Source organism: Cetorhinus maximus, chromosome 8 (assembly GCF_964194155.1).
Source record: "Cetorhinus maximus chromosome 8, sCetMax3.hap1.1, whole genome shotgun sequence".
NCBI lineage: Eukaryota > Metazoa > Chordata > Chondrichthyes > Lamniformes > Cetorhinidae > Cetorhinus > Cetorhinus maximus.
Genome location: NC_135886.1, coordinates 129,538,705 through 129,607,974, shown reverse-complemented (window position 1 = coordinate 129,607,974; position 69,270 = coordinate 129,538,705). Strand labels below are relative to the sequence as shown.

The 69,270-nt window shown below is 42.9% G+C and overlaps 1 protein-coding gene across 1 annotated transcript; it reads left to right on the top strand.

Annotated features, from left to right (window-relative positions):
* Positions 1–8,777: 8,777 nt before the first annotated feature.
* Positions 8,778–51,584, top strand: steep1 (STING1 ER exit protein 1). Its single transcript, XM_078547598.1, has 7 exons — positions 8,778–8,998; positions 25,910–26,027; positions 27,415–27,456; positions 33,642–33,780; positions 46,526–46,615; positions 50,341–50,433; positions 51,166–51,584. The coding sequence occupies exons 1-7, from the start codon at positions 8,875–8,877 to the stop codon at positions 51,226–51,228; spliced, it is 669 nt and encodes a 222-aa protein (XP_078403724.1). The 5' UTR covers positions 8,778–8,874; the 3' UTR covers positions 51,229–51,584.
* The last annotated feature ends 17,686 nt before the right edge of the window (positions 51,585–69,270 follow it).

Below are 69,270 nucleotides of genomic sequence, written 5' to 3'. Positions count from 1 at the left end.
CGCTTGTGCTCTGTAATCAAAGTCATATCATGGAGACGCAGCCGTGAAACTTTAAATGCACCTGATCCTTCGTGAGCCTTCAGCACCTGAGCCCTTCAGGAGCAAAGTGTCATCGGTCACAGATGCTGAAGGGTTGGAGGGGCTAACCCCACTTTAAAGATGCTGAGGGCAAACAGAGAAAATGACGGAACTCTGTGATGTCTGCCCATGACATTCTGGCAACAGTGGCAAGCGCCATCGAGGTTCAGGCATCACTAATCCAGTGAGTGTGAAGCTGGACCATCACTTTAGTCTGAAAGTTACACACTGCACAGGGAAGAGGTCCTGGACTGAGACACCTGCCTTTATCTTGTGCAGGAACCAAGGTTTCACATCTGAGTGATACGAACCTGCTCATCATAACCAAGAGCCATAGGGAAGGAGACGTTCTTGGGAGCTTATTTACAATAGTGAACATTAAGTACAGGTGATTAACACTCGTGCCGAGGCTATGCAACTACATCTTCTTAACCTTCCTAACCCTGCCACTACACCTTGGTGCTCCCCCAACAACCAGTGTGGAGGTGAAGGCAACCTCCTGACTGCTGCATCCTGCTATTTGTGATGACCTTGACAGGCGTCCTCTAGAGGGCTGAGACCTGGAGGGCTCTGGCCTGATTTCGGGGTCCTGCTGCGTGGCAGTGGCAACCTCCTCGGCCTGTGGAGCTGGAGCTGCTGGGGTCACAGGAAGAGGGGATTAGAATGGGCAGGACATTCCCGGAGTCACCTGGGTAGATGGCCCCAGAGTGTGCACCTGTTGATCTTCCTCCTTATGGTTGCCCGAGGGCCCCTGGCTGACTTCTTGGGGAGAAGGGGAAACTGACATGAGATTGAGCTGCCCTGCACCCCTCTTGCATTGACACTGTTGGAGGCCAACTATGGTGTCAGAGATAGAGTTCAGCCCGCGCAGCAATGCAGTACCAATGTCCTGAACCAAGGTCTCCATTGCGGCCGCCATCCTACTAGTGTTGACCCCGATGCATTGGCATGCTGGCGCTATCACTTCAGACAGAAGGCGGACGGACTTCTTCATTGTGACTTGCAATCTGCAGAAGTGCATCGGACATCCCTTCCTGATGTTCCTGAGCTTGCTTTTGCAGCTCCAGCAACTAAGGTATGATCGAGTCCAGAGGCTCCTCATCTGACTCGAACTCAGCAGATTTCTGGATTCCAGCAATTTCCGAGTGCCGGAAACCTGGGTAGTCCCTGCTGCTGCCTGCTGTGGATCAGACTCACCAGATTGTGACCCCAAGGCTACTCTAGAACTATGTCCCACCGAGGTGTGTGTCTCTGCACTAGTAGAGGGTGTGGGTGAGTGCTGTGATGGGTCGTCAATTAGGATGTCATCAGATTCTTCTTCCAAGGTGCCTTTCGGGTTTGAGTCGAGGAACTGGGTCATGAACCCCCTCGGCTGATTCCCAGATGCGCCTGCGAAAACAAGGAGAGATAATTAGTGTATGGCAGGGGACTGCGGAACAGGGGAACTGACTCACAGCATGGTTGTCTGATGGATGTTGCTGGATCCTAACTTGGTTAAGCACCGCCGACCTCACCGTCAGTACAGGAGTGGTCCAGGTCATCAGCTGTGGGCCAGCTGGATTGCTCTATTTTGAAAGTCTGTGAGGACCTTGATGTCAGGCATTCCTCCACCAGTCTGCAACCTCTCCCTTTTATTCTGTGCCAGCTTGTCCTGCATGAATACAGATGGAGAGAGTGTAAGCAGGATGCCTGTCAGGCCAGATGATAAGTATGCCTGGCATGTGTGGGTGGTGAGTGGTGGCATGGATAAGATAAGGACAAGATCCGCAGGGCAGATGAAGGTGTGTGTGAGAGAGTGAATGGTGGTGTCCCTTGAACTGACAGTGAGTGAGATCTCAGTGGATGTGATGGGTTTGTGAGTGTGTGAGTTGAGGGTAATGAGAAGAGTGACTTACCCTAACAGAATGGAGGAGGTCATTCATCCTCTTTCGGCACTGGGTGGCCATCCTCTTTTCCAGGGCATTAGCAATAACCACTGCTGTCACCACCTCCCATGCTAGATTGTTGACTTTGCTTGCAGATCTTCGTCCAGAGCTGGGGTAGAGGACTTCACAGCAGCCCCCACTGCGTCCAGTAGGTGCCCGAGGGAGGCGTAGCTAAATTTGGGGTCAGCATATTTCCTGCCTTTGGCAGCCATGACTTTGCAGCAGCTTCCTATGCCTTAGAGAGTGCTAGCTCTGTGCAGGCGCACCCTCTAAATACCACGCCTGGATTCTTGAAGGCCTGAGGTGACGGCAAGGCGGGCAAATCTGAGCCCGCCCACCAGCGATCTGGCACGTTTCATGTGAATGCATTATTAATTATTAATGAGGTTGGATGCACCGGGAATGGGATGATACGGCACAATAAAACCACCATTGCGGCCAGTGGGTAAACATCCTTTTTCCCGCCTGCTACCACACTTTGTGCAAGTCTGGGATGATTCCACTCATAGTTTCACGTAGAACTCTTACAAGCTTTTAATTTATTTAGGAATTAGGTGAGGAGTGAACTCCATAGTGCAAAACACCACCAAGATTATAAAGGGGTACATATGACAGAGTATAATTAGGTAACATAAAAATTGAGTTATAAAAGACTGTGTGTAAACACAAGTCTTCAAACAAAAGGTAATTTTGACCCCCCTCCTTCCCCCCAGTGAAGGGCGGGGATGAAATTTTTAAAAAATGGACAGTGACCCCGATCTGCTGTGATCGCGCCTACGTCCTGTTTAACCGCGATGGTTTGGGATTAGCCGGGCAGCTTGCTGTTGGGAAGTGGGACTGAAATTATATTTAACTAAGACTGTCATCATTTTGAATTTAATAGCTCTGGGCCAGGTTTCCCAGGGCCCAGGAAAGCTGGAAGCAGAAGGGAATTGATAGCTTCTAGATTTGGCAGCTAAGTGCTTTTCGGCTGATGCTTGTTGGCCAGGAGAAACTGGAATGCTTTCCTCGGCCCCTCCAGCAAATCTGCCATGACATCTTCCCTTCCACGCAATCAGTCAATTCCCTCTCCTTCACGATCGGCTGTTCCCCCTTCGCAATCTCTCAGAATCACAGTGCAGAAGAGGCCCTTCGGGCCATCGAGTATGCATCGACATGTGAGAAACACCTGACCTACCTACCTAATCCCATTTATCAGCACTTGGCCCATAGCCAAGTGCTCATCCAGGTACTTTTTAAAGGATGTGAGGCAACCCGCCATCCTCCCAGGCAGTGCATTCCAGACCGTCACCACCCTCTGGGTGAAAAATGTTTTTTCTCATATCTCCTCTAAATCTCCTGCCCCTCACCTTGAACTTGTGTCCCCTCATAACTGACCCTTCAACTAAGGGGAACAGCTGCTCCCTATCCACCCTGTCCATGTCCCTCATAATCTTGTACACTTCGATCAGATCGCCCCTCAGTCTTTTCTGCTCCAACGAAAACAACCCAAGTCTATCCAGCCTCTCTTCGTAACTTAAATGTTTCATCCCAGGCAACATCCTGGTGAATCTCCTCTGCACCCCCTCCAGTGCAATCACTTCCTTCCCATAATGTGGTGACAAGAACTGCACACAGTACTCCAGCTGTGGCCACACCAAAGTTCTATACAACTCCAACATGACCTCTGTACTTTTGTAATCTATGCCTCGATTGATGTGCAAGTGTTCCATATGCCTTTTTTACCACCCCACTAACATGCCCCTCTGCCTTCAGAGATCAATGGACACACACGCCAAGGTCCCCTTGTTCCTCAGAACTTCCTAGTGTCATGCCGTTCATTGAATGCTTCCTTGTCAAATTACTCCTTCCAAAGTGTATCACCTCACTTTTCAGGGTTAAATTCCATCTGCCATTTATCTGCCATTTGACCATCCCGTCTATAACTTCCTGTAGCCCAAGACACCCAACCTCACTGTTAACCACCCGGCCAATCTTTTTGTCATCCGCAAACTTACTAATCCTACATCCCACATAGTCATCTATGTTGTTTATATAAATGACAAATAATAGGGGACCGAGCACAGATCCCTGTGGTATGCCACTGGACACTGGCTTCCAGTCACTAAAGCATCCTTCTGTCATCACCCTCTGCCTCTTACAACTAAGCCAATTTTGAATCCACCTTATCAAATTACCCTGTATCCCATGTGCATTTGCATTCTTTATAAGTCTCCCATGTGGGACCTTGTCAAAGGCTTTGCTGAAATCCATATAAACTACATCAACTACACTACCCTCATCTACACACCTGGTCACCTCCTCAAAAAATTCAATCAAATTTGTTAGGCATGACCTCCCCCTGACAAAGCCATGCTGACTATCCCTGATCAAACCTTGCCTCTCCAAGTGGAGATAGATACTCCCCTTCAGAACTCTCTCCAATAGTTTCCCTACCACTGACGTGAGACTCACTGGTCTGTAGTTCCCTGGCTCATCTCTACAACCCTTCTTAAATAACGGAACCACATTAGCTGTTCTCCAGCCCTCTGGCGCCTCCCCCGTGGCCAGAGAGGAATTAAAAATTTGGGTCAGAGCCCCTGCAATCTCCTCCCTTGCCTCCCTCAGCAGTGTGGGACACAACTCATCTGGACCTGGAGATTTGTCCACTTTTTAAGTCTGCCAACACCTCCAATACCTTGTCACTGCCCAGTGATCCGAGGCCACACCACGATTGATCACCCTGACTTGCCAGGGACCATCCACATAGTAGCCCCTGGCTGATGTCTACCACTGGCTTAATTCTTCTGGACCAGTGGTTCACTTCTCAAGCTGCCAGGCAAGAAATGGAGACAAAAAAAATTTTTGAGGTCCATCCGAATTCCATTCCTGGCATTTCTGGGTTTCCCGGCCACTGACGGGCATCCCATGTTCCCACCCTGTCCCCCATGAATATCAGGGCCAATGCGATTGTGGCAGCGTGACCAGCTCTTATGAAATAAAATAAGGGACACTTCAAGCATGGGCTCAAGAAGCAAGTTGGGGGTGCTGGTGACCAGTTGAGTTGGAACAGGGGGCAATGGTTTTCTGATGACCATTAGAGCCGTGGTGGGGAGTGGGGGGGAGGTGTTGCTTTCAAGCAACCAAAACTTACTACATATCTTGTGGAGACCACATTATCATCTCTCTGTTCTGCAGGTTAGTGTGACTCGAAACGTTAACTCCGTTTCTCTCTCCACAGATGCTGCCAGACCAGCTGTGTATTTTCAGCACTCTCTGTTTTTATTTCAGATTTCCAGCATCTGCAGTATTTTGCTTTTATTATCATCTCTCTGCTGGCCGACTCACTGATTTACCGTGCTGCTGAAATCACTCAACTCCCAAATCTCACAGACTCCCAAGCTCAGTGTCACACAGACTGTCCTAGAAAGATGGGACAAAAGGCGTCCCTAAAGGGACTCAGAGCAAACAGTCAAAATAAGGGAAAATCCCTTAAAATATGGGACAGTTGGTCACCCTGGATTGTGGGACAAGCCTTAATTACAACACAGTGAAGACACAGGGAGAAGAGATGATGTGGAAGGATCAGAGGAAAATTCAGGGAAGCAATGACCTTAGTATAATATTGAATAAATAGACAGAGACCATAGAATTCAGAGAAACGTATTTTTTCATATTTTATACCTGGGGCAGAATTTTACGGCCCCGTTTCGGTGGGGACGAGGCTGTAAAATGCGGCGGGCCGTTATAAATCTCATTAACGACAGCGGGAACGTAAAATCCCACTGTCGTAACATTCTGCCCCTGGTTTCAGTATGAAGGGTTCCCAGGTCAGGTATAGCATGTAGGTTTGATGCTTTTTCTACATTATTTCATTAGGCATTCACAGTCAGGTTGGGTATTTCCCAAATTAGATGGAGGATTCATCAGTTTACAGTTCACCTTTATCAATGGAAAAAATTGGATGATATAACTCTTGCATCACAATCAATTATCTGGCCATAAATCAAGAACCTTTTGGGTGTCAGTGAAACATCTTAACTCTCCAATGGATTTAAAAACCCTTCTAAAGAAAGGCCTTTTCATCCACCCCTTATTATTCTACACTATCCGTCACTTCAGAGGTTAAAGTAAAAGAATACAAGTTAAAGATCACAGAACATCTACTATGTCAACCCTTGTTTGCCAACCACTGTGCTCTCATAGCACATGCTCCGGAGGACGTCCAGCTGTTTGTTAATCACTTTGCCCAGGCCTCAGAATGCTTCAACCATACAATAAGTTTGCAAAAGACAAATATTTTGAATCAACCTGTCCCTGACAAAAACTCCAAGACTCCATAGTCACAATCAACAATATGCCCCTCATCTCAGTTCAGGAGTTTTGCTGCCTTGGGAGTATCCTCTCCAACAACACCATGTTCGATGATGAAATTGCCCATTGCCTGTCAAAAGCCAGCTCAGCATTTGGCAGGCTTACCCACGGGCTTTGAAGATTGTTTCAAAACAAAGATCAAAGTCTACCAGGCAGTGGTTCCCACATCACTTCTCTATGGTTGTGAGGCATGGATAGCCTACCAGTGTCACATAAGGCAATTAGATATATTCCACCTTTGCTGCTTAAGGTCTATCTGTAACATTAAGTAGCAACACAAAATCCCTAACACTGAAGTTCTTGCAAGGTGCCACATACCTATTATCAAGAGCACGTTCATCAGAGCTCAGTTTCACTGGGTCAGCCACGTGGTTTGCATGGAGGATTCCCACAGACCAAAGGCAATATTCTACAGCCAACTGAATACGGGAACTGGCACCATAGGATGTTCCAAACTCAGATAAAGAGACATTTTGAAAGTCAATCTCAGAGCCTGTAAAATGGACCCCACTACATTGGAAAAAAACAACACAGGATAGATCCAAATGGAGGAGTCTCTGTCATCAAGCAATATCAACATTTGAGGAGAACAGAGTCAGGTCAAGGACAAGGGAGTGTGCTGCAAAACTAGTGCCTTTGCCCACCCCTCCAACAGTAACTTCGGGCAGAATTTTTGGGTCGGCAGGTGGGCGCGATCGACGGGCCCGGGAGTGGCCAGGGAATGGATTGCCGCCCGTGATCGGCCTCTGACCGACTGTGATTTCATGCTGGCTGGCCAATTAATGGCCAGCCAGCATGAAGAGCACGCTGAAATGCTCATCACTGCCGGGGTGGGGGCGGGAGGAGGGCAGGCTCTGACATAAACGTGGGCGCGGACGAGCACTGAATGAAAGCTGCCTGAAGGCAGAGAGCTGCCTCAGAGAGCTGAATACTTCAAAACATTTAAATAAAGATTTTAAAATCACAAAAAAATGTCCAAGCATCACAATCAGTTACCTGAACATATGCATGTTAAAAATTCTGTCTATAGATTTTTCTTTTATTTCATCTAATAACGGAAACCTCATCCTGCCCTTGGATGAGGTTTCATCAAAAATGCAAAGTCTACCTGGCAGATTCGCCCGTCCATAAGTTGGACAGACCACGAAAAGTTGGGAACAATTGGTACTTTAACAAGTTTAATTATCTTCTTAATTGTTGGCGGGCCACTTCCGACACTCGCCGCGTGCCCATCGACCGAAATATCGCGTGATTTCACGTCCGATCGGGTCGGGTGTGCACCTGCACGCCGACCTAAAAATTCTGCCCTTCATGTGTGATATTTGCAATTGTATCTGAAAATCGGGATTTGCCTTAACATCACGTTTGAGACAACACAATCTAGATGGTGAACAATTGGTCATCTCATCTGTCGAAGCAATGGGAGAATCCATGTGTGATCAATCACTTCAGAGGTTAAAGTAAAAGAATAATTTAGGAAAAACTTAATCTAATAATGAAATAAGCTATCAATTAATCCTAGAGCTATATGAAGGAAGAACAAACTTCCACTTATATGGAATGTTATCAAGTCCTCAGAATATCCCAAAGAATGAGTTACCTTTTATTAAAGTGTCATTGTTGTTTTATAAGCAAACACAGCAGCCAATTCGTACACAGTAAGGTCCCAGGAACAGAAAAAGAAGTGACTATTTAGTCTGTTTTTGGTGGTGTTATTTAAGGGAAGAATGTTTACCAAAACACTGTCCTACATTTGTTTTCCAAATAAAGCCAAGGGATCTTTTCTTGACTTGAACAGACAAATTGGTCTTGGTGTAACATCTCATCCAAATGACCTCTGCCAATGCTGTACTCCCTTAATAGCATAACATCGTTGTCAGCCTAGAGGAGACTGTGTGTGGGACTTGAGTCCATTCATTGTTGAGAGAACTACAAACTGAGACAAACGACAATGTAGCTTTCACTAGCTCTGAGTGTTGTACACATGTAAGCAACCAAGATAATAGATGTTAAAAATCTGAAATTATGAGCAAAGGTCAAGACAGGATTTATTGTGTGCCGATAACAAAGACCAAACTTCCAAAAGTAATCGGGGCTGTGATGCATTTCTGGATGTCCCGAGACTGGGAAAGGCACCATATAAAATGATAGTTCTTTCTTTAATCTCGACCTGAAACATGAACTCTGTTTCTCTCCACAGATGCTGTCTGACCTGCTGGGTGTTTCCAGCGTTTATTTTTGTTTGTTTTTTTTAAAATTTCAGATTTCCAGCGTCCAGAGTATTGTGCTTTTTGTGACAGTTCGCTCTTTCTTTGGAGGAGGTTTGCTACCATGTGGTGAAAGACCGTGACGAAGGAAGGTGTTACCCACTGGGCACTTGCATTCAGCTGCACAGTCGATGTCATGAGGACTGGCTGCTCGGTCCCACAATGCACCAGGTTTCCAACATGGCGGCGGATGAATAGCCTGTATCTCCAGAGCGGGTCACTCGCTTCCTCCTGACCACCCGTAAACCAAGATGCCGAAAGTGGTGTCTCGCAGTGTGGTGTGTTCCGACACCCGGGACCGCGAGGAATACGACGACGGCGAGAAACCCCTGCATGTTTATTACTGTCTGTGCGGACAGATGGTGCTGGTCCTTGGTAAGCAAGCAAACTCGACAGGCCCCGAAGCCTCGGGCTCGAGTACTGAGCTCTTCGGGGTGAGGATCTCCCCAGGCCAGGGCACCTTTATACGTGTTTACAGTTAGTGCGGGTGTAACATTCTCCTTTTTTTTTTCTTTTCCTTTTCCTTACGTCTTTAGAAAAATATTACGAATGTGATTTTGAGAGATTTTTTTTTTTGATTGATGAATTTTTGTAATGAATACACCAAAATATCATTGAAGCAATCCACTAAGAGAAAGTGGAACTGCAGTAATATAAAAGCAAAAAAACTGCGGATGCTGGAAATCGAAAACAAAAATGCCTGGAAAAACTCAGCAGGTCTGGCAGCATCTGTGGAAGGGAGCACAGTTAACGTTTCGAGTCCGTATGACTCTTCAACAGAACTAAGGAAAAATAGAAAAGGGGTGAAATATAAGCTGGTTTCAAGAGGGGTTGGGACAAGAGAGCTGGATAAGTCGGTGGGGGGGGGGGGGGGTGGAATTAGGACAAGAGAGCTGGATCCAGCTCTCTTGTCCCAACCCCGCCCCCCTTAAACCAGCTTATATTTCACCCCTTTTCTATTTTTCCTTAGTTCTGCTGAAGAGTCATGCGGACTGGAAATGTTAACTGTGCTCCCTTCCACAGATGCTGCCAGACCTGCTGAGTTTTTCCAGGTATTTTTGTTTTTGAAGTGGAACTACAGCCCTGAAGTGCAGCAGGTTGAATGTGATGCAGAGCAAACCTGATGTGACAGTGACAGGTCTGAGAATGTGTGGTACTGTAGTGTGCTGGGATGAAAAGGCTGCAGGGAATCTGAAGTGAAGCTAGAAATAACTGGAAACTCAGCAGGCCAATCAGGATCTGAAGCGGGGGGGTGGGGGGGGGAAATGCAAGTTAACATTTTGGGAGAAGACTTTTGACAGAACTGACAAAAGCAGATGGGAACACTTCTTTAGGTGTGTCAGTCTTGGCTCAGTGGTAGAACTCTTGTCTTTTGAGTCGGAAGGTTGGGACTTGAAGACAGAATCTAGTCTGACACTTCAGTAAGATACATGGTTCACCTTGCATGCTGCAATCGGTTTCTTCAGGTTCTTGGCTGTTTTTTAAAGAGACTGAAGAAAGCTGCCACAAGAAAGGTAACCTTGAATTTTTTCCCCCCTTTTTTTACCTAGCTTAGTGAAGAAGAGTACTCCTCCTGGCTCCACATTAAATCCATGACCACTGCTGGCCAACGCTCGTGTCTAATCCCAATTCCAGTGCAGTTTGATAAAAGTAAATAAGGAAGGAATTTTTCTGTTAGTGGGACGGTTAGTGACCAGAGAAAACAAGTTTAACATAATTGGCAAAAGATCAAGTGGAGAGAAGAGAGTTTACACTGCACCAAGTTATGACCTGCAATGCACTGCCTTGCCTGAGAAGATGGTGGAAGCAGATCCAATAGTAATTTTCAAAAATAAATAATTGAAAAGGAGAAATTGCAGCATTATGGGGAAAGTGTGGGTGAGTGTGACTAATTGGTAGGCAAAATGTCTTTTTGGACTGAGGGCAGCATCCTGATAGTGGAAAATATCACTCACGTAGCCACTGTAGAGTAGTGGCATGAAATGGCTTGCTTAACCTGTTGTTAAAATTTTTGAGATACTTTGCCTTTCCAGGGTAATTTGAAGTAGACCAGGCATTTTTCGGGTCTGAAAGTGGCAGTCTTTGGACCATTTGTGAGATTGCATGATACGTAGCAAACAATGGTCTGCTCAGGCCATTGTCCCACAGGATAGCTTTCATGCACTCTGTTTCTGTGTCAAGCTTGCAAGGTGAGCAAATGACTAGGGCCCTATTTAAAAGATTGCTGATAAGGTCAGTCTTATAGCGTGTGGAGCTATACGAATCCCAATGTGTATATTGACAGGTGAAGGTAGGCTTGGAGTAAACGGTAGTGGAGAACCCATTAGTGGATTTCTGAACTAGCATGTTGAGGAAAGGGAGCGCTAACAGGATGCTGCCGCCAGTTCTAAAAGATATTCTACCAATCACACATTGAGCATCATCGCGTATGCATTTCAATGCTACTGTGATGCCAGGTGCGTAGGCCGTACATCCCAACGATCGGCTGATCGAATCAAACAGCATGTTCCTTTGGTTGTTCGTGATCGGCAGAGTACAGACTGTGCTCAACCAGCCTGGACTTGCAAAACCCAAAACAAAACATCTACTGTTAGATGTGATTCCACAATTGGGCAGCAGTGGCTGAATAATCCTGAGTGTGCTAATAGCTACACTAGCAACCAATTTAAGATAATTGTTCGAGCTACAAAGTGACATAGATAGGTTAAGTGAATGGGCAAAGATCTGGCAAATTGAATATAATATGGGCAAGTGTGAAATTGTTCATTTTCGCAGGAAAAATAAAAGAAAGCTTATTATCTAAATGGTAAGAGATTGTAGAGCTCTGAGATTCAGAGGGATCTTGGTGTCCTAGTGCATGAATCACAAAAGACTAGTATGCAGGTACAGCAAGTATTTAGGAAAGCTAATAGAATGTTATCATTTATTGTGAGGGGAATTGACTACAAAATTAGGGAAGTTATACTTCAGTTGTACGGGGCACCGGTGAGACCACATCTGGAGTATTGTGTACAGTACTGGTGGTCTAATTAAGGAAAGATGCAAGTTCAGAGAAGGTTTACAGAACTAATACCAGGAATGGGTGGATTGTCTTATGAGGAAAGGTTGGACAGGTTAGGCTTATATCCACTGGAATTTAGAAGAGTAAGAGGTGACTTGATTGAAACCTTTAAGATCTTGAGGGGTCTTGACATGGTGGATGTGGAGAGGATGTTTCCTCTTGTGGGAAAATCTGGAACTAGGGGTCGTTCATTTAGGACAGATGGGAAGAAATTTTTTCCCTCAGAGGGTCGTGAGGCTTTGGAACACTCTTCCTCGATGATGGAAGCAGAGTCTTTGAATATTTTTAAGGCAGAGCTGGATAGATTCTTGATTAACAAGGGGTGAAAGGTTATCGGGGGTAGGCAGGAATGTGGGGTTGAGATTACAATCAGATCAGCCATGATTTTATTGAATGGCAGAGCAGGTTCGAGGGGCTGAATGGCCTACTCCTTCTAATTCGTATGTTCGTACACTCATTTACGCTTGCTAGAAGTGACATACATTCATACTCCAAGACCTGTCCTCTGCAAACAAAAGGAATATGTTCGAGCCTTACACCTTTTTTGAATTGCCCGGAAGCATGGGGAATGTATAGCTCCTTGTTGATTTCTCCATGGCAATGCCTCGGCCAATCAGAATTGACTTGCCACCCAATCAACACCCCTTTTCTCCTGTACTACAATTTGGTGTGATTGTTTGAAATTTGGCACTGTTGTGTTTGTCCTAATGAATGCAAGATGAAAAGCATCAGCAACATGCCTCTCTTTTCAGCAATATTCAAGTTCTATTCTAACAAGCACCTGTGAGAAAATTTAAGTATGTTTACCTCATACCTCTGAGCCACAGGACCTTGACAATGCTCAATAACATGAAAGCAGAATTAATTCCTTGAGTGAGGGAATAACGATAACTCACTGCAAGTACAAAGTAAATCATGCAAACACCATTCTCAACAGCTAACTGTCAATATTCTGTTTGTAGCTCAAGAGTTATCTTCTGAGTCCAGCAGTTTTCGATCTGTGAAAATCCTGCCAGCAGAGATTAAAGTTTTTAAACAAGGCAGCTACAGCTTCAATAGTATTTTAGTTTAATGAGTTAGCTCCTTTCTAATGAGTTAGCTCCTTTCTGATTTGCCATTGCATTGTAACTTAATTTCAGCGCATTGCTGACAAGCAGTTTTATCCAATTGATGCAAACATTTCAGTTCTTTACTCAGCTGATGAACTATAAATAGTATATAATATATACATACATATATAATATATAGATATACACACACAGACACATATAGATTGTTTATCTGTACTGTATAAATACATTAAAAAAATTTTGCAGGGGTTTTATTCAGGACTGGATGTCAGACAGCAGAGATTTGGTGGAGGGGGTCAGGAGATATGGTGCAGAGCTAGAGCTGAATATCATCATTGTAATTATGGAACCTGACCCATTGAGGTAATCCTGATTTTGGGTGATTGTGTAAAGCAGGATCACCTGCCTCTTAGGTATCTTGCCTAATTTCCATTCTCGAAGGTGAATTTAATTTTCAAGTTTCTTTCCTCCTTTTCATCTGAAGCCAATGACAGTAGTGCAAGATGCTACTTGTATGTTTTTGTGATTTTATTGATACAAATATTACATCGAATCAAGTGTCAATGTGAACTGAATGAATTTCTCATTTTAGGAAATTGCATTCTGGCATACCTGATGGTGTCTAGGCTTCTAGAAAATGTATTCAATAGAATGACCAAGATGTGTAAAAAAATATATACATTTGTAATGAGATTGTAGGATGTATAGTTTTACAGGTGTCAGTTGCCTTCTGTACATCACCAACTAAGCATGTTCCATGCCTGGGCCTGCCATTGTGAGATTTGAAAGGATTATTTGATGCTGGGTCGTCACAGCTTTAAGAATTGTATACAACTACACTCTGTAACCTCATGGCTTGGTTTATCCCCCAATCTACCATTACCATCAAGACAGGGGATCAATCCTTGTCCAATGAAGAGTACAGGAGGGCTTGCCTGGAACAGGACAAACATACTTTAAAATGAGCTATCAACCCGGTGAAGCTACAACACAGGACTGCTTGCATGCCAAACAGCGAAAACAGCATGTGATAGACAGAGCTAAGTGATCCCACAGCCGGCGGTTCAGATCTAAGCTCTGCAGTCCTGCCACATCCAGTTGTGAATGGTGGTGGACAATTAAACAACTCACTGGAGGAGGAGGCTCCACAAATATCCCTATCCCCCGTATTGGGGGAGCCCAGCACATCAGAGAAAAGACAAGGCTAAAACATTTGCAACAATCTTCAGCCAGAGGTGCTGAGTGGATGATCCATTTCAGCCTCCTCCTGAGGTCCCGAGCATCACAAATGCCGATCTGCAGCCAATTCAATTCACTCCACGTGATCAAGAAACAGCTGAAGGCACTGGATACTGCAAAGGCTATGGGCCCTGACAATGTTCCAGCAATAGTACTGAAGACTTGTGCTCCAGAACTAGCCATGCCTCCAACCAAGCTGTTCCTGTACAGCTACAACACTGGCATCTACCCGGCAATGTGGAAAATTTCCCAGGTATGTCCCGTCCACAAAAAGCAGGACAAATCCAACCTGGTCAATTATCGCCCCATCAGTCTACTCTCGATCATCAGCAAAGTGATGGAAGGTGTCATTAACAATACTATCAAGCGGCACTTACTCAGCAATAACCTGCTCATTGACACTCAATTTGGGTTCCTCAGTCAATGGGAATCAAGGAGTAAACTCTCCACTGGCTGGAGTCACACCTAGCACAAAGGAAGATGGTTGTGGTTGTTGGAGGTCAATCGTCTCAGCCCCAGAACATCACTGCAGGAGAATCATCTTCAGCTGGTTCATTAATGCCCTTCCTTCCATCATAAGGTCAGAAGTGAGAATGTTCGCTGATGATTGCATATTGTTCAGCAGAGTTCAAGACTCATCAGATACTGAAGCAGTCCATGCCCACATGCAGCAAGATCTGGACAATATTCAGGCTTGGCATGATAAATAGCAGGTAACATTGCACCACACAAGTGCCAGGCAATGACTGTCACCAACAAGAGCAAATCCAACCATCTCGTCTTGACATTCAATGGCATTACCATCCTGGGGATCACCATTGACCAGAAGCTGAACTCGACCAGCCATATAAGTACTGTGGCTACAGGAGCAGGCCAGAGGCTGGGAATTCTGCAGCGAGTAATTCACTTACTGACTCCCCAAAGCCTGTCCATTACCTACAAGGCACAAATCAGGAGTGTGGTGGAATAATCTCCACTTGCCTAGAGTGCAACTCCAACAGCACTCAAGCTCGACATCGTCCAGGATAAAGCAGCCCGCTTGATTGGCACGCCATCCACCACCTTCAACATTCACTCCCTTCACCGCTGATGCACAGTGGCAGCACTATGGACCATCTGCAAGATGCCTGCAGCGACTTGCTAAGGCTCCTTCAACAGCACCTTTGAAACCCCTGGCCTCTACCACCTAGAAGGATAAGGGCAGCAGATGCATGGGAACACCACCACCTGGAGTTCCCCTCCAAGCCACACACCATCCTGCCTTGGAGCTGTATCGCATTCTATCCAGATGCAATCAACCCAAGGCTTGGTATAATTGTAACAAAACTTCCCATTATATTCCAGCCCTCTATAATTATAAAGGCTAATTTGTGTACCAGACGAATACATTTTAGTGATCTAGATATCTGAGCACCTTAATCTCTTTCTATCTCCACTCTTTCCAGCTTTTACCATTTAAAATGCAATTGAATCAATAACTTTTTGAACCAAAATGAATGACCTCACACTTGCTTGCATGAAATCTATGTCCCATAGTTTTGTCTACTTACTTAATCCATCAATGTCTCTGTAATTTAATGCTTCTGTCTGCACTACTTGCAATGCTACTGATCTTTGTATCAGCAGCAAACTTTAATGCATGGGCCTCCATTGTGTTACCTAAGTCATTAATAAATATAGTGAGTAGCTGAGGCCCCAGCACAGAACAAAATAAATGTGTGAATTAATCATAATTCTTTGTGACTTTTTGACTTACAATGAAATCATAACAATGAAACACTTGAAGTGTCTGGGGGGCCTAGTACTCACTCTGATTTTAAACCAGCATTGTGGCTCATCCAAGCACTTTTACATTATTGCCAAGCATCAATTCATACTACAATTTTTGTTCGTATTTTTAAGATTTTGTTAGTATGGATGTTATCCTCATATCGAGTAGCATTGACTATTAAAATAAAAACAAAGTATTTAAAAATGAAACAAAGTATTGGAAATACTCAATAGGGTAGTATGTGTGGAGAGAGAAACGGATAACTTTTCAGAATTGAAAGGCCATCAACCTGAAAAGTTCACTGTATTTCTCTCCACAGATGCTGCCTGACCCGCTGAAGATTTCAAGCATTATCTGTTTATATTTTAGATTTGCAAATCCATAGTATTTTGCTTTGTGTATCACTTTTTAGCAAATGTTATATGGTATATCTGATGTTTACTATTTAAAAAAATTGATGGAGATACTCAGTAAACCTGTGGCAAGAGAAAGAGGGGTCACGTTTCAGGCCTTTGACCTTTCATCAGATATATAATTTGGTTGCCAGAGTGTGTGTGTTCAGATCAAAGTCTTGCATGTACCAAAAATAATGTTTTACTATTATTGAAGTGTCATGGAGGGTGTGCAGATGTTGTTTCTGGATGCTGTTCGCATATTACACTTCTGAGAGCACAGTAGAGACTTGTGGTGCAGCCCTCTCAAAATGTTCTAATGAATGTGTAGTTCTACAACCAGTTTTTTGTATCACTGCCAAGCAATTTCAGCTTTGAAGCAATGTGAACCTGACACTTGGAGTCAAATCCCAACATGATTTCACAGTGCAACAATGTGAGATCCCCTTGCACACCCCACCCCCCCATCTTTCCTCCAGAGTAGGTCATCTGCTGCTGCTTAAGCTTGACATCGTATAAAGTATAATTTCGATGTGGTGTAAAGCCCAACTTAAAGGTGCTGTGGGAGTGCTTTAGACCCCAGAATTCTCTATAAACAGAGTCAGAGACTAAGGGCTGAATTTACATGGATCACAATGTCAACTGATACAGAGGCAAATGCTGGCATTCAGTCCAGCTTCGAACATTGCATTTGTCACAGCAGCACTCTAGAGCACCCTTGCCTCCAAACTGCTGCCCTCCACCCTAGAGGCTGAAGGATTGTGGAGCCGTCGACCTTTGTGCCTGATGTGGAATCCTACGGAAGGCTTGAGGCTCAACTGAGAAGCCAAGGAGCGGACCAGGAGACTGCAGGAAACCTGTTGGACGGCAGGCACCAAGTGACCACATGATTTAACAGTGTCTCTGTGCAGGTTCTCCTCCAGGCTGGAAGGGAAAGGCAGGAGCTCCTTTTCACAAGGGATAGCAAGAAGAGACAGCCCTCTTGACCAAGCAAGCTTTGGCAGAGATTACAGACAAGGTCAGCAGCTGTGGGGGTCACCCTTCTGAACCCTGGATGCAGTGCTGCAAATGTGTCAATAATGTGCTCCCCTTCGCTAGAGTGAGCCTTCCATAATGCTCCCCTCTTTCGGGCTTGTATGTGGCAACGCGGGATGTTGTGCTGGATAGGGAGGGAGTAACCAAGCAGGTGCTGTCAAGGGGGAGCACCAGCACCTGCTGCTGCATGATGCATGGCAGCAACTTGACAATAGCTGGACGCCTATCTTTGCTCACCCCCACCACATCCCTTGAGAGCGGACGTTTGGAGGGGGCATCCAGGAACCTCCATCATGGGCCAAAGGGCTGCTACCAGCTTAAGTGTTGTGCTAGTTTTGTGTGGAACCTCATAGTGTCGCTCCTGCTTGCAGGAGAAATGGACCCACAACATAAGAGGGTCAAAGCTGATGCTCGATCACTGATGCCGCAGAGGAGGAGGCTCTAGAACTGCTGATTTGCAGGACAACCGCACAGTTGCGGGTGGCGAGACCGGAGTGTCAACCCAAGAGGGTGAGGAGATAGAGTGCTCACATATCCACCACGGCACAGCTGGAGAACCACATCAGACATGTTTGGGAAGAAGAGACGTGAAGCCCTTGGTCCCTAATTGTTTGGATTCTCTTGTGAAGCTTTCAGCACTCCAGAAGGACAGTCAGCCGCTGAGGCTGGGGGCCTGTAGTCCACCTCTGAGGTGCAAGCAGAGCGATCCTCAGAAGGTGCAGTGTCACATCACCCCAACACCCCTATCCCTCCCGCATCCTTCATCAGTGCAGACACTCATGCCTGTGGGTATGATTCAGTGTCACATCACAGCTGTGCCTGAGCAGCTAACAGAGGCTGTGGCACCCCAGGCCACTGACAGTTGGAGTAATGTGAGAGGCCAGACCCATGCTGAGCCCCAGGCCTATGTCGGGCCCCTTGTGTTGGCACCATGGGTTTGTAGTGAGAGGTAAGGGGATATCGGGCAGGGCTCCCTGAGGCTATGTGCAGCTATGCGCAGATTATAGGAGGGTCCATTCAGGCCAGGAGTGTGGCCATGTCAGGCATGTACGTGTATGGCTTCCTTCAGGAGGTTGGTGACCTTCATGGAGAGCCAGATCCAGCAGACCAATCAGTGAGTACTGAGATATGTGCAGACCTGCATACCACCGGCTTATCCATGAGCTCATTGCATCAGTTGCAAGGTGAGAGGGGGATAAGGCACCTGAATCTCCACCAGGTCCTTGTCTTTCTCCGATCAGATGGGAGGTATAAGTGTGCTTCACAAGGCAAGAGAGAGGCTGTCTTCCACATTTAGGGCTCCTCTCAGGGTGCCCTGAGTGTGGACAGCAGCTCCTCAGTCCCTCTGCCAGTGACCTCGGCACCTCCAGCAGCCAAGAGGATGGCCAGGTCATCCCAGGCTACAGGACAACACGATGAACAGACTGCCTCCACCACAGCTGCAAGTGCAGGGGACATACCTCATAGAAGCACAGAAATGCGCGGTAAGAACATCTGGATGTAATGGAGTTGATGACTGTTGTTAATCGTTCATGTTTTTGTTTGCTGCCTTCTCAGATGTCACCTAAACCCTTGCTCCCTCAGTAGGCTTCCAGTGTAGGGGCAGGCTGTGTTTGGTCAGCTCCTCAGCTCTGTCAGTGCACCTGGTGAACATGGCTGCAAGGCACAGGATTGTGTTAGAAGGAGATGAAATCTGGTCTGCATTAAGGTGGATCTTTATTGTACTCAAATTGAAAAGGCGTCAGGGTCATTTGAAGTGAGTATGTATGAGATTAATCATTATAGGACAAACAAGGCACGGGAATACACGATGAAAGGTAGGACCCTGGAAAGTACCGAGGATCAGAGGGACCTTGGTGTGCATGTTCACTGGTCCCTTAAGGTAGTGGGACAGGTAGGTAAGGTGGTTAGGAAGGCATATGGGATACTTGTCTTTATTAGCTGAGGCATAGAATATAAGAACAGGGAGGTTATGCTGGAACTGTATAAAATGCTGGTTAGGCCACAGCTAGAGTATTGCGTGCAGTTCTGGAATCCACCTTATTGGAAGGATGTGAGCGTGCAGAGGAGATGTACCAGGATGTTGCCTGGGCTGGAGGAGAGATTGGATAGACTGGGGTTATTTTCCCTGGAGCAGAAGAGATTGAGGGGGAACATGTTCTGCTATTATCACATTCTGCTTTCTTACCTTTATGCCACTATCAGCACCATTTCTTAGCACTAACCACAACCGTTAACACTCCCTTTGTCCTTTAGTTCATGACATCTTTGTCAATCCCTCCTTTGCCCCCACCTGTCACTGGCCTCCTATCCAACTCCACCTGCCCCTGCCCCCTTAAACAGTATAAATTTCATCACATTTCCACTTCTCTTCAGCTCTGAAGAAGGGTCATACGGACTCGAAACGTTAACTCTGTTTCTCTCCCCACAGATGTTGCCAGAGCTGCTGATTTTTAAAATCATTTTCTGTTCTCGTATGTAGAAGTCATGGCTGCTTCCCGAGACCTGACCATACACCCACTGGATGCGCTTGTGGGGGTTGTCGACCAGTTTGATCTTGATGGAATGGAAGCCCTTCCTGTTTATGAAGGCCGTTGGCTGATCCGTGAATCCTTGATGGCCACATGTATACAATTAATGACATTTTGCACCTGGGGGATTCCAGCGATGGACCCGAAGTTGATGACTCTGCCTTTCAGAGGTGATACGGTAGATAATATATCAACCGGCTCTCTTGAATAAGGCATTGGTCACCTCCTTGTTCTGTTATGGGCTGCTGCCTGGAAGACCCCACGCTTATCCCCAGTGGATCCCTGAAAGAGCTGGATGCATAAAAGTTCAGTACCATCGCAATATAGTAAAAAAGAGATATATTATGAAATGGTTATAGAGGCACTGGAGTGGGTGCAGAGAAGATTTACAAGGATGGTACCAGAAATGGGTGGGTGTACATATCAGGAAAGGAATGACAGATTGGGACTCTTCTCTTGAAAGAAGAAGGCTGAGGGTTGAGCTAATAGAGGTCTTTAAAATTATGCAAGGTTTTGATGGTGTAGCTACAGAGAGAATGTTTTGCCTTGTGGGGAAGAAGATGACTAGAGACCATCAATATAAGATAATCAACCTGAAATCCAATAGGGAATAGAGAAGAAACTTCTTTGCTCAAAGAGTGATGAAAATGTGGAACTCACTACCACAGGGAGTGGTTGGAGTGAATAGTATGGATGCATTTAAGGGGAAACTAAAATGTGTGGAGATGGGAATAGAGGGTTACAATGGTATATTTAGATGAGAAAAGATGGAAGGAGGCTCGAGTTGAGCATAAACACTGGCATGGACTGGTTAGGTCAAATGGCCTGTTTCCTTTGTAATCCAATGTAATTTTCACGGTCATAAGCATTAGGTTTCTAGCGAAGCCCATGTGTCGCAGGTCACCCTACAGCATGGTGCATGAGTTGGTGATGAGCCTCCTTTGAGTGCCGCAGTCTTTGCTGACACTGTCGCTTGGACATTTGCAGGTAGATGAGACATGTCCAGTGCACTCTCAAGTGCAGGTAACTCTTGGTGCAACCGGCTACCTCCATCCTTTATATGCACTCCACTGACCTGCCCACCTGGAGATTAACCCTCTTGCTGCTCCTGCAAAGCCACCAGTGCCTGTTCCACCCTCCCTCTGGGCTGGTTCCCTGCACAGGGGCCCATAAAGTCTGGGTTGAAGAGTCCCATGACAGTTGTTCTGTCCCCATCTCATGTACTGTCCTTGGCGTTGACCTCCCCTGGGACTGGGCAAATGCCCATTGGATGCCTTGTGGGGTTCACAGACCAGTTGAATCTTGATGGAATGGAAGCCCTTCCTGTTTATGAAGGCCGTTGGTTGGTCTGTGAATCCTTGATTGTCATGTGCGTGCAATTGATGACATTTGTTACTCCCCTCGCAACAAGTGTTAGTGCCACTCTGTGTCCCTTACTGAGAGCCCACCACCACAAGCAGCTCCCACACGTAGAGGCCTTCGGCAGCAGGCCTGTTATGGCCTCCGCTCTTCCCTTCAAGACTATCAACAATCAACTAGCAAACTCAATATGACTGACTTCCAGAGGTAGCACTGAGGCCTCGGTGCTGCCAGCTTTAACCGGTCAGAGATCTGAAGGCCTGTGATCCCAGTATGCCATTCATAAAAGGACAGACTCTGCATAAAATCCAAGTCGGGTACATGCACATTAATCTTAACTACCTTGAAACGAGGTAATTGCAATCCCGCAGTGTCATAGTGGCAATGCCACCTTGGATCTTTCCTGTCGCTGGTAAAATACAGAACCAACATCACAACATTAGGGTCCCAGGAGAGCACATACTCTTCCGATTTTTTTTTTGGACCCACCCCCCCACCCCACCCCCCACAACCTCCTATCCTGCTCCTGAAGCCCCCATAAAATTCGGCCCTCAGAGCGGAAATTGCCCCCATACATTGTAAAATCTGTTGGGTGGGAGTGCAACTTTGGAAGTTTGGGTAAGCATGTGCGCTAAAATTTTCTACAAACCTCAGGGTCAGAATGTCATTAGCCAGTTTAAACAAATTATTGGTAGCTGGGAATCAATTTAGAACTACCCCCCTGAAATTTGGTAGCTACGTATAACTACAATCTTAAGCATAGAATGTATGTCTCAATTACACACCATAGATACAGACTCCCAAACTTCCAGTAATATCATTTATTGGTGCAGAATTCTTTAATTCAAGGCCTCAATCTCAAGCAGTATTTTGTTAAAGGGCCACTCTTCAGGAATGCTGTAATTGCCTCCTTTGCTCTAGAATGATGGGATCTGGACAAGAGAGGGAGGTACTGGAATGCCCAGAACTCTTAAGGGAGCTTTTTCACATGCTCAATCGATCATGGAAGAGCTCATCTTCCAACAACATTGCTTTGATTTATATCATTATACAGTAATAGACAGAAGGAGAAAAACCTCAATTCTAACACTGCTGCTGGGCACAGCATGCGATCAAGCTTAGCAGTATGCAGAAAGGCAAGTATGCTAAGTGCCACGGGTTAAGGGGGAATGATCTGCAGTGACTCCTTGACATTGAGTGCCACTGATTTAGACTAAAGTTATATTAATATAACAGATAAATCAAACCACCGGTTCCCATAATTAATAACATTTTTAAAAAAATCAACAAATAGGGAACCCTCATCTTAATGAGATGGATGGTTGGGAATGTTTGTTTTTGTTCTGCAATACCTTTTTTTCAATAATGGGGGCAAGGTTATGCCCTTTGACAACCAGCACCGCATTCCCAATGCTCTTAATATAGCCAACAAGGATGTGAGGAAGGTTAAGTAAATTTCAACGTAGTCATAATTTTTTCTTCTTGAGTTTATCTTCCTATCTTTTCTCTTTTTATTTCTCCCTGCGCTTTGCTTATTCTTGAGCTTCTGATTCGGGCTGGAGACCATGTCCCATGCCTTCCTACATGCCGTGCTATAGCTGGCCACCCCAAATTCATTCTCACTTAAATCCTTCTTTTGTTTCTTCCCTTCCTCCAGGTAGAAGGTGCTTTAATGCTTCTGAGAGTAACTCTTTTGAGATTGTTGTGTGGAGAATTGCAGCTATTTTGCACCACTGTGCCTCCATGTACTATTTTGATTAGATAACTAGACTGGCATTATGAAAAGTCTGCAAAATTTTTACTGAAGCTGCCATTGTTACCTCTGACTTAAAAAAAATCTTGGCTGTATGGTGGCTCATTGTGGTGCTAAGAAACTAATTTTCTTCGCAAGTAACTTTTAAACATTCTTGCATTCCAATTAATACTTCTGACCAACCCAGGAGATGCATTTTTTTGCTATCCATTGTATTTGTGCTGTTTTTATCTAATATTTCGCCGTTATTATTTTTCACCAATGTGATGAGCTTGTATTGTCTGCTGTTAAATATTTTAATGGCCCCAGCGCAAAGAAAGGGTTGGAATGACAGATATATGAAGATTTGATACGGTTTTCAGAGGCTGCTTTTGTTTCCGCTGTCACTGGCAGAAGTGTGACTATTTGTGGTAGAACACACCTGTGAAATAGTTTGTTCTGCTTTTGGATATCACAGTGGAATCCGTTGACCTATGTTTTCTGCTACCCTGTTCCCATTTGTTTTTTAATTGGTTCATATTTGGGTTATGACATAGAGAATCTCACAACATTGTTCATTTCACCTTGGGATTAGAAGACATGGAGAGTCTGAATGAAAAAATAATGGGCAGAATTTTCCGTTTGTTGGGTGAGCGGACCTGACCCAATCGCGGGCAGGCGCGGAGCTGATCGCCGCCAGCGATAGGGGCCGCACCGCCATTTTACATGGGCGGGCCAATTAAGGCCCTGCTCAGCGTGACGTCCGCTGCAAAGCGCTACGTGCTCCCTGTGCGGGCGGGTGGGGGGAATCCCTAAAATAGAGAGTGCGCTCTTTCGCGCATGCGCACGAAAGAGCGCACTTATCTCCCTGAGGCTAAATACAGCCTCAGGGAGATCGCCTCAACTTTTAAAATTATTGAAAATAGAGAAAAGAAAAGTCCCTTACATGTCCCCGAATGTGACAATGTCACATGAGTTGGGACATGTTCATAATTTACAGATTAACTTTATTACAATTTTTAAAACCCTACATGAAACCTCATCCCGCCGCTGGATGAGGTTTCATGTTTTATCTAGTTGCCGCTGGGGCTTCTGGCCGGCCCGCCAACCTTAAGGTTGGACGGGCAGGTCCTTTAATTGTTTTAATGATCCTGTCAATGGCCTCAATTGGCCATTGACAGGTCGATGGGCCCACAGCTGATTTCGCTGCTCCCCCGCCCTCCTGAAAATTTAAATGGGGCGGGATGACATCGGGGGATCCGCCCAACATCATCCCGCGTCGGCGAGCGGGCCCCGCCCCCTGCTTGCCGACGGCAAAATTCTGCCCAATGCTTTATCTCTTTTCTTCCAGGAATTGTAGGTAAATGTACATTTTCACAAAAGTTGAGTGTTTTTTATTTCTTCACATTCTGTCAACCTTTTTCCCCCTTTTTTCATCTGAATACTTTTTCTCAAGTGTCTGCAGTCTTCTGCTATCACTATTGGGGCACTGCTTTGTATGTGAGATAGAGAATATTGATAAGCTGAAATAAGAACAAAAGATGCTGGAAAAACTCAGCAGGTCAGGCAGTGACTGTGGAGAGAAACAGGGATAATGTATCAGGTTGATGTAGAACCATAGAAAGTTTGCAGCACAGAAAGAGACCACTTGGTCCATCATGTCTGTGCCGGCTAAAAAATGACCCACCCAGCCTAATCCCACTTTCCAGCCATTGGCCCATAGCCCGACAGCCTACGACACTTGAGGTACATATCCAGACACCTTTTAAATGAATTGAGGGTTTCTGCCTCTACTACCCTTTCAGGCAGTGAGTTCCAGACCCTTACAACCCTCTGGGTGAAAACATTTTTCCTCATAGAATCATAGAACCATAGAAAAGTTACAGTCTCTGCGCTGGCCAAAAAAATGAGGGCAGGGGGGCGGAATAGCCGCTCATTTTAATCCCATTTTCCAGCATCTGGTCCTTAGCCTTGTATGTTATAGCACTTCAGGCACCTTTTAAATGAGTTGAGCGTTTCAGCCTCAACCACCAATTCAGGCAGTGAATTCCAGACGCCCACCACCCTCTGGGTGAAAAAGCTTTCCCTCATGTACCGTCTAACCCTTCTACTAATCACCTTAAATTTATGCCACCTGGTAATTGACCCCTCAGCTAGGGGAAACAGGTCTTTCCTGTCTACCCTATCTAGGCCCCCGATAATTTTGTGCACCTCAATTAGGAACCCCTCAGCCCCCTCTGTTCTAAGGAAAATAACCCTAGCCTATCCAATGTTTCCTCATAGCTGTAATTTTCAAGCCTTGGCAATATTGTCATAAATCTCCTCTGTACTCTCTCTAGAGTAATTATGTCCTTCTTGTAATGTGGTCACCGGAACTGTACCCAAAATTCCAGCTGTGGCCTAACCAGTGGTTTACACAGTTCTAGCATTACACCCCTGCTTTTGTATTCAGTACCTTATCCAATAAAGAAAAGTGTTCCAGATGCTTTCTTTACCACCTTATCAACCTGTCTTGCCACCTTCAGGGACCTGTGATCACTCCAAGGTCTCTCACTTCCTCTACCCCTCTCAATATCCTCTTGTTTATTGAGTATTTCCTTGCTTTGTTTGCCCTCTCGAAATGCATTACTTTACACTTGTCTGATTGAATTCCATTTTGCCACTTTTCCGCCCACTCAACCAAACCAGTGATATCGTTCTGATGTCCTGATGAAAGATCATGGATTTGAAATGTTAACTTTGTTTCTCCCACAGATGCTGCTGGACCTTCTGAGTTTTTCCAGCAATTTTTGTTCTTACTGCAGATGCTAGAAATCTGAAATATTTAGTTTTTGTTTTAATATTGGAAGGCAGCTTGACTGTGTATGAAGCAGGAATCTTATCTGCTATTTTATTTCCTCCACTCATTTCCTAACCCAGGACTACTAAGGCAAATTGCACCCCAATTTTTGCCTTTACTGGAATCCATTATCTCCCCATAGATTAAGATCAAACCTGTGAATTTTTGATTTATATGGTTCAATCTCAGACAACTCAACAAGCGACCAAGTAGTGATGTGCATCGTTTTAAATTAATTATTTTATTGGCTTCATCAGATTGCCATTTGGAGAAACTGCCCATGAGACCTCAAGACCGAGCACGTGTCATCGATGCATCCAAACATGCTCACAAATTCTGTAATATTGAGGAAGATGAGAGCATTTATATTCGAAGGTAAGGTGGCAGTATTCAATGTGTTCTGGAAGCCTCGATTGAGGTTGGAGGGTGTATTGGACAGTTTTAAACAAGATGTTTGTGTTGTCCAACTGTGACCCATTGCGGTATCAAATATTCTTGGGCCAAAGATTTTACTGGTCATTGGGAAGTGATACTTTTATTCCCTTGCCCTCAGAAAGCCATCAATGTATTAGATGCTTTAGAAAAGAATTAAATCAATGATGCTGGAACTTGAGCTGCTATGGTTATGAAGAGAGATTTGCAGAGCTTCACTGGGGAAAAACTCAAGGAAGAGATAACTATGTAACACATTTGGTGGTGGGTAATTCAATTGCAGAAGTAATTTCCATCTCATTCATTCCTTTCATGAAACAGGTCAGGGTCAATTTACAACAATATTCGAACATGAATTTTGGATGATAGTAATCACTTTGTTATGGCACAGTGAATGGTAAATCCCGACCTCCTCAAAACCCAGAGGAAAAATTGAAACAGCTGCCAGAACTGTTATGCAATTTGTATTTTATTTCGAGACGATTGCCTTGTATTCAGTAGTAATAAGCCCATTGAGACTTAGAGGTTTTTTACAAAACTAAATTAATCATTTATTAATAAATGAAAAGATTTTAAGTACAATACATAGGTCTACAAATTACTACTATAATGACCTCTAAATCCCCTAATTGGCTCCCAGTTATACCTTCATTAAGGCAACAGTAAAACAAAATATATATTTAAACAGACCCAGGCAAAGCACACAATACTCTGGACGGTGATACTGAAAGTGAGCTTTCTGAGCTTCAGTTTCTGTAGACAGCAACTAGATGCATAGAGGCTGGAGGCTTTTCACACTTGTGTTAGATATTAGAATGCCTTTTCCCTTACCCATAACCTCATCTACTTTATACATGTTTCTCCCTCTTTAATGTAAATTCCATGGTTCCAATATGTCTTTGCAACTTTACTTTTCTCATAATATATATTTTTCATGGTACTCATATTATCAATAACCTTTGGAAAAAATAAACACACCGTTTGGCTTAGCTTCTTATGACTAGGTGTAACATCGACCCATCTCTTTGAAATTCAAGCTAACTTAATTTATCTAAAAATGCAAATGTTCCTCACACCTCCCATTCTGAAACTTCAGCCATGTTTACGTATTTAGCATTTCAAACCTAGTTTCCCCTTTTGATAACTCAAAAGCTCCAGATCGGCTGTATCCAATTCAATTAAATTCCCCTTACACGCATATCTACACAAGGAAACTAATCCAAATCCCATTATTAACCTACCTTTACAATAACTCACAATAATATTGTGAAAAATTAGTATATTTTCATGACAACGTAAAATATTCATCATTTTGTATTCCCATTTGTAGGCCACAAGGGATAGAGAAGCAATTCAGGAAAAAATGTGGAAAGTAAGTACTCATCTTTTAATTGGAAATTTGTTGTACTCGTTAATATTCAGTGATATTGCATGTGGGCACTCTAGACCAAGTGTACTCGAAAGTAAAGTGGAGTTAAAGGTTTTGTGTCTTTGGTGTAAACAGCTGCAGTCCTTGGGTGATGGAATTCTTGCAGTGACATTGGCTACAACTTTATAGCGTTAAGAAATGTTGAAGTAGAAACTAAGCTTCATGGAGGCAGCTTTAACAATGGAGTGGATAGCTAGACCACGGATGTCAGTGTATAAAGATGCGAAGTAAAGCCATTAAAGATAAGAGGTTGTTGCTGTTGGTATACCTATGTGAGAAGTTATGACAACATTGTGTTTTCCGAGAAATGAAAAAATCAGCATTTTTGTTTTCTAATGGAAGAGGTCAAATATAATAATTTGGATATCAAACTGTGAGGGTGTTGGCGGTTCTGAGCTTCTTCCACTAGGGGTAAATAATGCACAACTAATGATTTATGTATCAGCCTGTTAGTAGCACTCTCGCCTCTGAGTCAAGAGGCCTTGGGTTCAAGCCCAGTTCCAGTGCCAGGAGCATTTGATTGAGCCTGACAGTTGAGTTCAGCACCAGAGGAATATTGTTTGTGAAAGGAACCATTTTTGGATGAGAGCTTAGATTGAAACCCTGTCTTTTTTGCTCGGATAGATATAAAATATTCCATAGTGCACTAAAAAGACAGGGGAGTTCTTCTGGCTCGCACTTATCTCTTAACTGATGTTACTCTAATTTAAAGAAAAGTCATCTAGTTGTTTATTTCGTTGTTTCTTGGACCTTGCCATTTGAAAATCGGTAATTCATTGGTTGTGAAGCATTTTGAGATGTCCAAAAGACGTGAAATGTGCTATATAGGTGCAAGTTCTTTTTTTCTTTCATGAAGAAGCTAGATAGTTATGACCATAGTTTTGGTTAGAAGTATTTGACTCAAGCTTGTTTAGAAGCACCACAATTTGGGTTCAGAGATTTAGTGGTTCTGTGCAATAACTACTCTTAATGAAATAATTTATAAATTGCTGAAAATAAAATGACTTCCAACCTTCGATGTATTATTTCCATTGTCCACTAAGCTATTAGATATAATACTGCACAATGACTGAGGAGTGCTATCTTCATTTGGCAATGTAGAGTGACATAGATGCTAGCTGTGGAAGTAAATTGTTTCTGTAGTTCGAGTCAGACAATCCTCTTTGTTAAAATGCATTAGAGAATACCATGTTTTATTTAAAAAGTAATGAGAAGTCCAAATGAAGGAACAAGGACACCAATGTTGAAGAGTTGGAAAGAGCATGAGGTATGTTGAGAAGTAATGGTTACATGAAGCCAAGCTAGAGTTTAAAACAAAACTTGGCAGGAACCGCCTGATTGTGCGAATTAGTTTGTCACAATGCATCTGAAATTGATGAAAGCAGTGCAAAAGCTTGTAGAATTTTAAGCGCAGCTTGAAGTTCATTGCATTAAAAACCAGCCCTGTCCACAAAACTGACCACAGCCCCATTTGAATGAAGCACCATTAGGTGTTTTCAGTGAGAGCGTCAGTTTGCAGGCCTTCAAGGAAGAGCCTCCTTGAGCATTGAGCATTTTTTTAAAGAAGCAAGGTCACTAACAAGCATATTTTAAAAGCTTTTGAATATGATTTTTCTTTAAAGTGCATAGTTTATATTGACAGTCAGTGGTTAGTTTCTATCAACTGGCTCTGTTTAAAGTAATTTTCAGTTATTAAAAATCGAGTTACTCAGGTGTTTGACTAGACAGTTTGATCAAATTGCTTTTTTTGTGATGAAACCCATTTTTAACTGTTTTAACCAAACAGCAACAAATTAAAAAAAAAATTCGAAAATGTTACCTGACTGCAATGCTTCATAGCAGATTCTGTTTTATTTATTTATTCATTCACAGGATGTGGGTGTCGCTGGCTAGGCCAGCATTTATTGCCCATCCCTGATTGCCCTTGAGAAGGTCAGCTTGCCTCCTTGAACTGCTGCAATTTATCTGTTGTAGGTGCATCCATAGTGCTGTTAGGAACGGAGTTCCAAGATATTGACAAAGCAGCAGTGAAAGAACAGCGATATAACTCCAAGTCAGGGTGTTGTGTGGCTTAGAGAAGAACTTTCAGGTGAAGGTGTTCCCGTGCATCTGCTGCCCTTATCTTTCTAGGTGGTAGAGGTCGCGGGTTTTGAAGGTGCTATCGAAGGAACCTTGGTGAGTTGCTGCTGTGTAGCTTGTAGATGGCACACACTGCTGGCATTGTGCATCGGTGGTAGAAGAAGTGAGTGTTTAAGGTGGTGGATGGGGTGCCATTCAAGCGGGCTGTTTTGTCCTGGATGGTGTTGAGCTTCTTGAGTGCTATTGGAGCTGTGCTCATCCAGGCAAGTGGAGAGTATTCCACCACAATCCTACTCCTGACTTGTGCCTTGTAAGTGGGTAGACAGGGCTTTGGGGATTCAGGAGGTGAGTTACTTGCCAGAGAAATCCCAACCTCTGACCTGCTTTTGTAGCCACAGTATTTATATGAGCGGTCCAGTTTAATTTCTGGTCAGTGGTAATCCCCAGGATGTTGATATTGAGGGATTCAGCGATGGTAATGCCATTGGGAAGAATTTTCGGGTTGGTGAGTGCAGGTGGGCCCCGCTCGCCGACGTGTAAAATGATGCGCGGTGATGTCGGGCGTGTGTCCCGTCGTCACCGCGTGTCATTCTGATCCTCAGTTCGGCGGGCGCCCAGCCGACTCAGCCCGCCAAACTGTCAAAGGCCTATTAAGGCCATTTAAAAATCAATTAAAGTAATAAACTGAGCTGCCCGTCCAACCTTAAGGTTGGCGGGCAGACAAATAGCCCAGGCGGCCTTCGCATTTTTCATGGAACCTCATCCATGGGCGGGCTGAGGTTTCGTGAAGGGTTTATAAATTAAACAAAGTTTTTCATTAATTTTCATTGACATGTCCCAGCTCCTGTGACACTGTCACATGAGGGGATATGTCCTAAAATTTTTTCTTTTCTTAATTTAAATTTTTGAATAATCTCCCTGAGGCACGCTCTTTTGCGTGCAGGCCCTGACTCAGGGAATCTCTCCCCCCCCCCCCCCCCCCCCCCCCCCCCACACCACCCACACAGGGACTATTCAGCACTTCCGGGCGTGCGTCACGCTGGGCGATACTTAATTGGCCCGCCCACATAAAATGGCGGCGTGGCCCCGATCAGGGGGTGTCGATTGGGTTCGTGCCCACCTCCGCACAACCCCTCGAGTGGGGGGAAATTTCTGCCATTGAATATCATGAGGAAATGGTTAGATTCTCTCTTGTTGGGGGTTGTCATTGCCAGGGATTTGTGTGCGCTGAATGTTACTAGCCACTTATCAGCCCAAGCCTGAATGTTGTCTAGATCTTGCTGAATGTGGATATGGACTGCTTTACAATTCAGCAAATGGTGCTGAACATGGTGCAATCATCAGCAAACATTACCACTTCTGACCTTATGATGGAGAGAAGGTCACTGATGCAGCAGCTGAAGATTGCTGGGCCTAGGACACTGCCCTGAGGAACCCTTGCACTAATGTCCTGGGACTGAGATGAATGACCTCTAACAACCATCGCCATCTTCCTTTGTGCTAGGTATGCTCCCAACCACTGGAGAGTTCCCCCACCCGCCCCCAACCCCCCTGATTCCCATTGACTTCAAGTTTGCTAGGGCTCTTGATGCCACACTTGGTAAATTGCTGCCTTCATGTCAAGGTCAGTCACTCTCACCTCACCACTTGAGTTCAGCTCATTTGTCCATGTTTGGACCGAGGCTGTAATGGGGTCAGGAGCTGAGCGGCCTTGGTGGAACCCAAGCTGAGTATCAGTGAGAAGGCTATTGCTGAGTAAGTGCCACTTGACAGCGCTGTGGCCGACACCTTCCATCACTTTGCTGATGATCGAGAGTACACTGATGGAGCGGTAATTGGCCAGGCTGGATTTGAACTGCTTTCTGTGGACAGGGCACACCTGAGCAATTTTCCACATTGCCTGGTAGATGTCAGTGTTTTAGCGGTACTGGAACAGCTTGGCTAGGGGCATGGCTAGTTCTGGAGCACAAGTCTTCAGTACTATTGCTGGAATGTTGTCAGGGTGCATAGCCTTTACAGTATCCAATGCCTTCAGCTGTTTCTTGATATCATGTGGAGTGTATCAAATTGGCTGAAGACTGGCATCTGTAATACTGGGGATCCCTGGAGGAGGTTTAGTGATATGCTAATGAGTTTGTGGGGAAACTCAGAACTAATGCACTCGAGCCCGGATTGCCGATTACACCCAAAATGGAAACTGCCCTGCAATCTGTAACTTTTAAGAGTGAAGTAAAGATTTCACAGTTTTGCGGTCATGAAGAAGAATGAATTAGGCTTGGTGACTGTGGAAGTTTTGATCCAATGAGGGTGTAGGAAGAGATGGGTGGTGCAGAGGAAGGGAGGGGGGGCGTGCAGTGGTGGTGGTGGTGGTGGTGGTGCGGTGGGGTGGGGGAAAGTGTGTGACGGAAGGCATAGTTAGACCGCAAGATGAACAAAAGAGACAAGAACAGGGGAGCAATTACAATTAAATAGGTTCCACTGGAGAAAGAAGTTGGACCTTGATGTGTGAAAAGTATGGCCTTTTGGGTAACATGCTTTCTCCTGCATCTTGTCCAGGGATGTGAGAAGGTAGCCAGAAACCTGCCCCCAGTTTTCTAAGAACAGCATTTAACTCTTAGCCTGTCTTGGGTTTTGGAGAGTTAAAAGTTACATTTTACAGGGCTTAGAATGAATTTGTCTATAAGATTATATGTTGCAAAGACTTCAAAGGCAGTTGAAATAGTTCCCCTTAACGAAGCTAAAGTGGTAGTGCAGGGAAGCATACCAGGGATGGCAGGACTGTCATATGAGGAGAGATTAGTTCGACTGGGCATGTATTCACTACAATTTAAAAGAATGAGAGGGGATCTGATTGAAACGTATAAAATCCTAACAGGGCTAGACAGACTGGATGCAGGGAGGATGTTTCCCCTGATTGGGGAGTCTAGAACAAAGGGCCACAGTCTCAGGATATGGGGCACGCCATTTAGGACTGAGATGAGGAAAAATTTCTTCACTCAGAGGGTGGTCAACCTGTGGAATTCTCTCCCACAGAAGGCTTTCGAGGCTGGGTCACTGAGTATATTCAAGAAAGAAATTGATAAATTTTTGGATATTAGGGGCATCAAGGAGTATGGAGAGAAAGCGGGAATATGGCGTTGAGATAGAGGATCAGACATGAACATACTGAATGGCAGAGCAGGCTCAAAGGGCTGAATGGCCTACTCCTGCTCCTAGTTTCTATGTTTCTAACTCCACTTAAGCTCTTGAATTTGAAGCATCAAATCACATGAGTAGTAGGATGAGAGTAGAGTGAAATTCTATACAACATTGGGAGGAATAACCAAGCACAAGTTTCAATTTCACTGTGTGCAAAATAATGCTAAAAGTGGGTATTCAAAACTGCTTGTAGTATAACCCATTATTTAATTTTTAAGGAGCTACAAAAGGAATTTATTCCTTATGTCAAGAGTTATTTAGCGTACCTCACTTGTGAAATACATCCACGGTCAGATCTGATTTATTTTTTTCTTCTGTAAAAGTGAGAAACGCTTGAAGAGATAATTACCAGAATAGACTGTTAAATTGTATTTAATTGATTTTTTAACATTGAAGTCTTTAAGCTAAGTTGTTAACAGCAAAGGTCACAGGCATGTAATTAATCCTTATTAAACCATTTCAGCTTTGGAAAATGCTGACCTATCCTATATCTGAAATTGTATTTTCACATTCGTATCGCTTTGCTTTTGCTCTACGTGCTTCAGTTATTTTATTTATTTGAAACCAAGCCAAGTTCCTCACATTCATGACCAGTGGAAACATTCAGAGGGAAGCAGCAGAAATTTGGGAATAAAATGTGAGGAGTTGATTATAAATTTTGAACATTCTTTCGAATATTTGACTTTTAGTGGTGACATCTTAGCTGCTGATTTAAAGCGTGTACTATTCTTCTGGTGAGTTGGTTTTTAAATTCTGAAATTCCAGGTACTTATTAAGGCTTCTAGATATTTGTTTATCCCTTGATTGTAAAAAGCTGTCTGGTACAGTGTGATGATTGTGTATCTTTGCAGATGTGGACTCCTCCTCTTTTATCAGCACCAGCAGAAGAATACTCCAGTTACTTTTATTGTAGACGGTGCTTTGGTAAAGTTCGGCCAAGGGTTTGGTACCACTAGCATATACAGCCAGAAACAGGAACCACCAAAGAAGGTAATCCTCTGAAACTCAGGGGAATTTTTACATATTTATAGTAATTTATTAACTATTAAGCAGTTAAAGGGTCTCCTAACAAAGAACATTTACTTGGGACAATACATAGAAACTCATTAAGGACCACATAAAGAGTTCAATGTTCGTGTGAACAAGGCTATTAGATTAAGGGGTTAACATATATTTTCAATGATGAGACTTGGGTATGGATAATAGGTGAATGCAGAAAGTAATTATCCCAGAATAGTTAATTACTTTAATAAAGAAAACACAAAAGTGACTGACCCAGCAAAATATGTATGTGCAATATGTAAAAAGACTTTTAAAAATGATTCCTTCATGGAATGTGAGCATTGCTGGCAAGGCCAGCATTTGTTACCCATCTCTAATCACCTTTCAGAAGGTGATGGTGAACTGCCTCTTGAACTGCTGCAGCCCCTGTGTTGCAGATGCATCCACAGTGCTGTGAGGGAGGGAGGGAGGGAGTTCCAGGTTTGTGATTCAGTACCAGTGAAGGAACGGGATATAGTTCCAAGTCAGAATGATGTGTGAACTTCTAATTTTCTAGTGCAACAATAGTTCTCAAACTGGGGTCCTTGGACCCCCCGGAGGTCTGTAGAAACTTTCCAGATGACCCTTGAATTAAGCAAATGAGTGGCATCTGAAGACACGATGCAGTGATTAGATGAAGATCACATCAGTCGTTATCAGCAAGATTGCAGACTTCTGCCTTATTGCTGATAATTGTGAGCAACCAGTGACTATCCATTGCTCTCATTAATGCCTCCTCACTTCCAAACATCACCGTACTGCAAAAATCCATGAATGTGCTGCTTATAGCTGACCCTCATTTAATCACCACATGACGCCTCATCGCTGAACCACTGACAAGTTAGAGATTTACATCTTAAGTTTCTTCTATAAAACTTTTACTGTGGGCATGTTGCAGCAGCAAAAGAAAATCAACAGAAAGATATTATTGCAGCAACTGAGGCGATAGGAAAATATCTGCTTCAAAATATGGAGCTGACCCGAGTCTTTGGACTAGTCTGGAGTTATATCACATGCTGTGAGTTTAAAAAATTTGTCTTGCATCAAGTATTATGATTTAGATGGGGTGTCTGTAATTACTAGTCCACATGAACAGGGGTTCTTCAATCAAAAAAGCTGGAGAACCATTATGGTACAACACCTGACTTCCATTCAGCAGCTCCTCAAGCAACTGAGGCTGGGAACTTGCGTGAATGGGGTGCAAAAGGAGTAATTAAATTTACATTTTCCCCTCCCAATACTGTATCCCTATGTTTTGATACTAACCTACATAGTTATGTCAGCCATTTATAGATTTCTGGAGGATTTTTCCAACTTATTTTGTTAAGATGAAAATATACCTTTTCATTTTACAATGTAAAATGAGATTCTTCGCAGTTAAAAAGAATTCTTGCACTTACAACTCTTTCCTTTCTTTATCTATTGGTAATGCAGCTCACCATAAACAAAACTTGCACATTTTGTATGTGCATCTGGGCAAGGTCCATCAGCTAGCCTTGTGAAGGTCATTGCAACCAAACCTGATTCTATTGTTTCCTAGTGTGTGTCCCTCTGTGCCTTTTCCAGCACAAGGTTCTGGATAGCAATGCTTTGTATTTTTTTAAACCTTTCCTCCTAACCTAAGAGCTTTGAAACAACCGTTCACTTGACTAAGCCCTGGGACGGTGGGGGAGTTATCTTATGAGATAAGTTTGGAAAGGCTGGGCATGTATCCATTAGAGTTTAGAAGATTGAGAGGTGATCTTATTGAAGTATATAAGATCCTGAGGCGACTTGACAGAGTGGATGCTGAAAGGATGTTTTCCCTTGTGGGAGAGTCTAGAATTAGGGAACACAGTTTAAAAATAAGGGGTCTCCCATTTAAGACAGAGATGAGAAGAAAATTTTTTCTCTGAGGGTCGTGAATCTTTGGAACTCCCTTCCCTAGAGAATGGTAGAGGCAGGATCATTAAGGCAGAGGTAGATAGATTCTTGACTAACAAGTGAGTCAAAGATTACCGGGGGTCGGCGGAATGAGGAGTTGAGGCCACAATCAGATAAGCCATGATCTTATTGAATGGCAGAACAGGCTCGAGGGTTCCAAATGATCTACTCCTGCTCCTAATTCGTATGTACCACTGCCATCACTGCTGCAATGGCTGACTTCAGATAACACACAAACCAAGTTCATTGGTCGTGTCCACATCATGTAATATATTTTGCCATTGAGGGATTGGAAGAATTCATAAGTTCAGTACAAGGTCAGGCATTTGGGAACAACAGTAACTTCCATTTACATATACCTTTAACATGGAAAAACATCCTAAGGCACTTCAATGTCATAATCTGACAAAAATGGACATTGAGGCAAAACAGGAAATATTAGGAGGCGTGAGCAAAAGCTTGGACCAAGAGCTGAGTTTGAAGAAGGATTTTAAAGGAAGGCAGAGAGCCAGATGGGTTTAGGAAGGGAATTCCAGAGCATGGGACCTAGACAATTGGAAGGCACGTGCAGCAAGTGTGGGATGAAGTGACAGGAGGCAGTAAACAAGCTCAATCAAAAAGGATGCCGAGATTGCAAACAGATTGTTTCTGCCTGAGACAGTAGCAAAGCAGAGGCCTAGAATTGGTGGAAAGGATACTGAGTTTGTGGCAGGGCTGAAGATGGTGGCTTTGATTTTTCCAATGTTTAACTGGAGGTAATTGCAGCTCATCCAAGACTGGATATTAGATATGCAGCTGAGAGAGATGATGGAGAGGTAAAGCTGGGTCTCGTCAGTGTATATGTGGAAGCTGACAGCATTAAGCCTGAAACTGAGGAAGAAATGGGGAGCCATTGATACACCCTTGGGCACCGGAAGAGAAACCATTTTTGAAGATTTCTTGCTATGGTTGGATCAGCAATGGTGAAACCAAGCAAAGGAAATCCCACCGAGCTAGACCGTTAAGGAAATGCATTGGAGGATTGTGTAGCAATTGAGTCGAGGATTGAGTCAATCGTGCCAAAGGCTCCAAAGGAATCTCAGGGTTAATGCACCCCAGTCCAGTTCTGTGTCAGGGACAGAAACCTGATTGGAGAAATTCAAACAAAGTTCTGTGGAAAAATAAGCATGATTTTGGAAGTGAATACACTTTGGTGAACGTAGAAGAGGAAAGGGATGTTGGATCTGGGGCTGTAGCTTGCAAGGATAGAGAGGGGTCAAAGTGGAGTTTGAGAAGGGGGTAAAGATATTAATACCCAGCATGATTTTTAAAAATTTCTTGTCAGTTTTATAGAACAAATGCATGGAAAATAATGACTGCCTTTTTTATTGTCAGGGCGTTATGGTGCACAATGTTCCAGACAGGACAAACGTCTATTAACTGCAAATTGCATGTTTGTTTTCTTTTCTTTTAAATCTCCTTCTACCACATAAAAGTGGCAACAATTCATATATTTCATTTGAATAATTAATGTATTCAGATTCCCTGAACTATTCATAACCTGGTTCATTTTATGTGTCTACTACTCCCTTTGTTGTATTTTAGCAAATATCCTGCCAATTTCCTGTTGAACATCATCAATCTCCTCTAGGATCAATACAGGAATTGAGAGAACTGTTGACTTATTGCTTCCACTAAAATCAACCCAAACACATTTTAGGAACAACCAAGATTGTTCCCCCGAACTGTTGATTACAAATGAACGGAAATAAAAAGCCTGGTCAAAGCTAAGTAGTCACTTACATAATAAGCTGCTATTTACTTGATTTAATTTGATGATAGAAGTAAGAATATGGGTTGAGCTTTCAGGATCTTTGTGTCAACTATTTTTTGACTGTCTTAACATTTTTAATTTTGGAAAAATTGAATAACTTTGACAAACTAAATGCCCAACTTGCATCTGAACTCCATTTTCAAATGTTTACCTAAAGAGGGTGCCTATCTAATCTTGCTGGGGGAAGTTCAAACCCATCTCTAACCACAGTTTTTCATCAGGATGCCTTTTAAAATAGTTTTACTTGTTCTTTAGTCTGACCTTGATATCCTCTGCTGATTTGCTCAATCTATTTATATTGACAAAATTTGCAATTGACCACCACCGTCTCGAGGGCAATTAGGAATGAGCAATAAATGCTTACCTCGCCAGTATTGCACACACCCCATGAAAGAATTAAAAATAACTAACCCAGTTACCTCAACTACTCTTAGAAACAAAATATTTTGATAGTGATAACTTTACAAAATGTTCCTTATATTCTTTAGTCATAAAGTAAGCTTCAGGTCTAGCAGACAGGAGCCCAATGCAGCGTGAGATAACACAGCCTCTTTCAAATGTATTTCAGCTGTCAATATATCTGTTCAGTTTTTATTTCTGTAAGGGGCAGGGTAACATTTGTATGTGAAGCAGGTTTCAATTAAAATGTCATCCTGTACATTAGGAATGACAATAATATTAAAAGACCAAGGTAGTAAGAAAATGTTTCTGGAGAAGGGGAGGATGTAAGGAAATCTTACCATTGGAGCCCTTCCAAATCTCCAAACAGCAAATGTGGGCAAGGGGAAAGGCATGATGGAATGGCTATTATAGATATTGAGGTTATCAACCTGGAGGTACAGCCCATTGGAGCATCTGGAAAATTGTTGATCGTCTTTCTCTTATTCCCTCTGACCCCTTCTCCCCCCCCCCCCACAAAAAAAAGTTCCTGCTCTTCACTGAAGTTAATGATTTGGATACAGTACCACAGGGAATGAGCACCTGTTTCATTTGCAAGCCTAGATTGTAAGTGACAATAATACCTGACCACGTAGGGCATCGCAGCTGATCACAAACCTGTCCTCAGTTAATATTGTGTATGTTTTCTACCAGGGTCTACTGGATAACAGACAAGAGTGGGGTACCCTGATAACTGTTCTTCCCTATCCCAGAATACTGAGCCTATTTATGTAACACCTCATCATTGTTGTAACTAGCTAACTTAGGAAAGATTGGGAATAAACCTGATATGTTCCTGTCTGTATGACTCAACTGCAAACTCAGTGGTACAAATACCAGCAGAACCCGTTAGGAGAGCTAGTGTTAGTTGGTTTTAAAATTTATATGAGATGATAGCATATGCAATTATTCTCAAGGATATCATAATGCTCGGATGTTAGGAGGATTGCGTGTCGAAGACTTGAGCTTGAAACAAGTTGTGATGGGCTGCTTTCTGATGACCCCAGTCAAACAACATTACGGGAAAATAATTAAAGGCGTCTTGGCTGACCTACGCAGCTTGGAGATTTGTCCCTGGGACAAGTTGAACTTGTTTCCAATGGTATTTTTGTCTATTGCTGAGATTCTGCTGATGTTTGCTTTGACCCTGACATTCTTCTGTGCTGACAATGACACCTTGTTTATAGTAGCAAACAGGAGTCAAATCAATGCTAGTTATTTACACTCCCATCCCCGATGTTCCCTGTTCAATATCACAAATTCAAAAAAAAGGGGGCTTAAATTTAACACTTGGACTTAAAAGAATAATGTTGATGCTGCTTTCTGTTCAGCTGTGCTGCAGTTGGAAGTAAAGCATTAACAAAAGTGCTGAATGCCTGAAAAACATAGCAGCTGCCAACCTGGCTGTTTGGTATTTACATCCTGCTTTCCCATTCCTGTTCAAACTGAAGCCATTTTTGGGACTTCACAGGCTCATGGTTCATCCAAGTATTTAGTTGTAAAACTGCCTTCTAACAATTATTCAAAATGTTGTAAATGAATATTGATTGCTGCATTTACAAAAAAAAAATAAAATTTTTTTGAGGCAAATAGACGAGCCATTCACGCCAGTAAATCTGCTGCAAAAAGTTTTGGTTGCAATAAGAGTAGTGACTATTTTATTCTTTGCTCCCAGCAGCATTCTTTTCCATCTGCTGCTGGTGACACGGTTCCACACCGTAAATCAACAGTAGGAGGTGAAAATTGCAAAGTTTCCCAACCCAATGCTAAGCAAATTGTAAGATTGTTATCTGCATCAGATTGATTTGGGTTAGCTTAGATTCTGCACTTAACTTTTCATGGAAGTTCAAAAATGTTCATTTCAGCAAGTGAAATACTTGAAGTTGAATAACTGCAATAGCAAAGCTACATATAACAATCAGCACTTCACTTGCATCACAGCAGTTCTCTAAGGCCTTCCATCTGGTAAATAAGCAAGCCCTAGTGTCAAGCCCTCAATACAATGAGCTTGACTCTTATTTATGCCAATTGAACAGATTTGTTTGTATTTGTATCCAGCTGGGGGCATGATTTACATTTGCCACACAAAAAAAATCCCTTGAGGCTGGTTTCTTTAGGTCTAAACTAGTATGAATTAATTTTGGTTTTTGTGTCAGGTTCAACAGTAATGACACAAAAAAGGAAACTAGCCTCAAATCATCTGGTTCATTTAGGAACAGGAGTAGGCCATCCAGCCCCTTGTGCCTGCTTCACCATTCATTTAGATCATGACTGATCTGAATTTTAATTCCATTTTCCTGCCTGGGAAGTCAGTATTGGATTTAAAGTGAGGACAAAATTGGAACAATAGTAACTTGCTGCATTAGGTGCCCAGGATACTTTGCAAATATAAATTTAAGTAGTGCATTTTGGTAGGAGGAATAAGGAAACCACATACTCCTTGAAAAATAAGAGTCTCAATACGATAGTGGAGCAATAGGGTTTAGGGGTACAGAATCATAAATCATTAAAAATTGCAACACAGGTTAACTAGGCAATTAAAAAATGCAAACTACAGAAGGAGTTCATTTCTAGAGGAATTGAATTGAAAAGCAGGGAGGTTATGTAGCTTATATAGAACCTTAGCTAGACTGTACTTATAGAGTTTAAAAACAAAAAACTGCGGATACTGGAAATCCAAAACAAGAAGTAAAAAATACCTGGAAAAACTCAGCAGGTCTGGCAGCATCGGCGGAGAAGAGTACAGTTGACGTTTCCAGTCCTCATGACCCTTCAACAGAACTCATAGTACTTATAGAGTACTGTGTATAGTTCTGGCTAGAAGGATATAGTGGCACTGTACCAGGTGCAAAAAAGATTTGCACGGGTGATATCAGAACTGAGATGTTATAACTAGAAGGAAAGACTGAATAGATTGGGGCTTTTTTTCTCTAGAAAGGAGAAGATGGCAGGGTGACCTAACAGAGGTCCCTTTTATGAAGAGGTTTAATGGAGTAGATATAGAGAAAATGTTGCCATTTTTGGAGAGCCCAAAAGCAGAGTTCATAAATATAAGATCTTCACTAATAAATCCAATCAAGAATTCAGGAAAAACTTTTTTTACCCAATGAGTGTCTAGAATGTGGAATTTGCTACCACAAGGAGTAGTGGAGGTGAATAACCTTTTAAGGGGAAGCTAGATAAGTACATGAGGGAGAAAGAACCAGAAGTATATGCAGATAGAGCTTGAAGTAGAGTGGCAGCAGGCTTTCAGAGTAATTTTCAATTTAATGGTTTTGAATAATTTCAGTATGCTGTTAGGAACTAGAGATAGTTAAGTAAGTTATATTTGTTTTGTGTGTGTTGGGGATAAGTTATATTTTTAAATTTAATTTGTATTTCTGAAATTGTGTGTTAAGAAAGGGGGAGCTTGAGTTTTAGTTTCACTTTAAAAGATTCCTGCATTTTAGTGTGGTTTTACACCTCTTGAAGGGGAGTTAAAACAAACACAAGGTAGCAACAGGGGTCCAGAGAGGGACCCTCAGACACAGAGGAAGCAGTTTGAGTTCAGTTGGATTGTGCTCTAATGTTGGAAGCAGCTGTCAGCAGAAGCAGCATAGGAAAGGGACAGATAGCAAGTCCCAAACAAAAGTTGGAAACAGGAGCTAGGAGAAGCTGGACAGGAGAGAGCTGCAAGAAACAGGTTTCCCCAAGAACAGAAAATGTTGGGAGGGCAGAGGTGTTCCTGAGAAGACCTCCTAGTCAAAAGGAAAGAACAGGAATCTGGAAAAGGTCGTATTAAGTGAAGTTAAGAATGAGGAGCGGAGAAAGGCTCCAAGCTTAAAGGGAAGAAGCTATAGGATGCAGACTTAAAGCAAAATAGGCTTGCGAGAAGCCAGAAGGTCCAAGGCAACAGCCTGTTTACCATGGGCATGCGAAGCAGTGGTGATCTGTTGGCACGGCTGAGTCAAGAGAGAGAGTGTGTGGATCGAAGCTTGAATGCACGTGGCGATCCAGGGGGAGGAACATCGGGAGGAGATTTTAGAACCCTGGAGGAGGACTTTTGTGGAAGGCATCTGAGAGAAAGTGTTGCTTGGGAGAAGATTCCAAAGCGAGTTCTTCAAGAATGGAGATTGGAAGCCCTTCACTGAGACCGGTTGGCTCACGACAAGCATCTGGGGGAGTTGATGAGAGATCCATAGCATCTGTTTGGGGTGACATCTGTCACTTGGTTTCAGTGTGTGGTGTGTCTGACTACAGGCCGCCAATTGGTTTACATGGACTGTGTACTTATTGTGAATGTGAGAGTATAAGATAGCTTTTGTAACTTGTAATATCCTTACGAATCTGTGTATATCTGTACAGGTATAGTTGTGGGTGAAGGAGTATTGTAATATAGTTCATCTTTTCTTGTTTAATAAACGTTGTATCCTTTTGATAAAAGTTCATCAGCTGATTCCTGTGACTCTGTTCAGTAGCCGCCCTCCACGTTTCTAAACAAAAAATAAAAGTTAGGATCTATCAAGCTGGGTTTCACCCTGGGATCCTGTCCAGTAGTAACATCAACTGGGATCATAACAATGCATATCAGTGTATTTTACTCCAGAAAATGTTTATTCATGGTTGCCAAATATTTTATTATAATGAATCATGCTATTTTCTATTAGGGAATTGGCCTAAACTAGTTATGCTATATGGAAGTGATTCTAATTTTATTTTTGTGTTTAAACATGTTGGTCAGAAATATAAAACTGCTGGCAATCACTATAGTCTAGCTACATGCCACTGAAATATCTGATCAATAACCTGAAATACTCTTGCATAATTTCAACTCATCTTTGTCATAACAAGAACTGGTTTGCTGCACTAAGATAACCACAAAAAACCTTCAACTGACAGTTGTATTCCATGCCCTTGATGCATAATAGGATTAATGCAGGAGGATTAGCGGTCATAGCTTCATTACTTGGGATTTACAGAACAACTGTAAATGTAGATGAATTTTGGAAACTTCTTTGTCTCATTTATATACTGAAGCAACATTTCTTTGGTTCCAAAATGTTATCTGATTTAAGAACTGTTCCTTGATTCAACGTTTTTTCCTGATTCTAATTTTCCAATATTTGGGATTCAAAAGTTGGAAAAATCATTGTTGCAATTTGACAATAAGAATATTTGTCTGCAAGGGCACATGGTTTATATTTGATTCCAATGACCTAGGTAAGTTGGACAACAGAATCTAACAAGTCTTGCTCACAAATATTGGCCATTTGAATGAGGTTTTAGGGGGCAGTCAGCACTCGGTGAATCATATCCTAAAAAGGCATTAATGTCTTCAGGAGAAACTTGACAAAAGAAGATTTGCAAGCAGGTCAATGGCATGGTACAGTTTGTTTGAGCTCTCTTCTTTGCTTGTTGGACCGAAGTTTGAATACAACTGCAAGCTTGGCAGCTTAAGGATAGTCATTGTATTGCAAATAATTTATTGTGGGTGAAACACTTTGAGAAAGGTTGAGAGATTTGATGAGGGCTATATAATACAAGCCTTGTTACTCTTTTCAAAATGCTAGGATGGAAGTCTTCTCTGCCAGTGCTATGGTTTATATGTAGAATGAATATGAGACAAACTCAACCCAGTACCAGTGGTATTAGTCCACTGCACAAACTTACCGAATTGTGGGTATGCAAGATGAAAATTCAATTGGCATGGCTTGTGTAGGAAATGGCAATATCAGGCTGAAGGTAGGGTTAAGCACATTGAAGCAACATAGAGAGAACCTGCCTCTGTGTCTCTGCGCATCCAGCCTCTAAGTACTTCATGCCAACACAAGAAGTGGAAATATGCTCCATTTTCCACACTGATGATCCTCATGTAGATACATTCCAAACAAAAAATGTTTTAGCGCCGAGCGAATTGAATAATGTTGGTAACAATTGGCACCTACAAAGGAAAAATGGGATTTTTAATCTGAAATCTGGCTTTGAACCTTATTAACATGTAACACTGGAACATCCAAAGAGGAAAAATCTTTTCATAATGAACCTAGTATGCAACTGAAAATTAAAATAGAATTAAAATTTATTTTTGTAAACCAAGAGACAGTTCATAAAACAAATACTGCTCCTCAGAGGAAATTGACTTTAGATTTCATTAATATAGATAATTAAGAACCCTGAATCAATCTTATAAATGCAGTTATCTGTTTTTATGTTGCTATATATGTTTTGGAAGAGTGGTTCAATACTGGCTTTCCACAGTCTGCCAATCCAGTTACAGTTCATCAGTGGGTTTATGCTACTGCTGGATCAAATTAAACCATTTATATTTCTAAGTAAGCTGTGGTAGGTGGTAGGTTGTTTGTTGTTGGTTGCACTTCTAAAACTGTAAAAGTGACTACATATGTAATTGAAAGACAGCACAGAAAGGGAGACAGGAAAGTAAACCTTCTCGGACATTTATTTTCAGTTCTGTTGCCAAATTATGGGAAGAATAATATCTTGAGATTTATTCGCTGATATTTTTAGAACTTCTTAAAAATGTCTCTTTCTTTCCATCCCCCTGAGGAATTTAAAATGGCTTTAGTGGGAATAGCATATGAATGCACTAATGTCATAAGGGACTGATTTATAGATTATATTGTACTTGGCCTCACTCCTCCCTATCTCTCTAATCTCCTCCAGCCCCACATCCCTCCTAGAAATCTGCTCTCCTCTAATTCTGGCTGCTTGTGCATCTCTGATCTTAATTGCTCCACCATTGGTGACCGTACCTTAAGTTGCTTAGACCCCAAGCACTGGATTACCTTCCCAACACCTCTTTGTCTCTCTACCTCATTTCCTCCTTTAAGACATTCCTTACAACCTGTCTCTTTGACCAAGCTTTTAGTCATCTGATCTAATTCTACTTATGAGGCTTGTGTCATACTTTTATAGTGTTCCTGCGAAGTGCCTTGGGATGTTTCATTATGTTAACAGTGCTATTGTAATATAAATTGTTGTTGTTGTGCAGTAATATCAGTTGGGTTTCTGCGCAATTAAATAATTCTTCTGAATGGCCCAAAATTGGTACATGGTGGTTTCTCAATACATAATCTTATTTTGCTGGAGTCTGACATTAATGGTTAATTGACAATAGTGAAGATTATTAATCAAATATTTTGGAGCAGAGGGGTGATAGGGAAATGGGACTTGGTGCAAGTTAAAGCACGGGCAACAGAGTTTTGGATGACAAGTTTATGGAATATGGGAGACTAGCCAGGTATCTGGTGGACTAGTCAAGTTTTGTATAAATAGACATTGTCTCCTTCTTTAAGCATTTCTAAAGATAAACAAAAAGGTTCATATTCAGCTAGCTATCTTCCTGAGAAGTCGGTGGATGATATGACTCTCAAATTGAATGTTTTTGCCTTTTGACCTGTTGTGCATATGTGCGCGTGCAGTGTCTGTGTGCGCACGTGTGTATGTGCACATGTTTGTTTGTATGCACGTGTGTGCACACTTGCACTGTAGAGGCAGCTTGATCTGAATTAAAAAGGCCGTAATGATGTTGCATCATTGAAGTTATACCTGTATGTCACCATGCTGGCATTGTTACTAACTGTGACATGATATATTATTGTTAATGTCCTTTCTAGCAGTGAATTGTTGGTATAAATTATTTTATAGTAAAATCATTAGTTCTGCAGCACTATGTCCATGAATTTTATACCCAGTTAGGAAAATAATTTAAGTTGTACCATCCAGCCATGCAAGCCATAAAATCTGTATAAAAGTATACTGTGGGCAGTAACTTTTTAGTACTGTTATACAATATACTACACAATATGCATATATTAAATATATTTCAACTAGAAAGTGGAGTGCACCCTGGCTTGTGCTCCTGCACTCTCAGGCCTGGAGTGATAATGCACTGCTCTGGGCTTGTGGTTTTCCTGATCACAGCTGTGCCATTGGGGGGAAGCTTTCATTCATGGGATGTTATTGCTCATCCCTAATTGCCTTTGCTCAGAAGGCATTTAAAAGCCAACCACATTGCTGTGAGTCTGGAGTCACATGCAGGCCTCCAGGTAAGGACAACAGATTTCCTTCTCTAAAGGACATTGATTACATCAATTGGCAATGGTTTCATGGTCATCGCCAGATTTTTTTTATTGAATTCAAATTTCTCCATCTGCCATGGTGGGATTTGAATCCAAGTCCCCAGAACTTTACCCTGGGTCTCTGAATTACTAGTCCAGTGACCATACCACTATGCCACTGCCTCCTGGATTTACCTACACATGGAGGACCTGTTCAAAATGACTCTTGCGTACATATGATTCCCTGCTTAAAAGCAGCCTTGGCTGAAGACTTGGTGTAGAGGAACCGGATAAAAGAGAAAAATAATATAAAACTTATTGCTTGAGAAATAAAGTTCAAGTGAATATGTCCTTTACAGCCTCCAAAAAAGAAGGGCAGCAGATTATCTCATTAAATAGTCTGCACATTTTTCTTTTGCAACATTTAATTACTTAATTACTGACTGGATTTCTGCTTCCACAGGTGATGATGACAAAGAGGACCAAAGACATGGGTAAATTCAGCTCCGTCACTGTGTCCACCATTGACGAGGAAGAGGAGGAGATTGAAGCAGTGAGTTCCGTCATTGAACAAAACCCTCCTTTAAATTGATATGCTGAAGTAATCTGTGTTGCTTGTTAGTCAGAAATCAGATTTAACACTGAAATTATATTTATCATTGACAAATATTAATGTGTAGCAATGTAATCTTCAAAACATTTCCTCAGTTGTAATATTGATGGTTAATATTCATTATTAACATCTATTCTTGTTTTGTATTTTTCTCCATATCTCTATTTAAATTTGGCCAACGATTTTTAAGGACATAAATGACTAGCATGGCCTCATACAGTTTCTCAAAATAATGTGAATTGGATCAGGCAAATGCAAGTGACACTCCGTTATTTAAGAAGTAAGGGGAAAAGCCAGGAAACTATAGACCTGTCAGTTTAATGTTTATTCTAAGTGAATCTTAAATCTTGCATTATTTTGTAAAGGCATCTTTGTCCAGGTGAAATGAGCTATGATTCACCCAACCTCGCCCACTTTCCCTTGCCCCAGTTAGTAGTCTTCAAAACTAGGAAAAATATTGTCTGAGATTGCCTTCCTTGAAGCCTGCGTTGCTTAACCTGCAGGGTGAGTCACAAGTCCTGAGGTTTTTGGAATGAAAATGACTCTTTTAGGAAGCACTTCGGTGTGGCTGACCCTTAACTAGCTCATGAAGAGGCCTGGCAAAGCACACTTGCATCACCACTTTCTGGGCACCACTAAAGATGGTCATTAAAAACCAGCCTTGCAAACAACCCACCCATCACCCCAAGACTACACTTTTTAAAACCCTTATTTCCTGGTTATTTCACAGTCAGGAGGTTTTAAATTTTCACATAGATTACGTGAAGTAGAACAGTGCAAGTTGTAAAGGCAACGAATTTCTCAAATGTATTTGGAACAGTTTTCTGGAGCAATATGTTTTGGACTCAACAAGAAAATATGCTGCGCTAGATTTAATAATGGGTAACAAACCAGAACTAGTTAACAAGCTGATGATAAGGGAAAATCTTGCAACTGTTGATAGGTAAACCCACAGATGAAGTGGGAAGTATTCAAAGAAGTGCTTGGGATGAGATAAAAGCCCTAAAAGGTAAAGGCTTCACAATTGTAGTTAAGTAATCATCCTCATCAAATGAGGCAAGAGACAGTGTCAAGCTTACATTATTGCCAAGCACAATGGACAGGGAGAACTATAGAAGGCAACAAAGGTTTGCAAAGAAAGTGATGAGGTGTGGAAGAGTATATGAGAAAAATCTTGCAAGGGATATCAAAATTAAATAGCAAACCTTTTTTTTCAATATATTAAAGGAAAGAGTGGTTAAGGGAAGCGTGGGCCCATTGAAGACACACCACAGGCAAGGCTTCAATGGACAAGATAGAAATGGCCAGCTCGTTAAATGAATATTTAATCTGTTTACACAGTGGAGGAAGAGGACAAAATATCAGTAGTGCAAGGAAATCTTTAAAAATAAATGAAAACAAAGAACTTAATGGATTTAATAGAATTTTAAAAAAAAGATGATGGGTGACTTATAATTAGATAGAATATGCAGCATAACAGGCCATTCAGCCCAACCAGTCCATGCCAGCATTTATGGTCTACTGGAACCTCATTTCAGATCGATGACCTTTCATCAGAACTCAAGTAAAATTCCCTTACTGAATTATCTTATTGATAGTTTCACTGTGCCACGCAATTGCTATTCTACCAAATTAAACTTTTAATTATAAATGTCTTTATTTCTGAGCCATTCACACCACTGAGAAAGGATGGCTTATGCCCAAATGTTTTGTTTTGTTGACTAGCTTTGTCCACACTGATAGCAACAACAACTTGCATTTATATAGCACCTTTAATGTAGTAAAACATTCAAGGGTGCTTCACAGAAGCATTATTAAACAAAATTTGACACTTAAGCCACATAAGGAGATGTTAGGGCAGCTTGGTCAGAGGTAGGTTTTAAGGAGCACCTTAAAGGGAGGTAGAAAAGTAGAGAGATTAAGAGATTTAGGGAGGGAATTCCAGAGTTCGAGACCTAGGCAACCACCAGTGCTGGAGTGATTAAATTGGATATGCACAACACACCAGAATTAGAGGAGCACAGATATCTCAGAGGCTAGTGGGCTGGAGAAGATTATGGAAATAGGCCTTTAGTGGAACTGAAAACAAGAAACAGGATCTGCAGGTGAGAGTGAGAGACCCAGGAAGCAGCCTTCCCAGGTCTCCTCTCCATTCCTGTGGTTGCTGCAGCCTCAAAAATCCAAGCGCGAGGGAGCCCTTGTGACCCATGTCACGATCACTTTAATTAGAAATCCTTCCATTGACAGAATTGACTCGTCGTCCTGCCTGCCTTTCCTGATTGATTGGGGAACCTGGAGGTGGGATGCTTAATGACATGGCTCAGGGTGAGAGCCACAGCAAAGCTCGCCAGTTAATAAAATGGATTCCTGACCCTCCAAATGCTCTGTTGTCCCGGCAAAGAATAAGGTCCAGAAAATTTGCTCAAAATTTGACACTGAGCCACGTAAGAAGACTTTAGGATTGATGATGAAAAGCTTACTCAAAGCGGTAGGTTTCAAGGAGCGTCTTAAAGAAGAAAGAGAAATAGAGAGGTGGAGAGACATATGGAGAGAATTCTAGAGCTTAGCTCCTTGGCAGTCAAAGGCACAGCCACCAGTGGTGGAGCAATTAAAATTGGGGCTGCTCAAAAGGCCAGAATTAGAGCAGTGCAGATATCTCAGAGGGTTATGGGACTGGGAGGAGCTTACAGAGACAGTGAGGAGGGAGGCACTGTATGGATTTGAAAACAAGTATAAGAATTATTTAAATGAAGCATAACTAGAAACTAATCTAGGTCAGCAAGCATAGGGATGATAGGAGAATTAGACTAGTGCGACTTAGAACATCGGCAGCAGAGTTTTGGATGACCTCAAGTTTATAGAGCAAGTAAAACATGGGAGCCCAGGAAGGAATATGTTGGAATAGTGGAGTTTACAGGTAACAAAGGCACAAAAGAGGGTATGCATCAACAGTATGCAGTTAATTCACTTTAGCTCTTGTATTTTCCAAAATTGTATTTCATTATAGGATACTATTTGGTGAATCATTTTTATAGCTTCTTATGACATTTTGACAGCTTGAAATTGATAAACTGGACCTGAGATAACAGAATGTTCCCACTCCCAATGAGCTGAAATTGTAACCTTTTCTCCTTCAGACTGTACAGCTGTTTATCCAATTAGACCAAAGAGGCCATAACTAGTTAGCCCTGGGTCTGTAAAGACTACTACTGCCTGCCAATTTGAGATAAGATGTCCTTAGTGTCCAGTTGCATTTTAAGAACATATCTGAAAAGTTTTTAAATCTAAGAATATATGACTGTGTATTTGGATGATTTTCACCTTGGGTCCCCCTGTGCTATTCATCAATGCCCAAGTGAAAGAGAAAGCAGCTTTCAGCTCTCTGTCAAATCTGTTCTAATTGTGTCCAAGGCAATACATGAGAACAACACCTGAGTATGATTCTTGTCTCCAGTAATGTTAGTAGTATGCATTATCATTCAAATCTCATCCAGTGGAAGGGGTGGATTTGATAGAACAAGAGACCTTTGTTCACTCTGTACCTTGTAAATCTTCAGATGTCATGGGCTCAGAACAAGAAGCTCAAAGCAAGCCTGACCTACATGAATGTCAGAATTAGAAATTGTCACTAAATGCTGCTAACTTGTGTTTTGTGTATTTGATAGAGGGAGATTGCTGATTCCTACGCACAGAATGCCAAAGTGATTGAGAAGCAGCTGGAAAGGAAAGGCATGAGCAAGAAGAGACTGCAGGAACTGGTAAATGAATTAGCAATTTTACCATAGATCCTATCAAATGTGAGAAATCCATTAGTCCAAGTTCAGGATCTGGTTTTTTGTACAGCAGAAAATCTCAGCATTAACTGTAAAACCTGAAAAATAATTTAAAATGTTTCTGCAGCATAATGCCATTTAAAAAAGAAAAGGCTCAAGTGTTTTCACAGCTCACAGAAGATACCTTTAGTGGTGGAAGCCGCTTGTGGAACATTGCAATACCCAATAATCCAGCTAGGATTTTGTTGCTGGGCCAGATGCCTGTTTTGGCCCATACGTCAGTGGTATTCCACAGAAATGAATGTGACCTTAATTAGCTCAGCCTTGACAGCTAATGCGCACAAGCTTTCTTCTCTTTGCCCTCACTGAAATCAACAAATAGCAGAAGGTTCTTGGAACTGAGGCTAAGTGCACACCCACTGCATACTCAGCTAATGCTGTTGTAGGGTTTCTTTCCTAGATCTTAGTCCAGGCAGCAAAATGTATAACAAATATGCCATATTGTTATTGAGGAACAAATTCATCAAAAATCAAGTTGACCACTAGAACTTGTAGCATTCATGGCTGCAAATTGCTAATCCATCGTATTATTGTAACTGTAAAAATAAATCAAACTGATTAATTCTCATCAATGCTTCCAATTAATTTATAGTTATTTGTTTCACTGAAGAGGTGGGTATACGTTTCCTGTAAAGCTGTGTTTTCTTTTCTTTACAGGCAGAGTTGGAGGCTAAGAAAGCCAAGATGAAAGGCACCCTAATCGACAATCAGTTCAAATGAATACTTCCATGAACTGCTGGTGGATTCTTCCCATAATCCCATAATAAGTGCCCACCCAACCATCTTCAAAGGGATTTTGTCATTTAATGAACTGGCTGTTAACCTAAACAGGGTCATCTGTACCTTCCTTCATGTAATCTGTAGGGAGTAAGGATGGGCAAGGAGAGGGAAGAATTTGTATGTTTGAGTGTTAATGGCTTTCATATTAAGGCTGCTTTATGTATCAACAAGGGGCCATCTTGTGTTTTGATATTTGCAGTTGTACTATAGGGATCTAAACACGTGTGTTGTATAATAGACTTACTGTCTTTGTGCATCTGCTATATTTTAATAAATTATATTTTTCACCCCCTCAATTAGCTTGACACTCCTGTCTCCTTAACATTCTTTGCGTCAAATAACCTGTTTTCAGGCCTATTGTTCATAGTCAGTTTGCTGAATTGTAACAAACTAATTTATGAAGAAGCAGATATGTCCATGCTCTGTCATCTTTTGAAAACACAGCTGTGATATGGTTGGCTTTATTGTCCCTGGGCTGGGAGAACAGGTAAAATTCACACAGAAGTCCTATTCCTGATTGACATCCTGAGACCTCCTCTTGAAAAGCATGTACATACGATTATTGTCTGCGGTGCTCCTTGTAGTTGAATAAGCTACCAAAAAATACTGCGTTGGTTCACACACAAAGAATGGCCATCTTGCCCCGGTTGCATGGCTACCAGTACCTATTGAACTGTATTCTCATATACGTTGATAGCCTTCTTCGGAGGGTGAGAACAGAAATACTTCCTTAGATCCCACCCGATCCTTTGGCCAGAATTTTTCACTCCCATTGGCGGCAGGCATCGTGGCGGACAGGGGGGTTAGAATTCGGCTGGAGAAGCAGAAATCGTTTTGACACCGGCATGAAATCCTAGTGGGGGTCATCTGATGGTGTCCGACATGGCGGATCGCGAATCCCTCTAATGGGGTGCAAAGTAAGGCCCAACTAGAATCGTCCCCCCACACCTGATTTACCGTTGCGCCGGCAGGAAAACATGCTGGCCCAGAACACGTCTGGACAAACATGACGTGCCGAAGGTGGGACTTGCTCAGATCACAGACATCTGAGGAGAAGAAGCAGCTGGAGCCCTACAGCTACTGGACCCTGGAGGAACATGTGCATCGCATTCTGGGTGGATTCTCCTGCACATGGCTCCTCAGCAAAGCAGCTCTCGGAAGGCGGGAGATCTCCATGCAGCAGCTTCGACTTAGCTGCGGCTTCGGAACTTCACGGACTTCGCCGTGGGCTCACACCATCTTCCATGGACTATATTGATGCTTTGGACCTGCTTTGGAACTTCACAGACTTTGCCATGGGTGCGTACGGATGATCAGTAAGTGGGAAGGGGTGCGTGGAGAGGAAGGTATAGGTGCGATGGGAGAGCAAATGTAACAGACGGGGGGAGGGTGAGGTTGGAAGTGGGGGTGAAGGTGTCAGGCTGAGGGGAGTGAGGTTGCTGGTGTGTGGGGATGAAGGTGTCGGGGTGAGGTTGTGAAGTGGGGATGAAGGTGTCGGGGGGATGAGGTTGGGAGGGGGGAAGGAGGGTATCCGGGGAGAGGAAGAGTACGGGGTAGGAAGTTGTAAGGGGGGAGAATGGTGTAAGGGGAGAGGAAGGCGTAAGGGAGGGAGTTCGGAGGGGTGAAGGAGGGATTTCAGAGGGGAAGAATGTGTCTGGGGGGTGAGGGAGTTCAGAGAGGGGAAGGTGGATGGGGGAGGAGGGAGTTCAGAGGGGGGGATGTCTGGGGGAGGAGGGGTTTGGAGGGGGGAAGGTGTCTGGGAGGATGAGAGAGTTTGGGGGGGATGGAGTAAGGGTGGAGGAAGGAGTAAGGCAGGGGGTGTGGGTGGAGGTGGAATGTCCAGGCCTGTGTAGTCAATGACTGCCTCCTAGGCAGCGAACTCAGGGTGGGCGTGGTAGGATGGAATGGCGAGTGTGAGAGGGGACAAAGGGAGCCAGTAGGATGGGAGGGTGAGGGTGGGTCAGTGCCAGTAGAAGGGTGGTTGGTGGGGACATGGGGGTGGGAAGGAGGATGCCGGGGAGGTCAACGTGGATGGGGTGGGATTTTCAGGAAAGGGAACGTGCACATTCACCTGGACGTCCTAGAATGACAATGGTTCGGGCTGTAGGGTGGTGAGAGGAGGAGGTAAAAGGTGATGCTGGTGGGGTGGGGAGCGGTGGGAGGACTGTGATGGTGGAAAGGACATGGGTGACTGGGGGAGGGACGAGGACAGGGGAGTTTATCAGAAACTTTACTACAACCATTTTGCACAAATTGTAAGTGAGCAGAGCTTCATGTTGGACAAGCATGGGCGCTGCATGGGAGTGCAGTCGGTGGGTGGGCGTGCATGCAGGTCAGCTCAGATGGATAACTGAGAGAGAGCCCCAGCAGGCAGCATTGAAAATGCTCGCGACAGAGAGATGTGTGATGGATGAAGGCTCTGTGTACTGTGGGAATGGATGTCATTTATCTTTTAATATATTTGGGGAATATTATGTTACTCGGTAAAGAAGGCTGGATGTCTGTGGTGTGTGAGAGAGAGATTTAATTAAGCTGGGCAGAGATAGGAGTCAGGTTCTCTGGGGGGGGGGAGGGGTTTGAAACATGAAAGGATAGAGATGTTAAGTTTGAAGTACAAATAAATAGATTAGATCTAACGTTTTTATTTTTAGATAAGTTGAGAGTTTCTTTGAATATCAAAGGGGAGTCAGAGGTGACAAGAAACCTGAAACAAAAACAGAATTACCTGGAAAAACTCAGCAGGTCTGGCAGCATCGGTGGAGAAGAAATCAGTTAACGTTTCGAGTCCTCATGACCCTTCGGCAGAACTGAGTATAGTTAGGAGAAAGGTGAAATATAAGCTTATATTTCACCTTTCTTATATTTCACCTTTCTCCTAACTATACTCAGTTCTGCCGAAGGGTCATGAGGACTCGAAGCATTAACTGATTTCTTCTCCACCGATGCTGCCAGACCTGCTGAGTTTTTCCAGGTAATTCTGTTTTTGTTTTGGATTTCCAGCATCCGCAGTAGCTTTTAGCTTTTTGTTTTTATCTCTGTGACAAGAAACCTGTTTGCACCTTGCAGGAGTTCCCTAGGTAAACAATAGTGGGGATATTATATTTTATTGACCTGAAAGCAAAGACAAGATAAAGACATAAAAGAAAATATATTTTGAAAGATTTTAGTTTTGAAGAGAACAATGGAACCGGAGATGAAAGGGAAGAAAAGGTATTTTGGAGTTACTGTGGAGAGCTTAGCTAGGGATAGCTGGAGCTGGAGCTGGAGCTGAGCTGTTAGCTCTGGGCTGGGAAGAGATGCAGTTTGAATCAACCATCCAGTCAAGCCAGAAAAGCAGTCTTATTCTTATGTGGATTGCACAGCAGCATGGATGGGTGTAGAGGTCATGTGGTATGCCTTTATTGAAACTACAGCAGTTTGCCTTGTGCAATACTACTGGATTTCTTTTATAGTTAACATCTATAAAGGAGTGTTGCCTGGAAGTGTTTACTTGTGGGTCTGACAAAGAAAGTCTTTTTGGGGAATGTTTTGTCAGACCAACCTTAATTGTGTAACTGTAATCTTGTGTGCTTAAGTTTTCTTTTATTCTTGTTAATAAAACTTTTTTATTTTTAAAATCCCAAAAGTGTTACTGGACCTCTAAGTGCTGAGATCGGTATGTCATCCTCTCGTTTTCAGTATACAAAAAAAAAAGTATGGCCTTCAAGCCAAGTTTCCCTCTGGCAATTGGTTTGCGCAGCAATTAACATCGGCTGTGGTCATAGTGCACGGGAGAGTGCTTGCACGAGGCTCCGAAAGGCCCTGCCACACACACGCTTCTCCCTAGAGAATCACTTGTGGTTCAGCTGAACTGCTGGTGAGGGTGGATGCAGGGGAGGATTCGCAAATCCTGTAAATGAAGCTTAAAGACAACATTACACATTATTCAGTGAAAGTGAATACATTTTTCTGATTATAAAGCGACAAAATGTTTTCACGTGCAATCACTTGTGATCAGAATTTCTTAACTTTTCTAGGCCTACCACTTCTTCTAGGTGCTGCCCTGACATCCGCAGCGGGGGTGGAGACAGCCTGTGCAATGGTTGGCCCTGTTGCCTCTGATTGTTTCGGCGTGCTTCCTCTGGAGAACCAAGGCCTTGAGTCCCCAGCTTGCTTTGGCTGTCCTCCTGTGGGCCAGCTGCTCCCTCTGTGGTGACAGAGGACGAGGTTGACAGGGCCACAGGCAAAGTGGACTCAGAAGGAGTGGGCAGTCTCTGAGATTCCTGAGTGGATGACTCAGGGGTGTCCAGGTGCCACTCCTCCTCCCTTCAGGTACCTGAGAGCCCCGGCCTGACTCCTTGAGGGAGAAGGAGCTCCTGGAAGGATGTCAAGGTTCCCTGTTGCCACTGCAGGAACTCACCCATGGCCCCCGCAATGGAGGTGCAGGTCTGCACACATCTCCGTGTTTTGCTGGACCAGGGTCTCCATGGCATCTGCCATTGTTCCCATGGAGACTTCCATGCACGCACATGTAGGCATGACTTCATCAAAGAGCAGGTGGACGCACTCCTAAAACTCGCGTGTCACTCTTTTGAGGGCTTCCAAAAGCTCTGTGTGATGCTCCCCCACCTTCTGCTGACTCTCCATGATGAGTTGGAAGGCCAAATCCAGAGGCTCGTCATCTTACTTGGGCCTCACAGATGCCTCTTCCCCAGCAGTCCTCCTAGTACTGGGGAGCTTGGCTGAACCTGCCTCCTGCTGTGGACACGTGTCCGTGCAGTGACCACCAGATTGTCAACCGGAGCCTGTCTAGATCTAAGCCCACCGAGGTGTGTGTTTCTGCCCTGGTACAGGGTGTGGGTAAACGCTGTGTCGGGTCTTCCAGGCTGCTTATTTCCAGCTCTTCAGTGGAGGAGGTGACATCTTGGCTGGAGGTGAGGACCAGGAGGGAGCTGAGGGACTGGCTGGCTGAGGGTGTCGGTCGCTTGGCAGAGCTCCCTGTGAACCAAAGTAGAGATAATTAGTGCATGGCAGCAGAGTCAAAAGCAGGAGAGAGAGCTCTCTCAGCTGTGTTGAGAGAGGGTGATCTGGTGTAGGATCCTCATGTGGGTATTTGCCTCTGACTTCATTGTCGCCACAGTCACAGCCCATGCCCTCACCAGTCAGCGCGATGGCACACTCTTCAAAGTAGGTTAGGTGCCTAATGTCGGACATTCCACCCTGGCCTGGGACCTTTCCCTCCAGTTGTGAGCCAGCTTCTCCTCCATGAAAACAGATGGTGTTTGTGTGGTGAGTCCATAGATGAGATGAGGATGTGAGCTCCAGAGGATATGAGTATGGTGGAGATAGGAGAGTGTGTGTGAGAGTTAGTGGTGCTGTCCTTTGAGGTGTGAGATCCCTGTGGATGTGTGATGGGTTTGTAAGCGTGTGAGTGATGAGGTGGTTGACTTACCCTGGCAGAATGGATGAGAGCATTCATCCTCTTCCTACACTGGATGGCTGACCTCTTCTATGCTCCATTGGCACTGACCGCTGCTGCCAGCACCTCCCAGGTTATTTGGTGACTCTGGTGGGCCTCCTGCGGCCAGAGTGGGGGTAGAGGAGGTCGCAGCAGCCTTCCACTGCATCCAGCCGGCACTCCAGAGAGACGGCTGCCGTCACCTTTTCTTTCGGGGCCATCTGTCGCCTGGAGCAGTCCTTGTCTGTAGACATGATGTAGGCTGTACTCTGGTGCCCTTTAAATATGGCGCCTGGAGTGAGGCGGCACTGAGGCCACGGCGTGGCGGGCAAATCCAAGCCTGCCCGCCAGTAATCAGGCATGTTTCCCGTGAATGCATTATTAATGAAGTGGGACGCGCTGGGAAAGGGGACGATATGGCGCAAAAATCCACCACAGGCCGCCAGGTAAAAGATCATTTTTCACATTCGGTACTGCACTTAGTGAAAATTGGGGACGATTCCACCCTTTTGCTTGTGTATTTTATGGGTAAACCTTCTAATTCCACTAACATAATCCATCTTGAATGTCTTAACCAATACTGCGGCATCCAATCATTTCGTAATTTTAAAACTCATAAATGTCCACCCTGAGTTAATATTCCTCCAAAGTAAAGAATACTGACTCTAATCTTCCCTTGTAACATTACGAGCCACTTCATCATGTGCAAGAAAACATTCAGACCTGCTAACATTCCACACTGCTAAAAAACATTTTTACATTAGCCTTTTTCAAAAAATAGAAAATTGAAGACATCTGTTTGGCAATGTGTTGCATTTTCATGTGAACACTTGCTTAAAGGACTTCACTGAACCCAAAGCAATTAATGAAAATGTAACTGCATTGTACAGTGGCCAGCTCAGGCATTATTCATATTAATAATGAGATGTGACTTCAAAAGTATCCATCTTTAATAAGGTAAAATCAAAAACACTGGAATCCTGAATTAAAAGCAGACAATTACTGATAATCTGCATCAGAAAAAAAAAGTATTTTCTGGTGGGATAAAAGCAAAAAACTGTGGATGCTGGAAATCCAAAACAAAAATAAAAATACCTGGAAAAACTCAGCAGGTCTGGCAGCATCTGCGGAGAGGAACACAGTTAACGTTTCGAGTCCGTATGACTCTTCAACAGGACTAAGGAAAAATAGAAAAGAGGTAAAATATAAGCTGGTTTAAGGGGGGTGGGGGTGGGGGGGTGGGACAGGTAGAGCTGGACAGAGGGCCAGTGATAGGTGGAGATAGCCAAAAGATGTCATAGACAAAAGGACAAAGAGGTGTAGAAGGTGGTGATATTATCTAAGGAATGTGGTAATTAAGGGTAGAAAGCAGGACAATTGCTATCTATGAAATCTTTTGGCTATCTCCACCTATCACTGGCCCTCTGTCCAGCTCTACCTGTCCCACCCACCCTCTCAAACCAGTTTATATTTCACCTCTTTTCTATTTTTACTTAGTTCTGTTGAAGAGTCATACGGACTCGAAACGTTAACTGTGTTCCTCTCCGCAGATGCTGCCAGACCTGCTGAGTTTTTCCAGGTATTTTTATTTTTATTTTCTGGTGGGACCCTTCTCTAAAGCAATCACCATATTTTCTCCAGATGCTTTATGTTTCCAATTTTTTTTTTGGTTTGGCTTGTAATATAAGGTTCAAATGTTTTCCCCTCTCTTAATTCTTCATTTATATCCCTGGGATTGTGTGAAAAATAAGATATATTTGTACTTGAAAGTCAGATAAATTGTTCTAATGCAAAGGGGGGATTCATAAAAGGAGGTTAGAAAATGTCATTTACAACAGCCTGCTTTAATTGAGAGAAAGGCAAACACTTTGAGAAGCTGGATGGGAGCTGCATTGTTAGTGTCTGTTTAATGAGGTACTGTAAATCATACAGAGCTCTCCAAGTGTTGCCAGTTTTCAGTCAGTTCACTAGTATTTTTAAAAAATAAACACTTATCTCCAGTGTTTTGTATTAAGTGGAACATTCTAACCAATTTACAATAAATCACTTTAATAAATGAGCCTGGTTTATTTTTGTTATTGCTATTGTTTTTACAAGAAAGAAATATAAGAACACAAGGAATGGGAACAGGAGAAGACCATACGGCCCACCGAGCCTGCTCTGCCATTCAATACAATCTTGCTTGATCTTGGGCTTCAACTCCACTTTCCCGCCCACTCCCCATATCCCTTAATTCCCCGAGAGACCAAAAATCTGCCTGTCCCGGCCTTAAATGTGTTCAACGATGGAGCATCCACAACCCTCTGGGCTAGAGAACTCCAAAGATTCACAACCCTTTGAGTGAAGTAATATCTCCCCATCTCAGTCCTCAATGATCGACCCCTTATCCTGAGATTGTGCCCCTGTGTTTTAGACTCCCCTGACCGGCGGAAACAATCACTCAACATCTACCCTATCATGCCTCTTCAGAATTTTGTCAGTTTCAATAAGATTGCATCTCATCCTTCTAAACCCCAGAGATTATAAACCCAAGTTACTTATCCTCTCATCATAAGACACTTCATTTATTTTGCGAAGAAATTCTGGAAAGAAGAGCCCCAAATACTCTCTATTGACCTGCTGTAGGAAAATAACAACTTAACTATAAAACTGTAAAAAAATTTATAGTGGATACTATTTGGTTGTTTTGTTGTTGGAATCCTTATGCATTAGATTGGTGCTCAGAGCATTGGAAAAAATGAATGTGTGCAAAAATTTTGAAAGTTGCCACGTTTTAAATTTAGTAATGGTAAGTGATTCATGAAGTAAATAAAATGAAGTAGAATAAAGTAAAAATGAAGCAAAATGGGTGAAATTAGATCAACAGCAAGGAAATAATTAGAATATCCCAGCATTAGAAGCCAAAAAGATTTATCAGGATGATACTAGAACTGCAAGTTTATACCTATCAGAAAAGGATGAGTCTGGGTCTCTTTTGTGTTGAAAATAGAAGACCAAAGGGCGACCTGGTAGAGGTCTTTAAAAATTATAAAACCAAAAGAGAGTATTTCCATTCGTGGGGAAGAGCAAAACTAAAGGCATCAGTATTAAATGGTCACCGAGAAAATCAAATGAGGGCATTCAGAAGAAATTTCTTTACCCAGAGAGTGGTGAGAATGTTACACTCACTATCACTGGGAGTAATTGAGGCAAATAATATATATACATATAAGGGAAAGGTAGATAAGCATATGAAGATGAAGAAATTTGTAGACCATGCTGATACAGTTAGATGAGGAAGGATGGGAAGAGGTTTGAGAAGTGTAGAAATGCTCACATAGACTAATTGGGCCGAATGGTCTGTATTGTATGTTCTATGTAATCTGTGTGGTATGTGCTGGAAGTGTGAATGAAGCTAATAAGATTTGATAATGTCCAAAAGTCATGAAGTAGTAATTTTCAGGTAATTTGACTCATTAACCCACGCTCTGAATTAGAGTATCTATTATTTCTCCCTCCCCATATTTTATCCTAGCAAGACTAAAAAGCTTACTTACCTTTGAGTTTTTAGGTCTGCTTTTTTGATATACAAATAAATGACTTGGATATTGGAATACAGAGTAAAATTTCAAAATTTGCTGATGATTCCAAACTTGGTGTGGCAAAGATTGAGGATGATACAATTTTTAAAAATTTATTCTTTCACGGAATGTGGACGTTGCTGGCTGGGCCAGCATTTATTGCCCATCCCTAATTACCCTTGAGAAGGTGGTGGTGATCTGCCTTCTTGAACTGCTGCAATAAATTCAATCAACTCTAACAGGACATAGCTAGCAGAATGGACAGACAAGTGGAAAATTGAATTTAATACAGAGAAGTGTAAGTTGATGCAGTTTGGAAGAAGGGATAGGGGGAGGCAATGGCACAGTTCTAAAGAGTGTACAGAAACAGAGGGACCTGGGGTTCATGTGCAGAAATCTTTGAAGGTGGCACAACATATCGAGAGAAATGAGCAAAGCATGTGAGGCCTTGGGCATCATAAATAGAGGATTTGAATACAAAAGCAGGGAAGTTATACGGAAATAAAAACAGAAAATGCTGCAAAAACTCAGCAGGTCCGACAGCATCTGTGGAGAGAGAAACAGAGTTAATGTTTCGAGTCTGTATGGCTCTTCTTCAGAATGGGTTATACTGAATCTGTATAAAGCTCTGGTTAGGTCACAACTAGGGGTATTATGGCTAGTTCTGGTCACCACATTTTAGGAAGGATATGAGAGCCCTGGGGAGGATGCAGAAGAGATTTACAAGAATGGTTCCAGGGATAAGGGATTTTTAGCTACAAGGTTAGGTTGGAGAACTTGGGTTGTTCTCCTTGGAATACAGGAGGTTGAGGGGAAATTTGGTAGAAGTGTACAAGATTATGACAGTTTTAGATGAGGTAGATAAAGAAAAGCTGCTTCCATTAGTGGATGGTACAAGGACTTGGGAACAAAATTTAAGGTTTTGGGCAAGAGAAACGGGGGATGTGAGGAAGAACCTTTTTATACAGCAAGTGGTAATGACCTGGAACTCGATATCTATGAGGGTAAAGGTAACAGAGATGATAAATGACCTTAAAAGGAAATTGGACGGGAACTTGAGGAAATAAACTTGCAGAGTTAGGGGAGCAGAGCAAATCAATGGGACCAATTGGATTGCTCTACAGAGAGCCAACATAAATTCAATGGGCCAAATGGCCTCCTTCTGTACATTAAAGACTCCATCATGTTATGATTCTAAAATGGTTGCAACCTGCAATACTTCCCTAGCCATCTCTTGGTATTACCAAGATTGCATCCCTTCTTTGAAAGGCAGGATAGAAAAATGCACATGTAAGCAAGCAACTTTAACTAAAATTGCAAGCAAAGAACTAGACAACAGAGGTTAAAATGGTATTGAAATGATATTAGAAATCAGAATTTACTTCCTAAATTTATCCTTGATTTTCCACTTGAACGTGGAGGTCAAGTTAACTATCTGGTCTGTGAGGTGGTGCAGTGGGTTAGAAGATTAGCCTTTCACCTCTGGCATTTTGAGAAATACAGGCTTCACATAAAATTAATTTGACCAGTCTGAGTCAATTTACAGTAAGGGCAGGTGTGCAGTATAAAGCAGCAGGCAATTTGATGTAAATTTGTAGTCTTATGCAGTTAGGCTAGCTGCTGGGCAAATTAGGAAACTAAGTACAGTAGAGTATATTGTGCTGAGGTTAAGGCCAAGGCATCTCATTGAATCTGAATAAAGGAGCTTTGTCTATGATCTGGGAGTGCATGATACCGGCGCTGAATGTGGGAGATGTATTCCATTCTCTAATACTGGTGCATCCTCACTTTAACAGAAAAATTCACTTGAATGAGACTGTACATTTGGCATTTTCATTAATTGGATCGTGAATGAGCATTGCATTTTCCTTTTCATTATTTTTAGTCTTGTGGTCTTAGAACATCGGGTGAAATAATTTATAAGCTTTAAGATTGCAGAATGCATGGTGGAATATAAACAGCAGAGGCAGCCAATGAGAAAGGTTAGGAACCATTTGGCCCAAGTAGCTCAAATGTCCTGGGCATATCTGAAGAAGGCCGCTTTGGATAGGATTTCCCTCTTGGCAGATTAGTTCATATCATGCGTTATATTTGAAAAGATTCTGTCTTCCTCATCCAGGGTTACTATAAAATGTAGTTTTCCATCTAATATTCTCCCCTCCTTTCCTGTTGGTGCTGACTGGTTGTGTGGTCTTGCACAAACTTCACCCACTCCATAGTTTCCAACTCACATGGTCACTCTTCGTGTCAAGACAAGAGCAAAGGCGATCTGTGTTACCATAGGTGATGTCACGGCCAAACCCATTTAAGCCCTGTCCTGATGTCTGCCTGCAGTTTCCAGGGAACCTGGGATATTCTTGCCCGTGCCTCAGTTCTACTTCCAATTGAATCATCCTGGGAAGCCTGATCGTTTCTGATTCGTAATGTGTGATGGGTAGTGGATGCCCTTTGTCCAGCATGGTTTGAATTATGTTAAGATGCACTGCAGCAACTTACCAAACCTCATTCAACAGCACCTTCCAAACCCATGATCTCTACTACTTAGAAGAACAAGTCCAGCAGATGCATGGAAACACCACTACTTGGAAGTTCCCCTCCAAGTCAGACACCGTCCTGACTTGGAAAAATATTGCTCTTCCTTCACTGTCGCTGGATCAAAATCCTGGAACTTCTTCTGTAACAGCATTGCGTATGTAGCTATACCACATGGGCTGCAGCGGTTCAAGAAGGCAGCTCACCACCACCTTCTCAAGGACAAAGAGGGAAGGGCAACAAATGCTGGCCTCGCCAGTAATGTCTACATCCCATGCATGAATATAAAAAAAACCTATTCATCTTGCCACTTTGAACCTTTTTGAAAGTCTAAAATTAATTAGCTGGTTTATTTCAGAAATATCAGTGTTTATTTCTCTGCTCAAAAGAAATCGAAGGAAAAGGAACATACGTTTTTGAGAACACCTTTTATTGAATGGAGGAAAACAAGCTTTATTTAGCTATTGATAAATATTTGATGCAAAGGAAAATGTTGAGCTGTGGGAAGAGAACAAAGAAGTGGCATAGACATGACAAGCTGCGTAGCCTCCTATGCTTTAAACCACTTTGGCTTTATATTCATTGACGTCAAACCATCATAAGGAGCTGTTCTTGTATTCTCTTTCTATTGGTTCCAAGCTAAAACATTGTTTTGCAAAGAGTCTTAATGCTAGGGATGGGCACTTGTCAATTTCAAAGAGCTATTTGCTAGCAAGGGTGCAATGGGATGAATAGTCTCTGTAACTGACTCTGTGACTACTAACAGCATAAAAAGTACAGTCCGAGACAAGTTCCCTCTGTCCCTAGTAATGTACCTGGCCTTCATCCTAACACGATCCAAAAATATAGCAATTTTTCATTTCTCACACCAGGCATGCATGGCATTCTTTTAAATACACTGCAGATATTTTCCTTTGAACCCATGGCCACTCGAAGCTGAATTGCCTAAGATTATTTTGAAAGGACCTTTACAATCTTCGGGCCAGGCTTTCAACCCTAGTTGACTGAACTAGGTTTGAAGCAAGGTTCCATAGATCAAAGTCCAGAGTCTAGTACTCCACCCATTTTCTCAAGTGCCTGAATTTAATGCTGCGGTGAATGGTTTGATCATAAGAAATATATAGGCCAAAATTTTCCCGTCAGCGATTTGGGGGCGGGGTCCGCTCGCCGACGGGAAAATGACATGGGATGGCGTCAGGAGGAACCCCCGACATCATCTCGGCCCATTTAAATTTTTAGGAAGGTGGGCGGACAGTGAAATCAGCTGTTCGCCTGCCGACCTGTCAATGGCCAATTGAGGCCATTGACAGGATCATTAAGCTCATTGAAAGACCTGCCCGTCCAACCTTAAGGCTGGCGGGCAGGCCAGGAGCCCCAGCGGGCTTCTGAAAAAAGATAAAGCCTCATCCACTGGCGGGATGAGGTTTCATCTCAGTTTTTAAAAAGTTTATTAAAGTTTCACTCATATTTATTAACATGTCCCATCTCGTGTGACAGTGTCACATGAGGGGGACATGTTAATAATGTTTATCTTTCTCTATTTTTAAAGTTTTTTAAACATTCAGAGCTCTCCCTGAGACAGCACTTAGTCTCAGGGAGCAGTGCGCTCTTTCGCGCGCATGCATGAAAGAGTGCACTTTGACAGATAGGGAATCCCTCCACCCCCCCCACAAAGGAAGCGCATAGCGCTACCCGTCGGGCAGCCCAGTGGGTGGGCCTTAATTGGCCCGCCCACTCAAAATGGTGGCGGGCCCCATTTCGGCGACGGAGTTCGGCTGCCCGCCCGCTGCCAAGCCGGTGGGGCCTGCACGTCCATCAAGGTCAAAATTCTAGCCATAGCCTTTTGTTTTATGCCTAGGCAGAATCTGGCGGAAGGCAGTTACCAAAAACTAGCTATTGTGGGTTGTCACCACTTGAGTTATAGATCGGACAAATAAGCCACCTTTCGAAACAATACCTTCAACTTCAGCCACTTTGCAACACACACACACGCAGAAATCACCTGACAGATGGGAGTGCAATCAATTGAAAACTCTTGGAAACTGAACCTGAAAGGAAGTTCTAAGCTTCAAACAAAGTATTCTTCCAAAATCCAGTTCTCAGTGCTTTCACTGTTAGCCTTTCATTTACAAAGGCAAAAAAAAAGGTTCAGAAAGATATTCGTTCATGGAGAGATTATCGGCGGCCTTGATGTTGCAATGCTAACTGGCCAAATAACAGAGAAGCTTTAAAAGGCCAGCTGTTTTTCAACTGGTGATGGCATTAAAGTAATGTGTTTTTGAACTAGATCTTGAAGGAATTTTTGGTGTTTTGTTCTTACTTTTTATGGGAATATTTTGTGTAAGTTTCCCTCCATTTTTAGCTCTTTTCTCCCCCTTAATTTGGCATGTTACAGACAAGAGGGTAAAATGCAAGTGCCTCTGTGTTTAATACAGTTTAGATAACTGTGTTAAAGCTTTGCTTTCATGGTTCTTAATATCAACCTAATCCCTCAGTATATTGCAGTTACTCATATTAATTGTGTAAAATGTTCAAACCTAATGTTTGCAGCATGACTCATTCCCAGATATCTTCTATTATCTATTTGATTTAATCCCATGTCTGTTTTGGATAGAATATCTATTGTCTTTCTGTATGACTGTTCCTAGATTTCTCCTTCTATCTATGCAACAATTATGAATGATATAGAACAGGCGGCCTGTAGATTAGCTGATGGCATTTTTTTGGGATGAATAATGAGTAGAAAGCAGATTAATTATCTTCAGAGAGACTTGAACTAATTATGTAGAGTATAGGATGGCCAAAATCCATTGCGCCAGACACCACTAAGATTGAAAAGAATAGATGAGAAAAAAAATCAAGAGATCTAGTGAAAATAAATTTGTGTGTTTAAGTCCGTAGATTAAAGAAAGGAGTAAAGAAATTCTACATTATTGATATAAAATACATTTTTTAATTTATTCGATCATGGAATGAGGGTGTCGCTGGCCGGGCCAGCATTTATTGCACATCCTGAATTGCCCTTGAGAAGATGGTGGTGAGGAACATCTTGAACTGCTGCAGTCCATGTGGTGTAGGTACACCTGCAGTGCTGTTAGGAAGGGAGTTCCAGGATTTTGACCCAGTGACAGTGAAGGAGCGATGGTATTGTTCCAAGTCAGGATGGTGAGTGGCTTGGAGGGGAACTTGCAGGTGATGGTTTTTCTATGCATCTGCTGCCCTTATCCTTCTAGTTGGTAGAGATTGTGGGTTTGGAAGGATCTGTCTAAGGAGCCTTGGTGAGTTGCTGTGGTGCACCTTGTAGATGGTACAAACTGCTGCTACTGCGAATCAATGATGGAGGGAACGATTATTTATAAGGTGGTGGATGGGGTGCCAATCAAATGGACTGGTTTGTCCTAAATGTTGTCAAGCTTCTTGAGTGTTGTTGGAGCTGCACTCACTGAGGCAAGTGGAGAGTATTCCATCACAGAACTGATTTGTGCCTTGTAGATGGTGGACAGGCTTTAGAGTGTCAGGAGGTGAGTTACTCACTGCAGGATTCCTAGCCTCTGACCTGCTCTTGGAGCCACAGTATTTACATGGCTTTTCCAGTTCAGTTTGTGGTCAATGGTAACCCCCAGGATGTTAATAGCGGGGGATTCAGCAAATTCAGCAATGCTAATATTGAATGTCAACGGCAGATAGTTAGATTCCTTCTTGTTGGAGATCAGCATTGTCTGGCACTTACATGGCATGAATATTACTTACCACTTATCAGCCCAAACCTAAATGTTGTCCAGGCCTTGCTGCACATGGACCTGGGACGGCTTCAGTATCTGAGGAGTCACGAATGGTGCTGAACATTGTGCAATCATCAGCGAACATCCCCACTTCTGATCTTTTGGAGGGAAAGTTATTGATGAAACAGCTGAAAATGGTTGTGCCTAGGACACTATCCAGACAAACTGCTGCAGTGATGTCCCTGGATTGAGATGATTGACCTCCAACAACCTCAACCTTCTTCCTTTGTGTTAGGTATGGCTCCAACCAGTGGAGAAGTTTCCCCCTGATTCCCATTGAGTTCAGTTTTGCTGTGGCTTCTTGATACAACACTCAGTTATGCTGCCTTGATGTCAAGAGGAGTCACTCTCGCCTCAGATCTGGAGTTCAGCTCTTTTGTCCATGTTTGAACCAAGGCTGTAATGGGGTCAGGAGCTGAGTGGACCTGGTGGGGCCAAAACTGGGCATCAGTGAGCAGGTTATGCTAAGCAAGTGCCGTTTGATAGCACTGTCTACCACTCCTTCTGTCATTTTGCTGATGATCGAGAGTGGACTGATGGGGATGTAATTGATAGGGTTGGATTTGTTATAGGGTGTTGGTCACAGTTTGCTAGGCCTGAAGAAGTCTTCGTAGTCATTAGTAGGTTAACTGTTAGTCCTTACTGACTCATAGAAGTATTTACAAATATATACAGTAAAGGGTACAAGCTAGGAGCTGTCTCCACGCTCGCTGGTACACATGTTTCTCTTCAACACTAGACTTGGCTATGGGCAATATGGCTCTCTTCAATACTAGACTTGGTTATGGGTGCAGCTAGGTCTGGAGCACAAGCCTTCAATACTATTGCCAGAATGTTGTCAGGTCCTATAGCCTTTACAGTATCCAGTGCCTCCAACTGTTTCTTGATATCACACGGAGTGAATCAAATTGGCTGAAGTTTGCAAATGCTTCAGCTTTGGTTTTTGCACTGATGTGCTGGGCTCCTCCATCATTGAGGATAGGGATATTTGTGGAGCCTCCTCTTCCAGTTAGCTATTTAATTGTCCACCACCATCACAACTGAATCTGGAAGAACTGCAGAGCTTAGATCTGACCTGTTGGTTGTGGGATCACTTATCTCTGTCTACCACATGCTGCTTCTGTTGTTTGGCATTCCAGTAGTCCTGTGTTATAGTTTTACCAGGGCGACACCTCATTTTTAGGTATGCCTTGTGCTGCTCCTGGCATACTCTCCTGCACTCTTCATTAAACTAGGGTTGATCCCCCAGCTTGATAGTAATGGTAGAGTGGGGGGTATGCTGGACCATGATGTTACAGGTTGTGGTTGAATGCTGTAAAGGAGTCTTTGGGTAATAGTGACCATAATATGATATAATTTCACATTAAGTTTGAATGTGGTATTGTTTGTTCTGAAATTAGGGTCTTAAATCTGAACAAGGGAAACTATGAAGATATGAGGCAAGTTGGCAACGTTGGATTGGGAAAATACACTAAAAGATTTGATGGTAGACAAGCTTTGGCTAATATCAAAAGACATATTACATGGTCCACAACAAATATACACCCCTCTAAGACAAACACCCAATGGGAAAGATGAATCCACCATGGCTAACAAAAGAAGTTTAAAGATTACATTAGATTAAAGGAAGTGGCTTATAAGGATGCCAGAAAAAGTGGTAAACCTGAGGATTGGGGGCAATTTAGAACCCAGCAAAGGAGGACCAAGCAACTGATGAAGAAAGAGAAGAGAGAATATGAATGCAAGTTAGCGAGAAACATAAAGGTGGACTGTAAAAGCTTCTTTAGGTATGTGGGAAGGAAGGTTACCTAGGACAAATGTGGACCCATTACAGGTGGAGATAGGAGAATTTATAGGAGAGAGCAGGGAAGTGGTGGAGAAACTAAACAGTTACTTTGCATCTGTCTTCACGAAAGAAGATACAGAAAATCTCGCAGAAATACAAGGCAACCCAAGTGAATTGTCAAACTGAGACATGCTGAGAGAAATTAATATTAGTGAAGAGTTAGTTTTTAAAAAGTTAACTGGCTTAAAGGTTGATAAATCCCCATGACCAGATGAGCTACATCCCAGAACGCTTAAGGAGCTGGCTATAGAGATTGTGAATGCATTGGCAGTTATTTTTCAAAATTCTATAGCCCCTGGAAAGGTTCCTGCAGACTGGGAAGTAGTAAATGTAACCCCACTATTTAGGAAGGGAGAAAGAGGGAGGATGGAGAACTACAGACCTGTTAGTTTGATGTCAATAGTAGGAAAAAATATTAGAAAAGTTATAAAGGATGTGATAACTGGACACTTACGAAGTGATAGTAAAATTGGGCACAGTTAACATGGATTTATGAAAGGGAAATGTTATTTGACAAACCTGTTAGGAGTTTTTTGAGGATGTTACTTATAGTTAAAGGAGAACCAATGGATGTGGTGTATTTGGATTTTCAGAAGGCTTTTGATAAGATCCCACACAGGAGGTTAGTAAATAAAATTAGAGTGCATGGGATTGGGGTTAATATACCAGCATGGATTGAGAATTGGTTATCAGACAGAAGGCAGGGAGTAGGCATAAGCGGGTCACTCTCAGGATGGCAGGCTGTTACTGCTGAGGTACCACAAGGATCAGTGCTGGGGCCACAGCTGTTCATAATCTATATAAAATATTTGGATGTGGGGACTA

Coding starts and splice junctions, on each gene's coding strand:
- steep1 (XM_078547598.1), top strand. CDS start 8,875: ATGCCGAAAGTGGTGTCTCGCAGTGTGGTGTGTTCCGACACCCGGGAC. Junction 26,028..27,414: donor GAGAGCATTTATATTCGAAG/GTAAGGTGGCAG, acceptor TCCCATTTGTAG/GCCACAAGGGATAGAGAAGC. Junction 50,434..51,165: donor AGAAGAGACTGCAGGAACTG/GTAAATGAATTA, acceptor TTTTCTTTACAG/GCAGAGTTGGAGGCTAAGAA.